Source organism: Medicago sativa, chromosome 5 (assembly GCF_051527215.1).
Source record: "Medicago sativa cultivar Bolivia chromosome 5, Bolivia_mono, whole genome shotgun sequence".
NCBI classification, from domain to species: Eukaryota; Viridiplantae; Streptophyta; class Magnoliopsida; order Fabales; family Fabaceae; genus Medicago; species Medicago sativa.
The window spans coordinates 71,919,407-71,988,101 of NC_140753.1; the positions used below are offsets into that span (position 1 = coordinate 71,919,407).

At 33.0% G+C, this 68,695-nt stretch overlaps 10 protein-coding genes, 1 long non-coding RNA gene and 2 other non-coding genes across 19 annotated transcripts in view; 9 read left to right on the top strand and 4 right to left on the bottom strand.

Annotated features, from left to right (window-relative positions):
* The first annotated feature begins 2,635 nt into the window (after nucleotides 1-2,635).
* On the top strand, nucleotides 2,636-4,971 carry LOC146924671 (uncharacterized). The gene is made up of 2 exons (XR_015010232.1): nucleotides 2,636-2,848; nucleotides 3,099-4,971. It is a non-coding gene; the product is annotated as an uncharacterized LOC146924671 (long non-coding RNA).
* Nucleotides 3,192-8,618, bottom strand: LOC146924672 (las1-like family protein). The gene is made up of 8 exons (XM_085709624.1): nucleotides 8,342-8,618; nucleotides 8,154-8,245; nucleotides 7,201-7,272; nucleotides 6,986-7,101; nucleotides 6,517-6,572; nucleotides 5,536-5,710; nucleotides 4,553-4,843; nucleotides 3,192-4,239 (listed from the first exon to the last, which is right to left on the bottom strand). Exons 1-8 carry the CDS (start codon nucleotides 8,594-8,596, stop codon nucleotides 3,410-3,412), a joined length of 1,887 nt encoding a protein of 628 aa, XP_085565750.1. The 5' UTR covers nucleotides 8,597-8,618; the 3' UTR covers nucleotides 3,192-3,409.
* A 1,905-nt stretch (nucleotides 8,619-10,523) lies between these two features.
* Nucleotides 10,524-15,310, top strand: LOC146924673 (dihydropyrimidinase-like). 3 transcript variants are annotated; one of them, XM_085709643.1, is made up of 14 exons: nucleotides 10,524-10,657; nucleotides 10,783-10,944; nucleotides 11,799-11,850; nucleotides 11,970-12,239; nucleotides 12,646-12,857; nucleotides 12,977-13,097; nucleotides 13,214-13,301; nucleotides 13,395-13,473; nucleotides 13,708-13,795; nucleotides 13,895-13,935; nucleotides 14,054-14,106; nucleotides 14,248-14,404; nucleotides 14,755-14,956; nucleotides 15,243-15,310. In XM_085709643.1, the coding sequence occupies exons 1-13, from the start codon at nucleotides 10,571-10,573 to the stop codon at nucleotides 14,944-14,946; spliced, it is 1,602 nt and encodes a 533-aa protein (XP_085565769.1). In that variant the 5' UTR covers nucleotides 10,524-10,570; the 3' UTR covers nucleotides 14,947-14,956; nucleotides 15,243-15,310. The 3 variants fall into 3 exon arrangements, with proteins under 3 accessions (XP_085565769.1, XP_085565768.1, XP_085565767.1); XM_085709642.1 differs by lacking the exon at nucleotides 15,243-15,310 and adding an exon at nucleotides 15,070-15,203; XM_085709641.1 differs by lacking the exon at nucleotides 15,243-15,310 and having other exon boundaries at nucleotides 14,755-15,203.
* Nucleotides 15,311-17,195: 1,885 nt separating this feature from the next.
* On the top strand, nucleotides 17,196-22,488 carry LOC146924674 (protein FAR1-RELATED SEQUENCE 5-like). Of its 2 annotated transcripts, XM_085709638.1 has the most exons (5): nucleotides 17,196-17,348; nucleotides 18,132-20,230; nucleotides 20,317-21,328; nucleotides 21,454-21,550; nucleotides 21,672-22,488. In XM_085709638.1, exons 2-3 carry the CDS (start codon nucleotides 18,168-18,170, stop codon nucleotides 20,336-20,338), a joined length of 2,085 nt encoding a protein of 694 aa, XP_085565764.1. In that variant the 5' UTR covers nucleotides 17,196-17,348; nucleotides 18,132-18,167; the 3' UTR covers nucleotides 20,339-21,328; nucleotides 21,454-21,550; nucleotides 21,672-22,488. The 2 variants fall into 2 exon arrangements, with proteins under 2 accessions (XP_085565764.1, XP_085565763.1); XM_085709637.1 differs by having other exon boundaries at nucleotides 21,454-22,488.
* Nucleotides 22,489-24,887: 2,399 nt separating this feature from the next.
* LOC146924675 (protein AGENET DOMAIN (AGD)-CONTAINING P1-like) lies at nucleotides 24,888-25,607 on the top strand. The gene has a single exon (XM_085709626.1). It carries the CDS (start codon nucleotides 25,043-25,045, stop codon nucleotides 25,481-25,483), a length of 441 nt encoding a protein of 146 aa, XP_085565752.1. The 5' UTR covers nucleotides 24,888-25,042; the 3' UTR covers nucleotides 25,484-25,607.
* A 1,397-nt stretch (nucleotides 25,608-27,004) lies between these two features.
* Nucleotides 27,005-27,165, top strand: LOC146924676 (U1 spliceosomal RNA). The gene has a single exon (XR_015012926.1). It is a non-coding gene; the product is annotated as a U1 spliceosomal RNA (small nuclear RNA).
* Nucleotides 27,166-33,246: 6,081 nt separating this feature from the next.
* On the top strand, nucleotides 33,247-33,835 carry LOC146924677 (protein AGENET DOMAIN (AGD)-CONTAINING P1-like). The gene has a single exon (XM_085710955.1). The coding sequence runs from the start codon at nucleotides 33,292-33,294 to the stop codon at nucleotides 33,730-33,732; it is 441 nt and encodes a 146-aa protein (XP_085567081.1). The 5' UTR covers nucleotides 33,247-33,291; the 3' UTR covers nucleotides 33,733-33,835.
* A 1,277-nt stretch (nucleotides 33,836-35,112) lies between these two features.
* Nucleotides 35,113-40,996, top strand: PYD2 (pyrimidine 2). Its single transcript, XM_085709640.1, has 12 exons — nucleotides 35,113-35,244; nucleotides 35,379-35,592; nucleotides 36,594-36,863; nucleotides 36,982-37,193; nucleotides 37,574-37,694; nucleotides 38,392-38,479; nucleotides 38,580-38,658; nucleotides 39,149-39,236; nucleotides 39,332-39,372; nucleotides 39,479-39,531; nucleotides 39,667-39,823; nucleotides 40,664-40,996. The coding sequence occupies exons 1-12, from the start codon at nucleotides 35,143-35,145 to the stop codon at nucleotides 40,853-40,855; spliced, it is 1,617 nt and encodes a 538-aa protein (XP_085565766.1). The 5' UTR covers nucleotides 35,113-35,142; the 3' UTR covers nucleotides 40,856-40,996.
* Nucleotides 40,997-41,311: 315 nt separating this feature from the next.
* Nucleotides 41,312-43,376, bottom strand: LOC146924679 (uncharacterized). The gene is made up of 3 exons (XM_085709644.1): nucleotides 43,212-43,376; nucleotides 41,989-42,300; nucleotides 41,312-41,537 (listed from the first exon to the last, which is right to left on the bottom strand). The coding sequence occupies exons 1-3, from the start codon at nucleotides 43,230-43,232 to the stop codon at nucleotides 41,490-41,492; spliced, it is 381 nt and encodes a 126-aa protein (XP_085565770.1). The 5' UTR covers nucleotides 43,233-43,376; the 3' UTR covers nucleotides 41,312-41,489.
* A 9,686-nt stretch (nucleotides 43,377-53,062) lies between these two features.
* On the top strand, nucleotides 53,063-56,957 carry LOC146924680 (RNA-binding (RRM/RBD/RNP motifs) family protein). 4 transcript variants are annotated; one of them, XM_085709633.1, is made up of 2 exons: nucleotides 53,063-53,528; nucleotides 55,219-55,502. In XM_085709633.1, exon 1 carries the CDS (start codon nucleotides 53,138-53,140, stop codon nucleotides 53,513-53,515), a length of 378 nt encoding a protein of 125 aa, XP_085565759.1. In that variant the 5' UTR covers nucleotides 53,063-53,137; the 3' UTR covers nucleotides 53,516-53,528; nucleotides 55,219-55,502. The 4 variants fall into 4 exon arrangements, with proteins under 4 accessions (XP_085565759.1, XP_085565758.1, XP_085565757.1 ...); XM_085709632.1 differs by lacking the exon at nucleotides 55,219-55,502 and adding an exon at nucleotides 56,731-56,957 and having other exon boundaries at nucleotides 53,064-53,528; XM_085709631.1 differs by having other exon boundaries at nucleotides 53,064-53,528; nucleotides 55,213-55,502.
* Nucleotides 56,958-58,319: 1,362 nt separating this feature from the next.
* Nucleotides 58,320-58,623, top strand: LOC146924681 (signal recognition particle RNA). Its single transcript, XR_015013061.1, has one exon.
* A 525-nt stretch (nucleotides 58,624-59,148) lies between these two features.
* CPK17 (calcium-dependent protein kinase 17) lies at nucleotides 59,149-62,460 on the bottom strand. The gene is made up of 8 exons (XM_085709627.1): nucleotides 61,287-62,460; nucleotides 60,967-61,110; nucleotides 60,697-60,849; nucleotides 60,458-60,573; nucleotides 60,176-60,343; nucleotides 59,934-60,061; nucleotides 59,723-59,822; nucleotides 59,149-59,602 (listed from the first exon to the last, which is right to left on the bottom strand). Exons 1-8 carry the CDS (start codon nucleotides 61,951-61,953, stop codon nucleotides 59,507-59,509), a joined length of 1,572 nt encoding a protein of 523 aa, XP_085565753.1. The 5' UTR covers nucleotides 61,954-62,460; the 3' UTR covers nucleotides 59,149-59,506.
* Nucleotides 62,461-63,700: 1,240 nt separating this feature from the next.
* Nucleotides 63,701-68,695, bottom strand: part of LOC146924683 (rhodanese-like/PpiC domain-containing protein 12, chloroplastic) — a 6,094-nt gene continuing 1,099 nt past the window's right edge. Inside the window, exons 4-8 of the mRNA XM_085709628.1 lie at nucleotides 66,640-66,740; nucleotides 66,326-66,436; nucleotides 65,842-65,950; nucleotides 65,606-65,656; nucleotides 63,701-64,142 (exon numbers count right to left, since the gene is read on the bottom strand). Coding sequence (XP_085565754.1) covers nucleotides 64,062-64,142; nucleotides 65,606-65,656; nucleotides 65,842-65,950; nucleotides 66,326-66,436; nucleotides 66,640-66,740 — 453 coding nt within the window. The 3' untranslated portion in view covers nucleotides 63,701-64,061. The remainder of the gene's footprint in view (nucleotides 64,143-65,605; nucleotides 65,657-65,841; nucleotides 65,951-66,325; nucleotides 66,437-66,639; nucleotides 66,741-68,695) is intronic.

The window sequence follows — 68,695 nt, forward strand, 5'->3', positions numbered from 1 at the left end:
TCTTCCATTATTGATATTTTTAAAGTTTTTTTTTCTTCCATAAACACAAGCCTTCATATGATTGGTTATTTAGTAGCTGATATATTGGTGTGATTAGACCTTCGTAAGAATTCATTATTTAGTAGCAAACATATTTGTGGGCTTTAGGCCTAAATAAGTTTTGGCCTATTTAGGAGTAGACTTACACGTGTTGCTAGGCCTTAGGATAAAATAGGCTTTTAAATAGGCTTTCAGGCTTCATCGGGCCTTTAAAAAGGTCAGGCTCAGGCCTCGAAAATGAGCCTATGACGGATAATAGGCCAAGCTCAGGCCTATAATTTTTGAAGTAGGTCAGGCTTAGGCCTTACAAAGCTCAGCCCGGCCTAGCCCATTTCCACCCCTAATCAAAGGTCCCATTCAGCATGAAGTATTTCATCGTGCAATAACTTTTCTTTGTTGACAATAAGCAATGACTTTTCTTTTGATCAGTGTTAGGATCCATTGGATGCACACATACTATAATTCTTACTTCTTTTATTTAAAGGCGATATAATAATTCTTACTATATCCCTAATTTATATGTAGCGTCTTTTTTTTCAAGTTCTTAACTAATGTTTCAGAAACACTAGTAATTCACCGGTATTTGATAAAAGCAACTGCTAAACCAAATGAGCGCTTTAATCGCATCTCACTATGTAGACGTCAATTATAAAGATATTTGATAAACTAATATAATAAAAATATCATTATGGTAAAATTTGATTAGTTGTACTTGTAACAAAAAGTTACACTTTCCGGGCATAGGAATCAATCTTTCTATTGCATTTGTACCAAAAAAAAAAAAAAATTCTCTATTACATTATTGTTCTTTATTGAAAGTGCGTTTTGTTGTGGAATATCACTAAAGAATTGTCAGAATTCAGAAGCAATGGCCACCATAATTAACACCATGCATTTTCCTTTCTCTCTTTCTCTGAAGAACTTTTTTTGTTTACAGGGAAAAAGGTGAAAAAGTGATGGTTAGTACTTAGTGGAGAATTGAGACTTGAGACCTCAAAGACAAAAATACAAGAGATAGGACCTAGTCTTCTAATCCTTCTACCTAGGAAACACAATATTTCATGTCAAGTGGTGCAGAATATTAAGATAAATTCATCCATCATGCTTGTGTGAACTTAAAAGTAATCGAAAAGGGCAAATTTCATAGGCTTTTTCAACCTTTCACTCTCTCTCCCACATAATAACTTGGATGGTTCTCTTAATTATGAGCAATTTCTAGTAACATGTTTTACTTTTACATTCTCTGTTTATATGTATAAAAAATTAGAATAGGAGAGGTACACCTAATGCAAGATAAGAGAGAACCATCAAACTTGAAATTACATAGGTACATAGGTACTCTCAAATATAAAATAGGATTGAAGCACCAAATATGATAATCAAAACTAAAAATAAGATTGAATTTTAATTTTGTCAAGAAGGTGATGAAGAACGTCCTAGTTTTGCTGAAAAGTGCGAGCATTTTTTTTTTTGTCAGATGACCCAAGCAGTCGAAAACCAAACCAAATGAAGAACCGCGCGCGACTTTTGTGAAGAGCCTCCCAAAGCCACAAAATGAATTAAATGGTCTGAAATATGAGAAGAATTGACCAAAATGAAGCCTAGTCAATTATAAAAAACATTCCAAATTTGTCAAAAAAATCACAATGAAGAAAAAAGTGATTTACGTCCTCTGAATTATTAAAAATTATTAATATTAAGTAGTTTCGAAAACAATTAAAATTTAAATATTTGTAAACTAATAAAAGAATCCCTTATAGAAAAAACTTGTCAATATTGAAACAAACAAAAATTTCTGTCAAAATAAATAAACATTAATATTCTTTTTTTTATGGATTAGACTAATATTCATCCTCTGAAAATATAATAGTTGATGGACTGGATTTTATTTATTTTTGTTAAAGAATTTGTAGTTGATTGTTAATGTATTAATAAAATATTTTATTCATTTATTTTATGTGTAATTGAATAAGATAAAGATTTTGTCGTAAAAAAAGACGATGATATTTAGGTAATGAAATTGAGTTTTGTTCTGATCTTGAACATAAGATTTGTTGGAGAAGATATATTATCTCACAGTGAGAATAGATTGTAATCTGATAGGTTCAATATCATTGTCTACTTAAAGGGAACGAGAACAAGTTTTAAATGAGGTTAAAAGAGTAAATATGATTAATTAATCATGTAAATAATTAATTTTACTTATATTTTATAACGGATGTAGTTCATCATTTTAGTGTAGAAAATTTTTGTTTTTCTTTTGAATATTTTTTTTGAAAAAGATTTTTCTTTTGAATATTATATTTCATTTAAAAGAAATTAACGAGATATGATTTGTAGAATTGTATTGCCGTGTGGGTAACCGAAAGCTGTAGTACAACTATTTCATTTTTTGACTCAAAGTAGTACAACTAATTATCCCTCATTGATTTTGGTTGAAACCGGAAGTAGTACAAATGTACAATGTTGTACTCTCACAAAACACAAGGATAGATGGATTCATTTCCATGACAAGTACTTGGGTGTAGTACATATAAAGCCTATAGAAGTACCATGTTTGAGGCTATATATCATTTAATTTAAGATGACATAATTCATTACATGATAGTTGATACAAACGATTACATTCAAGCTATAAGATATTGAGGTAGAGATGTTCTACAGGGTCGACATGAGACCACATGAAGCTATCATATGTGTCCAATTTATCCAACTCATGTGTTCTCAGGTCGCCCCTGTTGAATTTTCTCTACTAAATTGCACATTTTACTTTCAAGTGAAGTGAAACTGGTTGATAGAAACACAAAAGGTAAAATATGTTCAATTGTTTGGATATGATTTAGGTAATCAAACTATAGGATTGCGTTATGTTCATCTAATTAAAAAATTGGGTTGTGTATTATATTTCATGTAATGTAATTTTTCTTGTGTGGAGATTTTTATTTTTTTTTTGGAATGGAAGAGTCCATCAAATTTGTTTCATAGGTTTTTCAACGGAGATTAGCAAACAACAATGGAAATTTCGTACTAATAACATGTACTTAATATTATTTTCACAGGGTAAATGGAGAATGTGCCAATCCCTGATCCCTTTTCCCCACCCGGTCACCCATATTGTTCAACACCAATAAATTTTTCACACAAGAATATAATTAAGTCAAGTGCAGAAACTTATTACTTTTGTTAAATTTAATTTAATAAATTCTTCAAACATTAGTAATAACAGGACCAATGTATAACTCAACCAGGCCGGACACCTCTATATAGGTATCATAATCCCTAACTAAAAAAAAAAACTTATGAATAATCAAACTGAACATCTTTATCAAAATTTGAGCTGAGCTAAGTGAAGCTAAGCAGCAGGTATCAATTAAATTAAAATTCTCACAGAAGATTGAATAGATAGTAGCTCTTCCTCCGTTACTTTCTTCCAAATCCCACCTACCATAAGGTATCCTTTCCCCTCTTCCGTTGGAGATTTATCCTCTTCCATTGGAGATTCATCGTTTAATTCACCAAATTCTTCAGTCTCCCTCATTTTCTTAACAGTTGAGTTATCGAGTAGCTGAATATCTGAAGGGGCATCTCGCTTGGCACTATGTTTGATCAGTTTCCAATTCCCTTTCCTTTCTGATGCTTGATTGTGTTCTTCGTTATCGATAACATGAAGAACGGGAAGGCGACCAGATGAACCAACAACCCGAGGCAACATACCAATTGGACATGGGTTCCATGACTTTGCCAGAGCCCATACCTCTGTTTCTTCAGTCTCACAATTCATTTCACTTGACTTTTTATTTCTCATTATCTGTTGTTTAACAAAGTCAAGCTTTTTATATGCTTCACGCATTGATTCTTCGAATTGGGAAACATTCATCGACGACAATAAAGAGCTTTGATCATCTGCATTGTCAAAAACGTTCGACAAAGCAAGACCAGAGAGCAATTGAACTTTCTGCAACAAAGATTTGTCATATATCAGTTGTGCGAGATGAAGAGCTGAATCCATGACCTGCTTGTCGCAGAGATGTGATATTAGAAGACATTTACGAACAAGTTCATGCAAAACCCTCTTCGGCATATTTGCTGCATTAGAAGGTGTTTTGCCAAGAATTCGAACAAGCCATGCAAACAAAGAAGAAAGATAAGAACTTCGATGAATCTCTTTCTTTGAGTATGCAATCCCAATACTTGGGTTATCTGCAAAAGAGATCAATATAAGAACAAAAAAGAAACTAAGCATACAAATTTCGTTTTGTCAAAACAAACACCCCAGCTGAATTAAAGGATGGAAATTTTTATGATTTCATGTTGGCTTAAGGAAACTCGACCAAAAAAACATTCCCATCAGCAGTGCAGTACAAAACCCGTGGAAGTGTCTAGGGCTTAACAAATAAATAGTGCATTAAAAGACACAAGCACTCAAAATAAATTTCCAAGCACCCACAACAATTAAGCGATTTGAAACTTCCGATGTAAAGGAGAAATGTGGTCGGAAAGAATAGCTGCCTACCTTCTTCACACTTCATATCTTCCCGAGCTTCAATCCTATGAAGAACTTCCTTAAGGAGGTTCAGAAATAATTCTGGTTCTTTATTATAAAATCTGAGTATGACAGGCTTCCAATCAGCCAAAACATTATCTATGGTGGGACCAACAGAAGCATCACCCGTTTTCTTTTTGAACTCTGAGGAACTTGATGTTTTCAACAAATAATCCAACAGCACAGACACAACTTCTGAAGAGAAGGAGGAATATAACCGAAGAAGAGATTTCAAGATCCTTTTAATCGGTTTCTTGGGAGCTGAAAGCATCACAAGCTATTAGTACATCAATACCCAAAACATTAATTATTACTGATGATACACTGTAACAAAGTACTTGTGATTAACTTGTTTTTCAGAGTAAAATAAAATTATCCAATATCTTGTAGACCAGCTCTAAAATATTAAATAACCCAATACTTGAGATTTTTTATAAGCAAAAGAAATTAATTAAATTGCGGAAAAAGTATAATCCTGGAGGACCGAGAATTCAAAGAGAAAACATCACGACTCAAACAAGTGAACCAGCCTCTAAGCATGATAGAACTCTAAGCGAGATAGACAAGAAACTCATGAAAAAATAGCCTGTGATTTATAGCCCTGCAAAAAGGCATATAAAACAAAAGTGTTCTATAAAAGAGATGAAGAAGAAAACAGGCCTACCCTCTCTTTGGACTAGTAAAAGCACTTTATTTTGTCGATAATACACCCCAAAATTTAGCCTGTGATAATAGCCAAAGAACTTCCACATGCCAAAATTTTAAATTGGGCTTTCAACATTAAAGTATTAAACGGATCATATGCATGCCAAACCAGACCAAACCAGATGGGATCTAAGATACGATGAATCTCTTTAAAGAATAAAGTGATCTAAAGGGCTATAAGAACAGACAAGTGTGTAAGACATTGGTTAAAGTTACAACATGAAGAAAAAGGAACACAGCTCACTCACGTTTTCCCTTGAGAAGTAAGGTACTAGACTCGGGACTCCCGCCAACTTTCAAACAGATTGCTAATTCACGAATCATAGTCTTGATTTCTTTTTTGATGTTTGCATTGTCTTCACCATGAAAAGGAATTGCTTTGCTCTGAGGTTCCCAATAATTAGATTTTAACCAATCAAGTGCCTGAAAGTATCAGTAAGACTATAGATGAGTTTAGAGCAGTGAGTTGAAAATACTTGGTATGGAAGGAACGAGTGTTTATATTAAGATCTTGGGAAGAAACAAATTATAATTAAATAGGTAACCACATGAATGTGGCTGATTCCCATGCGTTATCGAAAAACATATGTGCATAATCAGTCAAACTAGTCCAATTCCAATAAAATAAACACTAGTTAATGTTTATATTCTAATATCATGGATCTATTAAGAACTGCCTATCTATACTGATAAAAAAAGTTAACTTTTTCCAAAAAAAATATAGTTAACCCAATAAGCTTTGTGCAGTACGGATGACAACTTTGATACACAAGCTAGGTTCCAAATGCCTCTTTCTAACACAGCATACTCAAGTTGGCACATTGAAAATGCCTCTGATGGAAGAGAAGCAGATGTTACCAAGGTCCTATGATATCAAATGAGGTTTTCATGGAGAAGAGGATATTCTATAAAGGATATACCACAGCCACCAAGGGAGTTAAGACATCATTCTTTAAAAGGTCAAAGGGAGAAGAAAAGCTCTCAGCAGATGATCTTCTCTAAAAGTGGCTTATCAGGTGATAATTACAAACTACCAGACAAACATATATACACTCAAAATGTTGTGTTAAACACAGACCTCAGGAGAGAAAATTTGTTCCAATTCTTTCCTAAATGCTAACAACGTAACCAAATTATGGACCACACACACACACTTGCTTACAATTTAATCCCAAAGAAGTAAAAAGATTGTCAAGACATATGATTAAATAAGTCAAAATGAGCCATACCTTAATTGAGGAAATACGAGCAAGCTTGAGAGATGGAAGCCCACGATGTGATACCTCTGAAATAGCAGCAATAAGTAAAACAAAAAGCAGGTACTTAACATGTTAAAGCAAAGATCTTTCAGAATTACAAAGATCATGACCCAATTAGCATAGCATCATGCAAACAAAACAATGATAAACAAGAGTTATAGAATAAGACGAAGCTAGGATTACCTTCTAGCTACAAAAGCAACAAAACTAAATTTATGGTTCTTTGCATACAAAATAGTCATAACATGATTAAAGATGCTAATGGAGAAACTAAATATGAGACCTTGTGGAAAAAATTATATGCCGAAGGAAGTTATAACTTATACTAAAAGTTATTTTTTAAAGAGCTCCTTATTATTAAAAACTCTTATCTTAATTATTTCTTTAACATTAAAATTTGTTTGACAAATTTATCCAAAAAGGCTCTAAGATTTTTTACCGTGACGAATATCAACCAGCATGCGTGGAAGGCCTTTTTCGTCAGCAGCCGCCGCTATTGTCGTATATTCTTTCTTCCGCGACTTCTCAGCATTCTTCGCAACAGCATTCACAATCCTTTCGGGAAGAAAGACAGCACAATCAAATGTTAGAAGAGTCATCAACAAGGTTACTAGAAAACTAGTAGAAGAAAGGTAATGAAAAAGGAGGTCAAACCTCAAACTCGCTACGGAATACAGATTGATGAGAATTTGCTCTGAAACAGAACCATCATTTGATAGATCCTGTCTAAATAAAATAAAATTAAAAAAAAAATTAATTTACAGACATAAGCAATGATGAGTTTGTTTGGAAGAACTTACGGAAACAACTTATGACACGTCCATAAGTTGTTTTCGGCTTATTTTCAAAAGCCTTCGAGGTTAACTTGTGAAAATAGTGTATAGCTTATATGAAAACAGTTTCATTTTATTTTATCTTTTGTTATAGCTATTTTTAAATAAGTCCTTATATGATAACTGCTTAAGCTACAGGTGCTGATCTAAGTTCTTTATCCAAACACAACTTTATTCATGGTTGTTGTTGTTGTACCTAAAAAAACAGGTAAATTTTGAAGAAGTGATGCAACTGGCCTAAACACTAGCGAGACTATTTGTGAGAACTTAAAGAAACAACTTATGACATGCCATAAGCTGTCTCCAGTTTACAATAACAAGCTCTCCAGGATAGCATCTGCAAAAATAGATTATAACTTACATGAAAATAGATTAACTTTATTTTAGCTTTGGTTATAAAAATAATTTATCCCTAAACACATATACCATAAGCGCTTATAAACTGTTTTCATCATATAACAAGAAGCTCCAGGATAGCTTCTAAAGAATAGATTACACCTTACATAAAAAACAGTTTGACTTTAATTTATCGTGTTATGTACATAAATAGCTTATACATAAGCACTAATAAACTTAAGTCGTTTATCCAAACATGAAATTATTCTTCAAACCTAAAAAATGTGTAAGTTGTTGAAAAAGTGGTGGAAATGTGATGTGTCTAACACCGACACATGTGATTACATACACATTCAAGTATGTCATTTTCTTAAATTACTATTGGTGTGGAGTGTGAACGTGTGTCAGTGTCGTGACCGGTGTCGGTGTTACGAATACCTAAAAAATGGGTCCATGCGCTGAATTTCAAGGTAGAGAGCAGTGACATCAATGAGCTCGGGCAAGCAACCTCGAGTTCGCCACGTCGAAATCTGAAAAGCAGAAACATTACACAATTAGGGTTAAATGAACGTTATGTTATGATGAAATTGCAATGTGTATACGATAAAAAAGAAGAAGTTAGCTACGCGTTTAAGAGCATCGGAAAATGAGTTGGGAGAATCGGAGAAGAGAGAGTCTCTAACGAAAAGCCACTCGTTCCAGTTCAACCATGGAACTAGTTTACGGGAATTTGATGATGATGATGATTTTGAATCGTCTTGGAATTCTAGAACTTCGTTGAATCCTAACGGTGGTTCGTCCTCCATCTGAAGGGGAAAGGGGACGATGGAAGTGAAGGTAGTTGCCGGCGCCGGCGGTGGTGGAAGTGGGGATTGAGCCATGAAAAACCCTCGACAGTGGTGTGACTAGAAAGAAGAAAAAAAAAATCAGGGTTTTATATTAAAAAAAATGTACAAAATCTTTATATTTGCAAAAAAAAAAACAGTATATTTTTTTTTTTTGAGGAAAACAGTATATTTTTTGTTCCCAACTCTATTTAGTTGTTTTATATTTGCATATTTTAAACCATCAATTTGAACAATATATTTTTTGTCTTGTAAAAAAAAAATATATATATTTTTTGTAAAAAAAAAAAATTGAACAATATATTTTCCTCCGAGTAAATCATCAAATTGGTCCCTGTTTTTGTACCAAATTCTCAAATCATTCCCTAACTCTATTAATAACTCAAAATAGTTCATATCTTTGTCAAATGTTTCTCAGATTGGTCCCGACTCTATTAGTTGTTTTGTATTTTAAGTCATTAACGTACCAAATAAGATCAAAATACATTATGTCATTAACCACTAAATATTATCCAAAAGATATTGAGTCATTAACACTCAAAATACAAAACAACTAATAGAGTTAGGGACCAATCTGAGAAATATTTGACAGAGATAGAGACCATTTTGAGTTATTAATAGAGTCAGTAACCAATTTGAGAATTTGGTACAAAGACAAAGACCAATTTGATGGTTTACTCATTTTACTCTTGTGTCAAATAAATAGAGAACAAATTTGATAGTTTACTCGTATATTATCAAAAGTTTATGGAACAAGTTACATTAACTTAAATAAGTTAAGAGACCAAATCAATCGATGTTAAGTTAGGCGATCTAACTAAGAGTTGAATATAAGTTCAAAGATCAGAGTGAATTCCAAAAAAATATACGATGATGTCGGTTTGAGACCTTGGAGTGTGATCCTTTAAATGTCACATGTTCGATTCTTCCGATACCAAGTGGGTGGTGGTATTGGATCCATCAAATTTGTTGATACTTGAGCTAGATACCGAGTTTTCAAAACCAAAAAATATAACATAGATTTTTATATGAAAAATAAATAGGCAAGATTACCACGTTGGTCTCTATGAGTGTGTTTGGACGAGGATGAGGTGATGCAACTTTTTGAAGGAATTCAAATTCTTATATGTAAATACTAAATACATTGTTTGAATGATTAATTTGAAGAAGTTTCAAAATGACAACAATTATTTACGAATTTTTTTGTCCAAATTGAAATTAAGGAATTTCAAATTGCACCGGAAAGCTATGAATTTCAAATTTCCTTTTTGTTATAATTCTTTAAAATTTTGCAAGTTGCTCCCATGTTTTACAAAATTTTAGATCAAGTTCTATAAATTTCTAAAAAATTACAAATTGACCCCCCAAAATTTGATTAGAAAATGTTAACAGTGAAATTTTAATTAATCTATCCAAACAAAAACAATTAGAAAAAAGAAGACAATTCAATTGAATCATTTCAATTCTCTAAAATTTCCAAAAATAATTTAAACTTAATTTCAAAAATGATATGGTCATACTCTTCCTTTCAGTTTTCAAATTTATAGTCATTCGACCATGTTTGCATATATGAATATTATATTTGAAGTTTGAAAATTCATATGTAAACATATCAAAATAAATGGAAAAAAAGTAGAAATGACCAAATCATTATCTAAATTTAAATTCAGGGACACATGTAATTTTACCTTAGTACTCCCCATGTGCTTAATTATAAAATCATTACAAAAAAAGATTTGTCTATCAATATGAGATCATTTACAAATTTTTAGATGCATTTACACAATTTTTTGACAAATTTATTACTCAAATTTTCTATTTAATACCCACGATTTTTGTAAAATAATCATTTGTTAAGAAATGGAGGAAGTATTAGCAAAACATAGTGATAAAGTAATCAAAGGACATGTCTTTTTTTAGAATATAACAGTTCTCAACCACACTGATAGCGTGGAATCAAAATATCTAAATATAGAAACAAACTCCCGAAGTTGTGTATGTACTGTAGTGATGATGATGAGCTTCAGTTTTCAACTCCTTCTTCCTCTTTTCTTCTTTCTTATCACAACTTCACTTTCACAACATGCTGACAACCAGGTCAGTAACATCACATGCATCTCTCTCTCTCTCTCTCTCTCTCTCTCTCTCTCTCTCGTGTTGACTTTTATTTTTATCACCACTTTTTTCATTTCTTAACTGATTATTTGAACTGTGGAATTTAGTTTTGTGAAGCTGGAATTGAATCCGGAGAGTCTAGATGTGCAACATCATCATCCAACAAGTTGTTGATCAAAGGTGGTACTGTTGTCAATGCTCATCACCAACATGTTGCTGATGTATATGTTGAAGATGGCATCATTGTTGCCGTCCAACCAAATATCTTGGTACTTTGCTTTAATGTTCTATTTTTATCTTATTTCTATGAGTGAATTCTCATTCTATGTACTAAACTAGTGAGAAAAAATATGACATCCAATTTAGGTATTGTTTGATTGAATTATTTGAATTTATCTATTTATGGAAACAACTTATAATATGTTCATAAGCTGTTTTTACCCAATAACTCTAGGATATTTTATAAATACAACTTATGGCTTATAGAAGTAGTTTATATATAAGCATTTATATAATAAGCACTTATGCTATAAGCACATAGTTAAGTTGTTTATTCAAACATGATATTAATACTTCAGAAAAAAATCCACAAGTAATCCCTGAGAATTACTAAATTATGACATATTTATCCAATCTTCTGAGATTGTTTTGGGTTTTAAAATTGTTTTTGGGGCTAATTAGAGTGTTCTCCTCTCTAGGTCTCAGATTCGAAATCCCCAGGTGCCAACAATTCATGTGTTGGTCCAGTTCTGAGATTAGTCAGTCCTTGGATCGGATTTTGAGTTTCCAAAAAAAACAGGGACTAATGTGTTCCAAATTGGTAATTTTGATGAACTATTCTATGGACTTTTATTTGAGAGAGCCTAAATTAGATGCCACATTTTCTTTTGGAAACTAAAAGAACTAAAACCAGTTTTTAGTAATTTTTTATTTTAATCCATTATCTTCTTGCCTATTTTTTCCCTTTTTATCTGAGTTATGCTTCAAATATTTTTTATGCTGATTTCCTTTTTGTTTGTTCAATGGTTTTCTTTGTCACAGTGAACCACATTAAATTTTGTTACTTTCTTTTTTCTAATGTTTGCATTGTTTGGTTTGTTTCTTCTGTAATTTCTATTGTCAGGTTGGAGATGATGTGTATGTGATAGATGCCACCAGCAAGTTTGTCATGCCAGGTTAGGCCTTAAAGATTTTTAATCTAACTCCTATATACACTAATTCAATATTACTATCATTATTATCATCTTTTATGTGACAAACATTTGAATGTTTGTTTTGTTTGAACCGATAATAGGAGGCATTGATCCTCACGCACACCTAGGGATGGATGCGTTGGGTACTACATCAGTAGACGACTTCTTCAGTGGTCAGTCTGCAGCATTAGCTGGTGGAACAACGATGCACATTGACTTCGTTATGCCAGTTAATGGGAATTTAACAGCTGGTTTTGAAGCCTATGAAAAGAAGGCAAAGAACTCTTGCATGGATTATGGCTTCCATGTGGCAGTTACCAAATGGGATGAATCTGTTTCGACAGATATGGAGATCATGGTTAAGGAGAAAGGTCAAAATTTCTTTCTTTCTTGTGCTTTATGATTATGAGGTAATAAGTAATAAACCCTTTGCATGATTTTTGATGAATTGATTTTAGATAGTTCAATATTGGGTGTACAACTCATAGTTTACTGATAAGTGGCAGGTTGCACGAGGGGTAACTTGTAAACTGCACTGTAGTATTTAAACACATGTACTTTTTAAACCCTAAGCTTGATTAATAGAAAGGTACTTCATTTGTAGACTTAGGCAAAATTGACTGAACTCAAATATTGTGTGTTCTATGTTTGCGACATCATTTTTTCGTATATGTTTACTTCCAAACTAGGGTTGTTGTCCTGACAATATGTAACAACCCTTTAGATGAGTTTTGATGAATTAATTTCAGGTAGTTCGTCTATGTTTCTTATTCTCAGGTATCAACTCTTTCAAGTTTTTCATGGCATACAAAGAATTTATTATGGTCAACGATGAGCTTCTCCTGCAAGGATTTAAGAAGTGCAAGTCTCTTGGTGCCTTGGCGATGGTCCATGCAGAAAATGGAGATGCAGTGTATGCAGGGCAACAGAAAATGATAGAACTTGGAATAACAGGTCCTGAAGGGCATCCTCTTTCAAGGCCTCCAATGGTAAAATCTTTGCTTTTGTTTTGATGAACAACATTTAGTTGGCATGGGATCTTAGATTGGTTATTACTTATTTTGTTTTCTTATATTCTTTGATTACTGTGACTTGGATACCTATGTAGTTGGAAGGAGAGGCAACTTCTCGTGCTATTCGCTTAGCAGATTTTGTGAACACTCCATTATATGTGGTTCATGTAATGAGCATTGATGCAATGGAAGAAATTGCGAAGGCTCGGAAATCAGGTTCTTCACTTTAATCCTTTTAAGTGTTGTTCTCATTTTTTTAAAATGTGTTGCATAGTCATAATGCATTCATTAAGAGAAAGTAGACAATTTCACATGTTATTTTCAAACTTCAGGACAAAGGGTAATCGGAGAACCTGTTGTCTCTGGGTTAGCCCTTGACGACTCTTGGCTTTGGCATCCTGATTTTGAGACTGCAGCAAAGCAAGTTCACTACTTCTTTCCTATTCTATTGGTAGTTGTTATTTCTTGTCTTAAATTTTAATAATGTAATTTGTGTCGGTTCTCATGTTTCAGGTATCTCATGAGCCCTCCTATTAGGAGTAAAGGACATGATAAGGCCCTTCAATCTGCCCTTGCAACAGGAGTTTTGCAGGTTTCACATCTAATTTCAAAAATCCTGAAAGTGATCGCATAATGTTGTTTTGCATCTAAAACTTTCATCGACAATTGAATTTGCTTCATATATTGCAGCAAAGGACTGAATATTTAGTGCTACGGTTGTTAAACCTTCCAAGTCTGTTGTTGCCATGGATTGTTTAATATGTTGTGAGCTCAACTTTACTAGGATTATTTATTTGACAAAATGATTCTTTTTACAACTTCACAGCTGGTAGGAACTGATCACTGTGCCTGGAATTCCACCCAGAAAGCTCGTGGAGTTGATGACTTCCGCCAAATTATAAATGGTGTCAATGGTAATCACTCAATGGTTTTGGATATGTGTGGTCTAATTGCATTGTGTTTAATTTCGAAGTGTTAAATTACTAATATGAATTGCAACTCAAAATCTGTAGGTATTGAAGAAAGGATGCACGTGGTCTGGGACATAATGGTGGTATGACAATAAACTTCTACCTAAGCCCTCACTTTCTTGTTAGATTGTTGAAAGGGGAGATGATAACATTTTAACTAGATTTTATTGTTCTCTCTCTCTCTCTCTCTCTCTCTCTCAGGAATCTGGTCAAATGTCGGTCACGGACTATGTCAGAGTGACAAGCACTGAATGGTATGTTCTTTGATATTCAAAGAAAATATTGACATCCATTTCTTATGAAAATAAGGAGAATTCAGACAATTTTGTTATTCTTATTGTTTGGTAAAATTGCCAAAAATATTAATGATGTTTTAACTTGTACAATCATTTTAGTGCTAGAATCTTCAATATATATCCAAGGAAGGGAGCTATACTTCCGGGGTCCGACGCAGATATTATCATCCTGAATCCTAACTCAAGTTTTGAGATAACTGCAAAATCTCACCACTCCAGATTGGACACAAATGTTTACGAGGGATGGAAAGGAAAGGTGCTAGTTTAACTTTATTCTAGTTTTGTTCATGTGGCGATTGAATTTCATTTTCTATAAAACACTAGACACGACATTGATACGTAGACACCGATGATAATTTAAGAAAATGATAGTAATTGGCAAATTGCGTATAATCACATGTGTCGGTTCGACACATTGAAATGTCGGTCAGTGGTACATAGCTATCTCTCTTACTTGGTTTGTTCATTCAATGTTCTTTTACGTTGTTGGTGTCCTATGTCGAGGTTCAACAAATGCTTCTTTGTACGTTGCTCAATAATTGAAGCCTTGTCATGTAATATTATCAAAATCCAATGTCTTTATATACTTTTTCTAATTATTTTCAGGGGAAAATTGAAGTGACTATAGCAGGAGGAAGAGTTGTTTGGGAAAATAATGAACTGAAAGTTGTTCCTGGTACTGGGAGATACATACAGATGCCTCCTTTTAGTTATCTGTTTGATGGATTGGACAAAAAGGATGCTGTTTATCTAAGTTCCCTTAAAGCCCCAGTAAAAAGAGCCAAATCTACCACTTAAAAAATTTCTGGTATTGTTTTTTACTATATTGTTAATATAGTTTTTCCATTCAAACAAAGAAAAAACATGTACTAGAAAACTTTGATTGTATATAGAATAATTTTGTTGTGTTACTTTGCTTAGATTTGTGTCCAAAGCAATGGGAGAAAAAGGAAAAATAACATGAATAAGATACTGTATAAGTATTATATAGAACACTTATATTGGTTAGACTATGTAGCACACCAATGAATAAGATGTGTAATATGTTATGGTTACTGATGCTGAACTTGGAGAGTTATCTCCATACTTTGTAGGCTGGTTTGAAGACCGCAACCTCTCTACCGATGACAGCATCAAATAAAATAGATATTGTTTGAATTGATATATTTGAACTTATCTAGTGGTATAAGCACTTGTGACAATGACCAAATAAAATAGCTTCAGACCTCAACAAATAAAATAGTTAACAGCACACAATCTTCTAAGCATGAACTCATTCAAACCATTGCTGAATAATATGTACTTAGTATTTCTGGAAAGTTAAATTTCATTGAACTCACTATGTATGCATCAACAATGTTGCACCTGTACTAAAATCAAAGCACATATAGTTAATATGCTTATCTTCATTGAAAATTAAATTTACGTATCTATAGTCCAAGGCTTGCATAGTCATGAGATCATTTGTACATTTGCTTAAATAAAGTAAATAATTCTTACTAAATAGCATATCACTTTCTAAAATATATATCTACGTAGACTATAGAACAAATCAATTACAACTTTCTTCGTGCAATAAGAACGAAAATGAAACTTCCTAGCTTAGGATTAAATAAATCAATTCATATCATATTGCATGTATTTTTTTTTGAAGGAATCATATTGTATATATTGTTGTTCGTTTTCACCTATAATCAATATTTTGCTTAGGAAAAAAAATTGTGTTGCAAAAATTATTTTTTAGACTTTAAAAAAAAAAAGAATAAACGGTCAATCTAACCAATTTGGTCATAAACCATTAAAATCAATCAAAAAGTGCCTAAACTATACTCTCATTAGTCAATTTGGTCCCTATAATTAATCTAACCAATTTGGTCATAAACCATTAAAATCAATCAAAAAGTGCCTAAACTATACTCTCATTAGTCAATTTGGTCCCTATAATTTAAAGACTAATCTGTGTTGGTTTTAACAATGTAAAGATTTGTTGGTTTTAACAATTTAAAGATTTTTTTTGACAAAAATGGATCCTCTTCATATCTCTCTCATTTACTCAATTTTCACATCTCAATCCTTAATCAACTTTTGTCCCTCTATTTCGAATACCAATATTATTTTCTCTTTATATTTCAGTGGTCTAGATCCCTTCACTATTTCCTGAGTTTTTTTTTTCCACTCGAGAGGATTTTAATCCCTAAACTCAATGTTTATTTTTTTAAGAATTGACTAGACAACTTCCTATACAATACTATTATATTTGTTTTCTTAATAAGAGTGACATTTTCCAAAACATAATGCAAATACATGTGTATCTAAAAAAGTAAGTTAATCCAAAAGAAGAAAATGTGACAATTTCGGGGATATAATATAGAAATACATTTAGAGTACTAATGTTAATTTGATCAAAGAAAGAGAAAAAATTATTATTAAATTTACAACGGTATAGCCCACAATTCTTACTTGATGGCGAAAATACTGAAATTGATAGGTCGAACATCACAAGCTAGTTCGAACTCCGACTCCTCCACTTATGTGAGTTTTAATGACTATTATCATTTCATATATTTAAAAAGAATACTTAAATGCACTTTTGACCCCTTAATTTTTACAAACTTGCAATTTTGACCCTTAAACTTGTAAAATGGCCCTTTTGGTCTACTATTTATAGCATTTTTTTTGCAAAAGTGACGCTCCCATTAATTTTGACCAAGTCAACACCGATGTTGGTGGCCAAAGTTGATGGTGTGTGCAAACTAAAGGTCAAAATCGGCGATTTGTATAAGTTAAGAAGTCGAAAGTGTAATTTAGCCTGATAAAGAATACACGTGACATCCGAATCATTAAATTTGATGTTCATGTAAGTATTGACCCAGTCAAAATCAAATGAGACTTACTTTTACAAAATGAACTAAAGTTGAGACCCCAAAAATGTAATTATTAAAATTGGGGGCCAAATTCGCAACTTTGTAAAAGTAGAGAGGACAAAAGTGTGTTTTTAAACTTAAAAAGAAAGAATATAAAACATGGTGAGTGACAGACAACTTTCTGTGATGTCAACAAGACAACAATCTTGTACTTACCGATGAACTGAAACTAAATTGACAAACAAAAACACAATTTCTCTCTCTTCCATTTCCATATTTCACTTTCTCTTTTGAGTCTGAAACAGTAATCTCCACTTCGCCCTGCTGCTGAAAAAGGTATCACACGCACAAATTTCATTTTTTTTTTTTGTGTTTTAAGGTTTATTTGCCATTTTTGTTGCCTTATGTTTTCCTAGTTCTGATTAGGGTTTATAGTTTTTGCCCCATTTTCCAATTTTCTAATTTTATACTTGCAATGCTCAAGAATTTGATAGTCACCATTTTTGTTTCAAGGGTTTGTTTAAACTGTGTTTTCAAGCCTTAATGCATGTGGTAGAGCACTAAGTTAGACTCTGAGGTAGAGCACTTTGTTGGGAGAGTTAAGGCCTATGAGGCACTGATTCGGATACGGACACAACACTGACACTGGTAACAATTTGTGAAAATAACAAAATTTAATGCAATCATACGTGTCATGTGTCATGTGTCGTGTTGGTGTCAGACACTGACACGTGTCGGGCATTAGACACACCTTTGATCAAAAGTATCGGTGCTACGAAGGTTAAGACTGCCTTGGTTTACCTTGCCAAGTTATGTAGGTGTAGCTTTATTGTTAATTATAGTTGCAGTAGCATTGATGGTGTGGTATTGAAATGTTGCAGGACTGCTACTACTTTATTTTGTTTGCTTTGTTTTATTTTGGTGTGTAGAAGTCTCTAGTGTTAGCTTTGTATCATGGGTCTCATGTATTTGTCTTGACTGAACCTTTTCCTTGTGTTTTATTTACTTGTTGTAGTGTTGTTGCTTTTAATTTTATAACCATATTTGATGAAATAAGCTTGTAAATCTCTATGTTTGCAACATAACTTATTATAGATCTTATTGACTTGTTTTTTGCAGTTTTGGTTTGGCACTTTCACCTTTAATTGAAACTTCATGGATAGTTCGGAGAATTTAGTAGACTGTGATAGTATTCATGATGAAGGTATGGAAGTTGATAACTCTGATGATGATGAAGCATGTTGGAAGCCTGCAACGGGGATGCGTTTTTCTTGCATAGATGATGTCAAGACACTTTATAGAGAGTATGCTTTGAAAAAGGGTTTTCGGTGGAAGACCAGAACATCGAAAAAAAGAGATGATGGAGAGACCTGCTATGCAATTCTTGTTTGCACAAGAGAGGGGTCTCAAGGGTCAGAAATTCCGTGTACGTTAAAGACACCCCCACCTAAGACAAAAAATTGTCCTGCCAAGATTTGTATTAAGTTGGAAAAGGATGGTTTGTGGTACATTTCAAAATTTGAATCTAGACATTCTCACAAGACCAGCCCTACAAAGAAAATGGACTTGCATGTAAAGAGAACAATCGAAATCAATGATGATGCAGGAGTGAGGACCATTAAGACTTTCCGATCTATTGTCAACAATGCGGAAGGGCATGAAAATATACCATTTTGCGAAAAAGACATGATAAATTATGTTAACAATGAACAGCATTTAATTGGAAAAGAAGGTGATGGCAAGGCTTTAATGAGCTATTTTTCTAAAATGAGGGAACAAAATTCGAATTTCTTCTACGACATAGATTTGGATGACGATTTTCATGTAAGGAATGTGTTTTGGGCTGATGCAAGAAGTAGAGCTACTTATGAGTATTTTGGAGATGTTGTGACTTTCGACACAACATATTTGACCAATAAGTATGACATGCCTTTTGCTACATTTGTAGGTGTGAACCATCATGGTCAATCAACATTACTTGGATGTGGGCTGCTCTCAGGAGAAGACACAGAGTCATTTGTGTGGCTTTTCAAATCATGGCTTCATTGTATGCTTGGAAAGGCCCCTGTGGGTATTGTGACAGACCAATGTAAGGCTGTACAAAATGCCATTGAGTTAGTCTTCCCTACAACACGCCATAGGTGGTGTTTATGGCATATAATGAAAAAAATTCCTGAAAAGCTCAACGAATACAGTGAATATAAAAGGATCAAGTCTGCGATGGAAGGAGCAGTTTATGATACACACACAACAACTGGTTTTGAAGATAAATGGTGTTCCTTCATCGACAAGTTTATGCTTCAACATAATGATTGGTTGAGTGGGTTGTATGAAGAGCGTCATAGATGGGCACCAACCTTTGTAAGAAAATATTTTTGGGCAGGTATGTCAACTACGCAGCGAAGTGAGAGCATGCATGCTTTCTTTGATGGGTATATCAATTCAACAACAAGTCTAAATCAATTTGTAAAGCAATATGATAATGCTCTTAGTAGTCGAGCAGAAAAAGAATTTGAAGCGGATTTTAATTCACTGGATACTACAATTCAGTGTGTGTCAAACTCGTCCATTGAAAAGCAATTCCAAGGTGAGTACACTCATGCCAAATTCAAAGAAGTTCAAGCTGAATTCATATCCAAAATGAATTGTGCTCCCTCGTTGAATGTTGTCGAGGGTTGCTTTGCTACTTATCATGTGTTGGAGGAGGTTGTAGTTGGAGGCAGACATAAAGAAAATGTCTTCAAAGTTGTGTTTAATCAGGAAAACCATGATTTCAGCTGTGAATGTTCGTTGTTTGAGTTTAGAGGTATCCTGTGTTGTCATGTGTTATCTGTGTGTTCACGAGAGAGGGTTAAAAATGTGCCAGAGAAGTATGTTTTAACAAGATGGAAGAAAAATATTAAAAGGAAGCATTCATATATTAAGAGTAGTTATTGCGCGAGAGAATTGAAGCCACAGATGGACAGGTTTGACAAATTGTGCAAGCATTTCTATGAGATTGCTGAAGTAGCCGCAGAATCTGAAGATGCAACTAAGGCACTCCATGAAACATTACATCAATTTAAGTGTAGTAAGGATGGTATAACTGACATTGTTAACAGAAGTTTCATTGATGACTCAAATCCAAACAATGGTGCTGGAATTCACAGTCCATTGCGGGTTAAATGTGAAGATCAAGGAAATGAACCAAGCGAAGTAATGACAGACAGGCTACTACAGTATGTCTTTTTTCCTTCAGAAATTATGTATTCTCCATATATGTATGTATATTGAATCTTAGTTTTTTATTTGTCCAAATGTGTAGGAGTGCAATATTGGAATGGTGAGAAATCAGATCGAAAGCAACATCTATGTAGAATCATCTATTGAGGTTGTCAGTGGTGGTGGTTTGTTGGATTGAAGTACTGACGTTCGTGTCCATTATAAAATTATGTTAACTAATGTTTAAATTCATGGTCAAGTGTGTGATTGTTTGTTGCATTTATGTGTTGTGTTACAGATCTGAGGAAACATATGTACTAGTTCAGGATTATGTATGTACTAGTTGACAATAATTTATGTACTTTATTAGGATAACATATGTACTAGTTGAGGATAACTTATGTAGTAGTTTAGGATAACATCTGTATTAATTGAGAATAGTTTATGTACTGGTTGAGGAAATTTATGTTTATATAACATTTCTAATGAAAATAAGGCAAAAAAGTCTTGCATGGATTATGGCTTCCATATCAGTTACTAAATGGGACGAAGTTGTTTCAAAGGAAATGAAAATCGTGGTCACGGAGAAAGGCCGGTGTTTATTTCCTTTTGGTGCTATATGATTACATGGTAACAAGTGTTGGTTATGACTCATAGTTTATTGATAAGTGGGCAAGTGGTAATCTTGTAAACTGGACCGTAGTATTTAAACACAAGTTGTACTATGCAAACTCTAATAGAAAGGTATTGAAGCCACTTTGCAGTCGAAGACGTAGAAACAGTTGACCAAACTCTGTGATCGAATATTGTGTCTCCTTTGTTTGTGGTTTTTGTATTTGTTTACTTTTGAAATAGGGTTGTTGTTCTGACAATAAGTACAAATCCTTTAAGTGAGTTTTGAGGAATTGATTTCTGGTAGTTCGTCTATGTTTTTTAATTATGTGTATCTACTCTTTTAAGTTTTTCATGGTACAAGGATTTAAGAATGCATGTCTCTTGGTGCCTTAGCCATGGTCCATGCAGGAAATGGAGATGATGTTTATGCAGGGCAACAGAAAATGATAGAACTTGGACTAACTGGTCTTAAAGGACATCTTCTTTCAAGGCGTGCAGTGGTAAGTTCTCTTTTGTTTTGATTTTGATGAACAACATTTGGTCGTTATGTGATTGTAGAATGATTATTACTTATTTTTTATATTATTTTGATTACTAAAGTCTAAACATATTTATATCTATGTAGTTGGAAGGAGAGGCAACTTCTCGCGCTATTCACTTATACGTGGTTCATGTAATGAGCATTGATGTAATGGAAGAAATCGTGAAGGTTCTAAAATCAGGTTCTTCGTCTTAATCCTTTGTGTTGTTAAATTATTTTAATCATGTGTTCCACAGTAGTAATGCATTTATCTAGAGAAAGTAGAAAATTTTAACTTATAAAAATAAGAAATCCTTTTGTAGGAAAACAAATGCTTTTGCAAAACAACATTTTTTATGGGGAAAAAGAAGATTCCACTCTTGTGTCATAAGTGCAGAAACTTGGTACAAAACAATTCACTGGTTGGTTCACGTGTTTCTAGTGTGACATTTTAAGTTTTGTTGATAACATAGTTTTAGTGATATTCCTTTTTTGTTTTTAAACTTTTGAATAGAAGATTGGTTTATATGTTACATTGTGATGTTCATGTGTTTTGTTCCCTAACCAAGTGATTGGGCTCAAATGATTAATGAGCTCAAGTTAAGGAGAAACCGAGTTCAAATCCTAGCTGGAACAATCCTTGGTTAACCTTTATTTACTTCTCGGTCGAACTCTAAACTATCAGTGCCTCGTACCCCAGGAACTAGAGGGTTAAGACAAAAAATTGTGTTTTGTTCTCTGATAACTTTTCGGCGAGGTTACCAGTTTGTTTCCTAACTTTGGGATAAAGGGTAATTGGAGAGCCTATTGTCTCAGCCTCTCAGGGTTATCCCTTGAAGACTCTTGGCTTTGACATCCTGATTTTGAGACTGCTGCAAAGTGCAAAGCAAGTTCACCACGTCTTTCCTTTTCTTTTTTAGTTGTTATTTCTTGTCTTAATTTTCATGACAGTATGTCGTGTCGATTCTCATGTTTCAATTATGTCACGAGTCCACCTATTTAGGAGTCAAGGACATGATAAGGCACTTCAGGCTACCCTTGCAACATGGTTTTGCAGGTTTCACATCTAATTGAAAATTTCTTAGTGTAAATATCACAGATATTATACATTTATCGAAATGAACATGATGTTTTTCTAAAGTTTCATCTATTATTGAATTTGCTTCATATATTTCATCAATGGAACATTGCCGTGGATTGTACAATATGATATGTATACTTATCCATGGTGGTATGATAATAAATTTCTACCTTGCCCTCCATTTTTTGTTTGTTGATTGAAAGATGAGAGGATAGCCTTTTAATTATATTTTATGGTCATATATACCTCAGGAATCTGCCCAAATAACAGTCACTGACTATGTCCGATCGGCAAGCACTGAATAATATGTTCTCTGAAAATATTGGTATTCATTTTGTTCCGACCTCAATTCCACCGAATTGTTTTTCTGAGGTATTGTCCATTTCGGGTCATATGTTAATTAGTCTCCACGATTTTGTCCTTTAAAGGCACCTTAGTGGGTTGAGAAGAGGAGTGTTTATAAACAACTTTGTCTCGATCAGCAAAGACGCCTTTTAAAGACAAATGTATTAGGACTCACATATGATTCAAAGCAGAAAATACCTCACAGGCGGGCGGTGATGCAGTGGACTTAAAGTTTGAACAATTTATTACTTTTATGGCAATAAGTTCTGACTATTTTATTATTCGTATCATTAATTTGATGATTCTTTATGGTAAAATTGCCAAAAATGTTAATGATGTTTTTACTTGTTCACTCCTTTTAGTGCTAAAAACTTCAATATATATCCAAGGGAGTTAATTTTCCAGGGTCTGATGCAGATATTATCATCCGAAACTCATATGATCAAACTAATTAACTAATATTATACCTCACGGTCAAACTCCAAATTACCGGAGCCTTTCTCATAAAAACAGGGTTAACACAAAAAAGGAAACGACGGTCCGCTGACATAAAAAAAAGGCTATACGTAAGAAAATATCAGCTTTTATTCAAAACTGGATTATTAATGATATAGGGTCCGTTTGTTACGGATTAAAATAAAAGTGATTTTGACAAAATAATTTAGAGATTATATTTTAGAGATTTTATGAAAAATCAGAATCTATTTTGCGTTTGTTTACCGTAATAAAAATCAATTTTTTTAAAGAAATAATCTTAGTTTGTTTGGATACAAATATATAAAAGGGATTTTTTATTACAAAATTAGTTCAATCTTTTAAACAATATTTTCTCTCCTCTAAAAAAAATCTATTTTTTGAGAAGCTGCTCTTAACAGCTTCTCATTTGAAGTTGTTTTTACATTTTTTTTAGATTCTGATTTTTTTTTAAAAATCTGTAACAAACAGATGCAAAACTCTTAAAGTGATTATTTTTTTAAAATAAGTGTTTTTTTTCTTCTTAAAAAAGCTATAGCAAACGGGCTCATAAAGTAAATGATTTTTTTTAGTAAAAAAAAAAGTAAATGGTTTCTTTTTATAAATTAAAAATAAATCGAACTATTAAATGGTATATTGCCTGAAAACAAAACAAAGACTTTTTCTAGTTTCACCCCATATAATCATAGTTACACCCAAATTTATTAAAATTTTTACAATAATACCAAAATTGCCCTCTTCATCTAGATTTCTAAAAACCCTTATTATCATTCTGAACCATCACCCCTTTTTCACCCACAAACCACCATGGATATGCAATCAATACCTACTAAAATCGTCAATTGAATCAACTTCTCTTCCATTGATACGTACTCGATTAATACAAGTAAGTGAATTTCATAAATTTCTTCGAGTTTTTATTTATCGTTTGCTCTATGATTTATTCGATGTTGTTAATTTTACCATGGATGTTTATAGTTGTAGTTAATTTCACTTTTGTCTATCGACATCGATTTGTTTGATTTAAGTTTACGTAGAAGGGTAACATAATTTAAGTTTACATATAGGTCTCACGTGAATTTAGTTTACTTACATATTCTAAAAATGAATAACATACACCTAAACTCAGTTTACTTGGTGTATGTAAACTCAGTTTACATAAACTATGTAAACTCAATTTACATGAACTAAAAACTCAGTCTTAACTTACTTATGTAAATTCAGTTTACATAGTGTATGTAAACTCAGTTTACGTAGTGTATGTAAACTCAGTTTACTTAACTCATGTAAACTGAATTTACATAAACTACGTAAACTGAATTTAAATACACTACGTAAACTGAGTTTACATACACTATGTAAACTGAATTTACGTATACATAATTAATGTGCAGTGAACATGAATAAAGGGTATATTAGTAATTTTGGGGTGTATCTTGGATTATTTGGGGTGTGGGTAGTATCTGTCCAAAACAAATTATCACATACTTCCCCTAACAAATCGTTTTCATATTTTTTTCTTTTTAAATATCAAATCTTTTTCATATAACAACCAAAGATCTTGTCAAAAAATATAACAACCAAAGAAAAAATCTCAGCCGTCCAATTACACTAATATATACAAGTTACCTTCCAGAAAAATCTAAACCGTCTAAAATATCCCAATCTCAAACAAACACCCCATCACCTACACTATATAATAACTTACGGTTTGTGTACTTCATACTAAAAAAACGTTCCATAGCTCTCTATCTCTCTCTAATTCTTCCGATAGATTCTTGATCTTGTGCAACCATGCGTCCACCGGTGAAGAGAGTTGATTACAAGGTAGGAGATAAAGTAGAAGTATGCAGCAAAGAAGAAGGGTTTGTAGGTTCATACTTTGAAGCTACAATTGTTTCATGTCTTGAGAGTGGAAAATATGTGATCCGTTACAAGAATCTTCTTAAAGATGATGAGTCAGAACTTCTTATGGAAACACTTTTTCCAAAAGATCTTCGTCCATTACCGCCACGTGTCCGTAATCCTTCGAAGTTTGAACTCAATCAGAAAGTTGATGTGTTTGATAATGATGGTTGGTGGGTAGGGAAGATCGCGAGCGAGAAGATCTTCTTGGAAAAGAGTTACTACTATAGTGTGTATTTTGACTATTGTCATCAAACTATTTACTACCCTTGTGATCAGATTAGGGTTCATCAAGAATTGGTTTGGGGAGACTGGATCTTCGAGGGATAACGATATATATGGTTATAGATCAGTTATATTGTATTTACAAATTGTAGACATTGTCCTGTTGAATGTATTTTGAATTGGTTACTGGCAATAATAAATTCCAGTCTTTTAGTTTCTTTGGTTTCAATTTATTTTGTGTGCATATGATTCTTGTTCTTTGATTTATTTTGATGTGGGTGGGTTATATAATAATACTTGATCGATCAATATCAGCGGCTGGGTTTGGTTTCTTGATAACTTGCAAGAAAGATAAACTTTGATTATGTAATTGATGTTCTATATTTAAGTTCTTAAACATCAGTTTTGAGGATCAATTTTTGTGACATTCAGATAGAGTTAAAATCTAGTTTAGAATTTTAACAAAAATCATATCTTCTTGAATGTGTTCATCGTTCTTGATGTTTGATGAATTGAATGAATATGTTGATGAATCAATTTTGTTCATTGTGTTTATTTCTTCATTTTATTCAAGTTTTTTATGCATTTTTGCAAGTTAGTGTTGCTGAAATATTAAAACAATTCATAGCTTCTTCATCTACCTCTTTCTAAATTGAGGCTTTTGATCCAAAAAGTGTGCAGAACACTTTGTTTTGGTGTTTTTTGCAAACAACAAAAGCAAATTTAATTCAAAAGGTATAGTAGCATAGGAAAAAAAGAGAGGAATCTATTGAGATAAAAAAAGACTCTAAAGTTCAAAAAGTCAAAAAATACTTGCATTGTAAAAAGAGGTGTATTAATACTTGATCGATCAATACCTTGCAAGAAAAATAAACTGTGATTTGGCAGCTCATTTTCCTTGCTTTGACTTTGGAGTATAACAAAGTGGAGTTTGAATTGAAATAGTGATTTTCTCATGAGAAATAGGACAATGAAACAAAAAAGTTGTGTTCTGTCCGAACAGTTTTACATAGTCTGCACATGAAAGCGTTTTGTATTTCATGGGAAAAACTAGGATTCTAGCGTGACATCATGAAATTTCCAAGTGATACATCTTCAGAGGATATTCTTTTTCATGATCATGTTGGTTTCTTTTGTGACATCATGAAAGTGTTGTGGAAAAATTCAAATGGCTTCTTTTTGTACTCGTCAAAGCCATGTAAAGTTGTGGGAATTGGAAAAGGATTGAAGGATTGTATTTTTTATGAGTTATCGATGACATGGAGAAGGAATTGAATTGATGATATGAGAACTCAAGTGAGAACTTTTCATCCTTATGATGGTGATGTCTTCTTACAGCGTGCTCATAAAACTTTTGTTAGAAACTTGAAGACTAACAAGATTGACGGTGTTGGTTACGGGATTCATGTGTTTCAATCATTGTCGATGATTTCACTTGACCTTTCCTTTTGGCTACCTACAATCCCATCCAATATCCATAACATAGCATAGCATAGGTTATGCAGAATTGTTTGCACTTTGCAGAATTTTTGTGTAGTATAGCACTAGCAAGTCCCACATCGGGGAGATTAGGCAAAACCGCGATGGGAAGTTGTTATAAATTGAAAGTGTATGATATTGGGAAACATACTTACCTGGATGGGGTCGATGGATGTTCAAGAAGGTCCATGGCCTAGGTTGGGGACCTCCATTGCACTTTGGAGGGGTGCTTGCCTAAGGTGTTCTCAAGTAGAGCAGCCTACATCATAATTTGTTGCAGTGGGGGCCTGCGTTCGCGCAGCCCCCCTTCAATTGTAGTCCAAATTTTTGATGTCATTGGCTATAAAGTACCATGTTCTTAAGTTTTGGTTAGTTTACTTTGTTCTTCATAAGTAAACTCGTAGCCGGTCACACTTTGAATCCAACGCTTCTACGTCAAAAACAAGCGTAGAAATATTGTTAGTGTGTCTATAGGTATGACTTAATCTTCACTGGCAACAATTCCTAATCATTGGCTGAATTCAAGGAGAATATGATGAGATAATTCAAAATATGTGTCTGATGTCTTACTTATTGGCTATTGCGGTTAAACAAATGTCTGAAAGAATTTTTACTTCACAAAACAAAATTCGTTTATCTGTTCTGAAGAATTTTAAAATGGAAACCAATCTTTGTTCTTGTTTTTCACCATGAATGATATTTCACCATCACCAAAGACACAATCCTTCAAAGAGACACAATCCTCCTGTTTGATGGATTGGACAAAAAGGATGCAATTCATCTAAATTCCCTCCGCTTCAAAAGTTTCTGGTATTGTTTTTTTACTAGTGTCAGTCTAGTTTTGTGTTACTTTTTCCATGATGTAATGTAATTGCTTAGATTTTTGTTGAAACTTTTGAAAGCAATAGGAGAAAAAGGGAAAATAACATGAATAAGATGCTGTATAATATTGATATTTTACACCATCAAGAAATAACTGTTGTCTCCTTAAATATAATATTGATACACACTATTTTTACCCCAAATACAATATTGATATTTTCTTGATATTTCTCTAGGTCAACACCTATCAACTCCACCATCATCTCGACCCTCTTAGGTTCGCTAAGTTTCTCGTGTTCTAACAAACGATCCTAGACGGGCAAATACAATAGACATGACACATCGTCTAGTATGACGATCATCTCCATAATTGGGAGATGGAAGCTTGACGCCTTCGAGTGTCATCTCTCAAAAAAGGCCGACAGGAGGCCTTGGTCAATTAGGGTATAGCTTGTGCTGACAAAATCCTTTAACCCATTAGTAGCGATGACATTTGTGAACCAACTCTCCTTAGGACTTTTCAGCTTCAAGATATTTTTCCCGTTGTTGATGGATTTTAAAATGTCATGGAACTGAAAAAAGAATAAATAAATTAGAACAATTAAGAAGTCATCCCCAAAACATATGCTTTATTTTTGTGCTAAATGCCCCCTCATCCAAAGACCACCTTATTCCTAGTGATCCATAATGACCAAATCAAAGTGGAAGATTTAATCTAAAATGAACATATATTGAACCAGAGACTCAAAGAATATACAAGTATAACTTTATTTATTTTTAAAAATAAAAGGACAATAATTTAAAGTTACAATAATATTTTGAGTCAAATGTAACATAATGATAGTATACTGTAATTAATAGCTTTTAAATGGACATGTTTCCGCTTTTATCGTTAAAACTAATTGAAGTTGTTAAATTTTATATGATTATTTTAAAATTAAGTTATTTTATTGATAAAGAATGATAAAATAGTAACAAAAAATTAGGCGAAGGAAAAATTGTCACAAACAAATTTAGTATTTTTTTTATATAAAAGTATAAATGTTTCAAAAAAAAATTGATTATCATTTAAATAAAAAAGATTAAATTATGAATAAAATTATTTATATGAAGTGTAAAATTGAAAAGGAAAAAGCGAACGTTTGTATTTGTTTTCTTTTTAGACAAAAGCCAAAAATTTAAACAAAATAAGACAAGATGTACCTGCGCGTGTGATCATTGCTTGTTCCTAATGTACTCAAGTCTAACCGGACAGGGGATATCATTCCACTAGATGACATTCTTGTCAAAAAAAGAGATATATTTTAGGGGTAAATACAGACTTTGGTCCCTTAAATTATTTTTGCGTTTCATTTTGGTCCCTTAACTTTAAACTGTCTCAATTTGGTCCCATAAGTATCTCCCCGTTTACCAAAGTGGTCCCTTCCGTTAGTTTTTTTTTCAAAAAACGTTAACTTTGGCAAGGCAAGCTTCCAAGTGGCACATTGGAAGATATTAGCGTCGGCCTAGCCGAGGCTACACATTGGAAGACCTGCAATTCTGCACTTTCTCAACCACAACCACCACCTTCCATATCCAAATTCAACCACAACCACCACCTTTGATAAATTAAAATAGACAAGTGTTTATCCCATAAACCCCTTTCTTTAATTTCAAATAATCCATAACAACCCAATTTTCAATCCAACTCTACAGCAGCAACCAAACATAATCAAGGTCCAATTATACACACAAATAATCAAAAATATCCCAAGGTGGGCTCTAATTATGAGGAACTTACCATAAGTGATTTCTGCAATAACATAACAGCGTATGCAAACTTAATTTCAAACAGCTTCAGCTCAAAAATCAAACACCCAATTCAGCCCTAACAATTTCATAAAAGCTTAAACTCATTGCATACTTTACTCATACTTGCATTCACAAAGTACGAAAGGAGTAACAAGAGGAAGAGGGTTCGGCCAGTTAAGAAGGAGGAAGAAAAGTTAAGCTGACATACATTCCCAAAGTCCCAATGATCATGAATTTGTGCTTGTATGTTGCAATTGGCAAGATTTGGCAATTAATGGATGAATGGTGAAGAAGGCAAGGGACACGTGAGGTAAAGAAGAGAGGAGAGGGACAAGTGTTTGTATAATTGGAGATCGAGTATTATACAACCAACACGTGGAGAAAGAAAGAAAGGGTGTGGATTGTGGAGTTAAGGCATTGAGAAATAATGGACTAGAACTTTGGAAATGAGAAGGAGTTTTGTTTTGACAAATATGATTTTGGGTATGTTTGTTTTGGAAGTAATGGATTTGAGCTTTTATGATGATGGGGTATAAGGATGGGGTTTATGATGATTGATGAAGATGATGCTGGTGATATAGTGATTAAAGAGTGGGCTTAATTTTATTTGTTTTGATTTTCTGGGTTTTTCAATGTGTAGCCTCGGCTAGGCCGATGCTAATATCTTCCAATTTGAAAACAAAGATGAAGCAGTTAACGTTTTTTGAAAAAATTAACGGAAGGGACCACTTTGGTAAACGGGGAGATACTTATGGGACCAAATTGAGACAGTTTAAAGTTAAGGGACCAAAATGAAACGCAAAAATAAGTTAAGGGACCAAAGTTTGTATTTACCCTATATTTTAGTTAGAATTTTGCTCTCCGCCCTGCACTTTTCGCTCGCGCCCTGCAACCAATCCGAAAATACCCCTGCGCTAGTTAACTAACGCAAGTGTAAAATTATGTGTTACTTAACTAACGCAGCGTGACTTAAGTCACGCATGTGTAAAAACCGCTTTTTTACACTTGCGTGAGTTAACTCACGCACCCTACGTGAATTAACTCACGCTAGATTTGTTTTGCTTGACTGTAGTGCTATTTTTTTTCTTGTATTTTGTGGGCATGTATTCTGCATGGACTATTTGGTGTGTTATTGATGTGGGATCCACAGTGAATATGGAACCCAAGTTCGGACGGACAACATTCTAAGTCAAAGTATTGTCTTGAGCTGCACACAATCATGATTTTGTTGGTATGATTCACAACCACGAGTCTTCAATCATGATTCCCATGAACAATGAAGCCATTAATGAACAAACCACCTTAAACTTTTGGAAGATCCCACACAGCACACTAAAACGCTGTGATCCACAATTATATATCCACTTTTGCAATTTGAAAACTAGCGTGAGTTAACTCACGCGGCATGAGTTAACTCACGCAGCGTTACTTAAGTAACGCAAGGGCGTTTTCGTGATGGCTGCAGGGCGCGAGTGAAAAGTGCTGGGTGAAGAGCAAAATTCTTTTAGTTAAACTATCTGCGCAAGAGTTTTCATCCCTATAAGGAGGCCTTTAAAAAAAAATCTCTATAAACATTGGAAACCAAAATATTTACGATCCTAGTAACAACCAGACAATTCATCCTTCTATTCTTTAGATGTGCCTTTATATATAGTATAGATTATAGAATAGATAATAAAATGACTTTTTTTTTTGCTAATCCTCCGGTTCTTATAATAACAGAGCCCTAATAATCCGAATAAGTAAAGAGTGACCAAGAATTATAAAAAATGATAAGATATAAAAAATGTATTCTTTTTTGTTAAGTAACTTAGTGACTAGAATTCACCTTTTAAAATGATAAGTGGCGTGTCTCAGGTTTGAATTTCAGCTCATGTATATTATAATGCATTGTCCCTGCCAACTTAACTATGCTCATGGGGACGATATAAAATTGTATTTATTAAAAAAATTAACAATATAAAAGAACATAAAAAAGTTTTTCTAATTACACCACATTAATTTCAGGTTACACCCCAAAGTGACAAAAATACCCCTACTTCCTTTTCAAAATTTCACTCATTATTATCATTTTAATTGATTTAGGTAGACGAAAAATCTCAAAGTACGTGATCTTAATTTACCCACACACCTTCGTAAATTAAATTCACATGCAATTAAAACCAAACAAAAAAAGATAAACGTGAACTTAATTCACATATAAATAAAACAAAACGAAATTGATCTCAAAACGTACACTGGACATGGATATGAATAATGAATAGGCCAAATACCTCCTTGGGTCCTTTAAGTTTCATGTTTGTAACAGATAGGTCCTTTAAGTTTTTTAGGTAACAGATAGGTCCTTTAAGTTTCTAAAGTTTCAGATAGGTCCTTAACGGAGTTGATATGAAGGACATATCTGAAACAAACTCGAAACTTAAAGGACCTATTTGAAACCTTAGAAACTTAAAGGACCTATCTGTTACCTAAAAAACTTAAAGGACCTATCTGTTACAAACATGAAACTTAAAGGACCCAGGGAGGTAGTTGGCCATAATGAATATGAAAGTTCAATATCACCAAATCAATTGATGTAGGCAAGGCAAATACAAACAACACACATCAATGGGGGGATGCCACAACATAAGAAAAAAAGGCAAAGCAAATTCTTGAAGGAAGACCTATGGGAAATACAATTTAATTGAAATTCAATTGCATGTGAATTTAATTAACGTACACCCACATCTACGTGAATTGAGTTCACTTAGGTGTTAATTTGTTTGTAAAAAACCACATACATGAACTGTTATGATTTGCAGCTGTAAAAAAACATAAAATCTGCTAAAAAATTCGCTTAGTTTTGCGATGAAGTTTAATGGAATGTTTTGTATCTCAATTTATAATCTTTTAACAAGTTTCTTCGTCTTCAATGAATGAATGTCAAACAGATGAATTGCCAGATCGAAAGATGAATATATAAGGTTTGTAAAACTAATATGAGACTAAGGGCTATTTCAGTATTATGTTAAATTATTAAAGAAAAAAATTATTAAAGAAATTTGGGTGTAACCGGATGTTTTAGGGGTGTAACTAGAAAGAGTCAACATAAAATAATTGCTTTTTTGGTGGCCTAAATTAATTTATTTATTATACCTCACGGTCCAAATCAAAATTATCAATGCATTTCTCATTAAAACACGAGGGTTAACGTAAAAAAGAAAACGACGGTCTGTTAACATAAAAAAAAAAAAACACTATACGTAAAGAAAAAACTCTGCTTTTTTTAATTTTTTTTTTTTGTGGTGTGCATTGTCCAAACCAACTGAGATGACGAGGACTTATTCAAAACTTAATTATTAACGATGTAAAGTAAATGATTTTTTTTATAAATAAAAAATAAATAAACCCCTAATAATGATTAAAAAAATAAATCGAACTATTACATAGTATAATCTGTGAAAACAAAACTATCACATACTTTCCCTAGAAAAAACTACTATCAAATACTTGGTCATTAACGAAAATTCAGTAAGAATCATAACAAATCTTTTTCATATTTTTTTTCGAGGGACAAATCTTTTTCATATAACAACCAAAGATTTTGTCAAAAAATATAACAACCAAAGAGAAAATCTCAACCGTTCAATCACAATAACAATGTATAAGTTACCTTCTAAAAAAATCTAAACCGTCTAAAATATCTGAATCTCAAACAAACACCCCATCAACTACACTATATAATAACACACGGTAGTGTGTTTGCTTCACTTCATATTCAAAAAACGGTTCATATCTCTTTCTCTCTAACTCTTCCAATAGATTCTTGATCTTGTGCAACCATGCGTCCACCGGTGAAGAGAGTTGATTATAAGGTAGGAGATAAAGTAGAAGTATGCAGCAAAGAAGAAGGGTTTGTAGGTTCATACTTTGAAGCTACAATTGTTTCATGTCTTGAGAGTGGAAAATATGTGATCCGTTACAAGAATCTTCTTAAAGACGACGAGTCCGAACTTCTTATGGAAACACTTTTTCCAAAAGATCTTCGTCCATCACCGCCTCGTGTTCGTAATCCTTCGAGGTTTGAACTCAATCAAAAAGTTGATGTGTTTGATAACGATGGTTGGTGGGAAGGAAAAATCGCGAGCGAGAAGATCTTGATGGAAAAGAGTTACTACTATAGTGTGTATTTTGACTATTGCCATCAAACTATTTACTACCCTTGTGATCAGATTAGGGTTCATCAAGAATTGGTTTGGGGAGACTGGATCTCGGAGGCATAACTCATGTATAGATCAGTTATATTGTATTTACAAATTGTAGAAATTGTCCCTGTTGAATGTATTTTGAATTGTTTATTGGCAATAATAAATTCCAGTCTTTTTAGTTTCTTTTGGTTATTTTAATTTGTATATTTTTCAATTTATTTTGTGTGTGCATATGATTCTTGTTCTTTGATTTATTTTGCTGTGTGTGCGTATATATGATTCTTGTTCGGTTTCTTGATAACTTGCAAGGAAAATAAACTGTGATTACAAATATAATCTAGTTTAGAATTTTAACAAAAATCATATCTCCGTAGCTTCTTCATATACTTCTTTCTAAATTGAGGCTTTTGATCCATAAAGTGTGCGGAACATTTGAGTTTTGGTGTTTTTCGCAAACCACAAAAGAAAATATAGAAATTCAAAAAGTCCAGTAGCATAGAAATATGCATTCTGTAGCACCGACACCTCTGATCGAAGGCGTGTTTGGTGTCCAACATGTGTCGGTGCCGGACATTGACACGACACCGACACATGTGAATAAATTCAAATGATTTATTTTTTCAAATTATTAGCTTTGTGTACAAGTGTTTGTGTGAGTGCTCCATAGATTTTTTTGAGTAAGTGTGAGTGCTTCATGGATATACATATTTCAAAAAATATGAAAAATAAGAAAATGAGTTTTCTCTTTCACAATGCAATGAAATTAATTACCAGTTCACATTTTCTTTTTATGTTCATATTCTTACTAAATCAAAAATGTAAATGTAACAATGCAATGAAATTAATTACCAGTTCACATTTTCTTTTTATGTTCATATTCTTACTAAATCAAAAATGTAAATGTAACAATTTAAGAATTCCGTAACTATTGCCTTTAAATATTTGTCACAAATTTTTTAAACTTAGCTAAAATTTTATATGAATTTGCCACATCAGCACTTTCTTTGAGTGAAAAAGAAAGTAAAGTAATAAACTATCATTTTTTTTATCAATTTAATCCATAAACTATAGAAATGTATTGAGTAATCGCTAAACTAATTTTAATCCATTAGTCATTGAATTATAATTCTCTCTTTTTATTTTTAAAGGAAATGAGAGACTAATTTTAACAGATTAATAATAATTTATTGACTATTTAGTAGTATATTTTTATAATTTATGCATTATAATATGAGTTTTTATTTTAGTGAAAATTGTACTGGGAGAAAATTGTGAAAACAAAATGGATTTTGTTTTTTGAAATAAAAAACAAATGGATTTTGTTTTTTTGAAATAAAATAAAAAAATTGACTATTGTGTGGTGATGTAAATGTGATAATATTCCAAGTAGCAGCTTAGTTTACGGTAATTGGTTTGAAAATGGAAATAAATAACGAAAAAAACGAGATCGAAGCATAACATTGAAGCGTGGTTTAAAGAACGATCATGTCTTTGATTATTTTCACCAATCATCAACTCCTTCACTTCGTCTTCTTTCTTATCATCACTATCACTCCCTCTTCGCTTGCTCAATCACAGCCCAATCAGGTAACTAACTTCCTTGTGTCCGGTATCACACATACATTCAATTAATTAAAACTTTTTTTTTTTGAGTTGACTGTTTATATTTTCAAAGTTTTACAAAAGCTATGGTCTAACTATATTTGAACTGTGGAATTTAGTTTTGTGAAGCTGGAATTGGATACGGAGAGTCCACATGTGGAACATCATCATCCAACAAGTTGTTGATCAAAGGTGGTACTGTTGTCAATGCTCATCATCAACAAATTGCTGATGTTTATGTTGAAGATGGCATCATTGTTGCTGTTAATCCAACTATCACGGTTGGAGATGATGTATATGTCATTGATGCCACTGGCAAGTTTGTTATGCCAGGTTAGACCTTTTTTGACATGTAGCGCAGACAATTCATATTAAAGTTATGTTGTTAGTGGCCGACTCGTTTGACACGGACACATGTGGTCATTTTCTCAAATTATTATCAGTGTTTACGAGTCAGTGTAGGTTTGTGTCCGGTGTCTGTGTAAGTGTTTCATAAGTTTTTCCATACTTTTGGAGATTATACTATCAGAGTGTTTCGCAAGATATTAGGGTGAAAATGTGTTCTTATATTGCGAAGAGAAAAAAAAAAAATCATCCCACATAGGAAAGTTATAAGGTCCGAAATGAGCTTATAAAGAATGGCACCCCTCACCTTACAGGTTGGGTCCGAAAGATGATTTAAGCCCAATATGAAACCTGAGGCTGATATTATACAAGCGACCCAGTCTTAGCTATAATTAAGAATTAAGAAAAAGAATTAAGCATCATATTGCATTTGTGTCTTATTAGAAGCTCTTTTTGCAATTTTCATATATATTGATATACATAGCTGGTGCATTTAATGTGTGTTTTTTGTGTATGAATGTTCCTAAAATACACTATTGTGTGTGTGTGTGTGTGTGTTTAACTCTCACTTGTTGTCTTCTAATCCATTTAGAAGTATTAATTTAAGGACAAAGATAGTAAATGTTTATGTGAAAGAAGCACTAAGGCCAACTTAAGCAAGCCAATCTGAGACATATTGAATGTTTTGAAGAGTTTTGCCATTTGTGTGAAAAGTGAGTGATTTGCTTAATTGAAGTTATATAGTGAACTTGGGTTAAACAAACTAAGGCGGCTCGCATCATTGGTGATGCTCTAACAACTATTCAGTAGTTAACTGCTCAATATCTAGATGTAACTACTTCTGAAATGAAATCACCTTAGTATTGTCACATGTTGTATGTATGAAGTTTAATTTTTTTACTTTCCATCATGATGTCAATTTGATATCATCTATCATCATCTTCAGATTCTGACAAACTCTATGCATCCATCTTTTTGTTTACTAACAGGAGGCATTGATCCTCATACCCATCTAGAGATGGAGTTTATGAGCACTGTGGCGGTGGATGACTTCTTCAGTGGCCAGGCCGCAGCATTGGCTGGTGGGACAACTATGCACATTGACTTCGTTATACCAACTAATGGGAGTTTAACGGCCGGTTTTGAAGCCTATGAAAAGAAGGCAAAGAAGTCTTGCATGGACTATGGTTTCCATATGGCTATTACCAAATGGGATGAAACTGTTTCAAGAGAAATGGAGCTCATGGTCAAGGAGAAAGGTTATAATTTATGTTCTTTTCTGCATTTTTATATTTTTGTTTATTATGAGGTAATAACCCTGTGGAAGGGTTCTAAGGAATTTACTTCAGGCACTATATCTTCATTTTCTAATTGCAGGTATCAATTCTTTTAAGTTTTTCATGGCTTACAAAGGATCTCTTATGATCAGTGATGAGTTGCTTCTAGAAGGATTTAAAAAGTGCAAGTCTCTTGGTGCCTTAGCTATGGTCCACGCAGAAAATGGAGACGCTGTGTATGAAGGGCAAAAGAAAATGATAGAGCTTGGAATAACTGGACCTGAAGGGCATGCTCTATCAAGGCCTGCAGTGGTTAGTCTCAATTTCATTCTTTTTATAAGGAATTTATAAAAGTAAAAGAATTCAAAAGAATAATAGAATTTCATTTCAACTTTTCCACTGTTTTACCACGCCATAGAATACATTATTTTACATCCTCGTTTTTCAACCCTGCCTTTACATCTCTGACAGTCACACTCTTAGTAGCCTTCGGTGCACATACCTGAACCAGAGTTGACTGTTCTTAGCTACTAATGTCTAAATTTGCATACTGGGATAAATCACATTTAGTTGCTATGTGATTAAATTGATTACTTGTTTTGTTTTGTTGTATTCTGTGATTAAAATCTAAATATCTGTTAGTACGATTTATAGAACACCACTTTATTTGACTTGGGTAGCTACATGTGTAGTTGGAAGGCGAGGCAACTGCTCGTGCTATTCGGTTAGCAGATTTTGTAAATACTCCTTTGTATGTGGTTCATGTCATGAGCATTGATGCAATGGAAGAAGTTGCGAAGGCCAGGAAATCAGGTTCTTTACTTTAACCCTTGTAGTGCTATTCTAGATTATGTAGAGAAAGCATAAAATTACAACATATAGCGATAAGGCTAGGTGTCCGTTTGTAGAAAAATTCATACATTTGCACAACAATATTCTTGTCTCTTTAGTGAGAATAAATGTAAAAAGAAGACCTGCGGTACTTAAATTATAATAGCCATGAATAGGTTAACCTGACAACACTTTATAATTCCACTCTTTTGCTATGTCATTATGTTGAATCTACTCTATTATAGAAAAACGTGGGTCTACTCAAATAGTTGAATGCCTTGAACTTAACTATGAATCTGAGACTTAGAGCGTGTTTGCTTAAACTTATGAAAAAATTATTCTATAATGCTGATTTTGTAAATTTTGTTTGCTTTATTACTAAGATAAATGTTGAACATTTACTGTGCACAGTATTAAATTGTGTTTACATATTATGATAGATGTTTCAAATGTTACTTTTGTAGTATTTTAGTCTATGAAGAAATCACGAGTTTACAGATATCTGAGTTCGACAACCTTGGATTAATGTGTTTCAAGAGTGACGTTATATGTTTAAATGATAACTTAATTTTAGTGAGCTCTCCTACTTGTTTATATGTTTCCATCTTGACATTTTAAGTGCTTTTGTTCCCAAATGACCTAGTTTTGGTAGGTGACTTGTTTGTTTTCTTTACTTCAGGACAAAGAGTAATTGGAGAGCCTGTACTGTCTGGGTTAGCCCTTGATGACTCGTGGCTTTGGCATCCTGACTTTGATACTGCAGCAAAGCAAGTGCCTTCACCTATTACATATTTTTCCTTAGTTGTTATTCTTTCGTTGTCTTCAGTTTTAAGAATATATAAGCCATATTTCATTCTCATGTTTCAGGTATGTCATGAGTCCCCCTATTAGGAAACAAGGACATGATAAGGCCCTACAAGCTGCCCTCTCAACAGGAGTTTTACAGGTTCATATTGAGTTAGAGTTAGGTTCAGCAATCATTTAGAGATAGTTTGAACCTGAGAAAGTAGTTAGGATGGTCTCAGCCATAACATGAATCATACTTCCTCTGTCTCATGTTAAGTCCCGTTTAAGCTTATGCACATTTCTTAAGTCACAAGTGTACTCATTTCCATGATAAAATGAGTTTATTTACTATTGTACCCTTGTTAATATAGAAGTTGGTAGAGTAGTTAGATGAGTTGAGAAGTGAGATACAATAAATAAGGGTATATTAGTAAAAAACGATAACTAATGCATTACTGGTATTCTAAAATGACAAATAATAAGAGACAAATAAATATTTCAAATGTGACACTTAGCATGAGATGGATGGAGTAGCACTTTTGAGTTTTGATTATTACTGATTTCTGTATTTTATCTAGACCCTAGCTCAAATTTATTTTCTTTGCTAAGATCGTTCGTTTGACCAAAGGATACATTTTACGAATTTGCAGCTGGTAGGAACTGATCATTGCGTCTTTAATTCCACCCAAAAAGCTTTTGGAATTGACGATTTCCGGAAAATTCCTAACGGTGTCAATGGTGATCACAGTAACCTTAGATATCTGCGGCCTAAATACATTCTGGACGATTTTAAAATGTTTTCTTACTAACGCATTGCAACCTGAAAACTGTAGGTATTGAAGAAAGGATGCGCGTGGTATGGGATATCATGGTGGTAAGATAATATATTTCCACCGTAGCCTTCCCTATCTTGCTAGGTTCGGGTAAAACGGAGGACATGATAACCTTCTAACTGGAATTTATTGGTGTATATCTCACAGGAATCTGGCCAAATATCTGTCACCGACTATGTCCGCTTGACAAGTACTGAATGGTAAGTTTTTCAATCAATCGAAGTAAAATTCGGCATCCTGTTATAGATAGGATTTTGTTTTCATTATTTTGATTTGAAAAAAATGTTTGGCAAATATCCCAAAATTATGTTTTTTTATTTCTACTATCATTTCAGTGCTAGAATCTTCAATATATATCCAAAGAAAGGAGCGATTCTTCCTGGCTCTGATGCAGATATTATAATTCTCAATCCAAATTCAAGTTTTGACATAACTGCAAAGTCACACCACTCTAGAGTGGACACAAATGTCTATGAGGGAAGGAAAGGAAAGGTACTGGTTTAAATATTATCTGATCCGTCTAGGTCTAGGGATTGAAGTTAATTAACTTCCCGATGACTACTTAAAGTGTCTCATTTTTTCTTTCGGGGTTTGATTTTGCGCTTGTACTAGGCCTCCACATTCGTAGTTAGCTTGGTACAAATGGTATATTGTAAAGCAAGAACTTGGATAAAGTCATAATCAATTAAAAGAATTTCATTCATGCAGCTGTGTCTAGTTTTGAATTGGGTGGGGAACATTTGTTTTGCAAATGCTACAACACTATCTTTAATGGCTTAATATTTGACATCTAGAAGTCATTCTAGCCTTAGGCATATTATTAATTTATTATGTTATAATCGATATCTCATTTTGTGGCCTATCAGTGAGAAATAATTCTACCTTTTTTTTTTACCAGCAGAAATAAGTCTATCTATCTAACTATTTGAAGAAAAGTCTTCTATCTCTGTTGATACATGGATGGATTTCACACTTCTAGTTTCCACACATCTATGCAATCTTACACAGGATCTTTACTAGTTATTCTTAAAAATTCACACTGCCTTAGGAATTGCACATAGGCCCTTCACTGCAACAACTTGGGCTAAATGTGGCTTCTTTTCCTAAACAACCTCTTTCTCTCTCACATACATGCATGCGTCCTCACACACATACAGATTTGAGTCTCTCGCCACTCATTACTTAATTTGTTCAGTCTTTGTTCTTTTACCTTGTCAGTTTCCTATGGGTTCATTCAAAATGTGCTAGTATGTATATATTGTTCATTATTTGAAGTTTTGTCATGTGATATCAAGATTGAAAGTTTTTTTTCTTCCGAAATTGTTATTTCAGGGGAAAATTGAAGTGACTATAGCAGGAGGAAGAGTTGTTTGGGAAAATAATGAATTGAAGGTTGTTCCTGGTTCTGGGAGATACATTCAAATGGCACCTTTTAGTTATTTGTTTGATGGAATCGACAAGAAGGATGCCGCTTACCTAAATTCCCTTCAAGCCCCAGTTAAGCGGGCAAAGTCCACTGCTTAATTTCTGTCATCATTGGTTAGGGAGGAAGGGAGATAAAGTATGTAATTCCAGTTGTCTGATCAAATAAAGAATATGTATATTTCATGTACAATGTACTGGCAGTAGTAAAGCATCATGTATATATAATTTAATTTATCATAATATATATATATATATATATATATATATGGGTTATGATAGAAGACACTTTTATGAAGGTGTCTTTTATCAAGTTACTCTATGAGCATTTGCGAAAAGACACCAACTTACTTTTAGGAAGGTGTCCTTTAGCAAAGTTATAACTAAAAAGTGAAAATCACACCTTAAGGTGTGACTTGATAAAAGACACCACCAAAGGGTGGCTTGTAACAAAACCTATATATATATATATATATATATATATATATATATATATATTGTTCGTGCAACATTTTCCATTGATGTACTGTATATTTCTTAGACAGTATCAAAAGCAACTGAAGAAAAGTGACCATAGCTTTTATAAGATATTGTACAATGTGTAATGGTCAAGTTTCCATTGAACTTGTCTCATCTACACAAAAATTTACAAGGCATAGATCCTAGTATATAGCATTATAGCATGCCATTGTTTTGAATATGAAGGAGTTGATATGTTTGTATGGTTCTTATCATATCAAGGCCTAATACAGCAATTAATGTAGGTCAGAATCCTTCTTTTCCCCTGCATGATAATGTTCAACAAATGTATTAGAAGTTGCATTCACTGATTCCCCAGTATTGTCATTTCACTTCATGTCCCTTTTCGAGCGAGCCGTGCATGTTCAGGTTCATAGAAACACCAAAGGAGGTGTAACTCATGTATGGATCGGCAACCATAATTAAATAAAACAAAAAAAAAATACACCTGTAGATAAGAAACATAATGACAGAAGCCGAAATAGACTTCTATGACCTCTGTCTAATCTATGTTATATTTTGCTTTTGACAATAGTACTCCTCCTAGAAATGATCCATGTGCATTGATCAAGGGGGCATGGACCAAATCTAGAAGGAGTACTTTGCTAAAAAAAATGTATTCAAAATTGGAAGTTGAAGCTCCCAGCATAGAATCTCAAGTACAATAAAAAAAATATTCATTCAACTTAAATAACAACTAAAGAAAATGGTCTCACCATGACTACAGGATCTTCTTGAACTTGAGCATTAGCATGAACTTGAGCATTAGCTTGAACTTGAGCAGGAGGAGCACGGCCATGAGCGGGTTGAGCATGATAACCTTGAGGTGGATGTCCTTGCCTGTGATTAATAGCTTTGGCAAGTTCTTCTTCAGTCCCAACGCTGCTACGCTTGACTTCAGTCAGGTCAGTTTTCTGCTGCTTTTTGTTCGCACGAGCTTGAGTAAACACCATCGAATAGTTGGTAGCTCCCATAGTCTTTTGGTCCCACGCTCCGAACTGAGGCACAGATGATTTAGCATGTTTTTTCTGCATAAATAGGATCATACATTGTAATTAGTACTTTTGTTGTTACTCGTTCTTTGACATGTAGTTGGGAAAAGAAAAAAGCAAAGTTTGTTTCGAAATGGAAGCTTCGTCATGAACTTGTATTGGGTTAATGCCCCCTTGATCAAAGCACATTAACCATTTCAAGTTCAATGTTCGAAACTTCCAATTCAAATACAAGATCGTAAAACGCTAATCTCGATTTTCTTGACCTTGTATTGGTTAATGCCCCCCTTTTAATGCACATCAACCAATACAAGCTCAAGGCTCTTATATACTTCTCGACAATATCTATAATATATTGACTACAATATATCAAATGACAATCAATTCTCAACAAGGTCATAAGATGAGCTTGGACACATAACCATTGATTGCTGCATCAAGAGAAACTTTGGTTAGAAGTCAAGAATATAAAAAGGAAAACATTATTTAGAATGTGATTCACCCAATAATCATATGATGTTTCCAGTAACTTGAGAAACACTCAATTGTACAACTTTGAACAATTAATAGGAATCTCTCAAATATCTACCTAAAATAATAAAGCTCGGTAACAATTAATTTAAAACTCTAGCTTATAAGCATGTAGCATTATAAATTTCCATTTCTTGGCCATGTTAAAAGACAATTACAATTTTTTAATCTTTCAGAAGGTTGTAATGTTCTTCCAAAAATTTCTTCAGGAGCAACATTTTATCCCCCCTAAATCATTTTGAACGTACACATCCAGAAAATACACAATTTATATGTCGTCTGAAAGCAGACATTGGAACAAATTATGCTGTCAAAACCATACTTTCGAAACCATATGTGATTTTTTAATACACGCGGGGTCGATAAAGTTGCTCCTTGTCTTTCTATACATTTTATTACATAGGTTTAGGCTTTACCATTCCCTGCTTTTGATCCATGGAGGAATGAAGAGATGAGGGACCTAAGAACAAGAAGCTATACAAATTAAGATGTTACTAATGCTACGTTTTCAAGATATATGACCAATTGAATGGTATCTTGATGTTAGAGTCATGGGGTGTTTAATCATAGAAACTATGATAAAACTATAGACATTTTGTTATGCTTCGTATTTAAATCATACCCTAATCTACAAGGAACGGCTCAACGGGGTTAACGGATTTTTATATGTGTGATTTTGATAAGAGTAAAAGTAAGACACACAAAAAATGTGGTTCTGCATGTTTAGTGTATATATGGTTATTCTATATTGAACAACACACGATTTTGTACCAAAGAAATGTAACTTCTCAATAACAAAATGTAAAACAACTTCCAACAAAAAAAATGTAAAAATAACTTATGCCAGACTAATTTTTTGGCATGTGCCACTTTTAGATATATGTCAGCATTATTTTATATTTATTTACTTTTAAGTCGAATAACTACATAAACTTTTCCTCCCCCTTAAGAAAAACTACAAATTATATATTTATTTGTCTACGATGAAAAACAATAATATTGCATTAAAATAGCCTTGTGCGTTTTTTCTTTTGCAATGAATATTGCTACCAACACAATATCAGGAAAACATCACACTCTCCAAGACACTCATTCATACATATTATATCCCATTGATTGATTTTTAGTCCAAAATTATAGCCCCAAAATATAAAATATATTTGGGGACCATCCTAAAAAAACAATACTTAAATGTTTAATTTTTGTTCCTAATTAAAATTTGAATTCTGCTCTTTACCCAAATGGTTTTGCTCACCCCCAAAGTAAAAGTCCAAAAAGCCCCTACACAACTTAACATGCGCTAGTGTATTTTGAACGTGACTTAAGGAACGATATAACTAGCGCATGTTAACTCACGTTACGCATGTTAAGTTGCGTAGGGGCATTTTGGACTTTTACTTTGGGAGTGAGCAAAACTATTTAGGTAAAGAGCAAAATTCTTAAAATTTATCATGTGATGTTACTAAAAGGAGTTCAAATCCTTACCTTGCAACAACAACATTGTAGCATTGTACATCAAAATACAAAGGCAAACGAGTGAAAGACAAAGTTATAGTGGGAGCTAAAGAGAAAGAAGAAAAAAGATTACAGCGGCAGCTTCATCGACGAGCACGATTCAACTTCATCAAGAATAATGATAGATTGACCAAAAGAGTATAATCTTGAACAATCTAATGAAAATTGAATGATGACAATCTCATCAATGACAATAATAATATACTTGATGTGTCAAATGTTTTTTTTTAAGAAGTTAAATTAGCCCACCTAAATTGACACCGGGGAAATTGAACTTGAGACATCGAGGAGGAGCACACTCCCAGGTCTCAAGTCAATATCACCAGGCCAACCCAAGTGGGCTCTTGATGTGACAAATGTTGATGTAGGCATCAATGACCACTTCATCCTTCCTTTAGATATCTATGATCCTAGAAATAGGGTATTCTTGATGCTAAAAATCAGAGGTATTTTAATTGAAAAATGTCATATTAGGGAATTGAATCTCGCATTTTCTATAGAGAGACAATCTACGTATTTTTCATATTCTTAATTTATTTAATAAATCACAATTTATATGTTCGTTCATCTAAACTCATAGTCAAAATCTAAGTAAAAATCCAAAGTTATAACTACAAATTGTTTCCAATTCGTTTGTTGTTGTGGATCAAGTAATTCCACAAACATAATAGTAGTACTGAATCTCAATTATCAAAAGTATTATTTGATTGGTAAAATTTATAATTTGTGTTTATTTTTATATAATTTCACACGAAAGTTTGATATTCTTTCTTATACTTGAAGTCTAGTAATTTCTCAGATAATTAGACAATGAAAATCATCTCTTTCTCAGATAATTAGACAATGAAAATCATCTCTTTGTGAGTTAAAGTACAACAAAAAATAATCCTTAGATATAAAGGGAGGTTTATTTAACATAGATGTCGTGTAACCATAACAATTGTGTTTAGGATGTTATGAGAATATCATAATTAGACTATATGTTTAAGTGATCATTTAATCTATTATTACGTGTCACTTTTTTAATTATTGCATATTATTTTTGTTTGATGTTTGTATTTTAATTATGTGTTTCTTAATGTTACTATATATGATTATAAGTTTTAAGATGCAATTCACGTGTGGATTGATGATCAGATTAATGTTGTGTTATTTGTTATTGTTTTGTGAGAATGTTGTATTATTGGTTATTGTTTTGTGAGATTATGTGGATTGATGATCAAATTAATGTTGTGTTATTTGTTATTGATTTGTGAGAATGTTGTATTATTTGTTATTGTTTTGTGAGATTATGTGGATTGATGATCAAATTAATGTTATGTTATTTGTTATTGTTTTGTGAGAATGTTGTATTATTATTTGTTATTGTTTTGTGAGATTATGATACGTTAAAATTATATTGAATTATAAAAATCAACTTTCATAATGTAGAAAAAGATTTATAGTAGAAAAAGGTTTTGTGACGGTGGTAATGAAATGAATGAATGAATGAACGAACGAAAGGCTGTGGCTGACTAGGGTTAGGCGAACATTGGTATCTTTGCTTCCTTGGTTTTGCTTTTGTTTGATTTTAAATTGTTTATGGTATCTTGTTCAATCTCAATAAACAAGCATTTTTATGAAGTTGATGAAGAGGTAATTACACTAACGTCCTATGAGGTCTCTTGAACCGACACAAACACCCATTTTAGTTTTGCTGTTATAATGGAAAGGAATTTTTTAGGGTGAAAACAAAAAAAAAAGCAAGGGAGAAGAAAAAAAAATCAATCAATTAAAAGACATCTATTGTTTTGTTATTTTGTGAATAGAGAAACAAATTAAAGCCTACCATATCAATTAATCTAAGCCATTAATCAATATTGAAATTAAAGGTTAAGATTTGGAGTAAGTTAAAACACTTACTCTTGAAGTCAACATATCCCCCCTCATATATATATATATATATATATATATATATATATATATATATATATATATATATATATATATATAGAGAGAGAGAGAGTCAGGATCCATTGACACCAGGTGTCAACGAATTCGTTGACACCAAATATTAATCGTTGATTTCTTTTGATCCAAAGGCTTTTGTTTGTTCATTTAAAAATACCATGTGACCACTCTCATGTGATTACCGTCCCAATTCTCTATTGCTTTCTCTGCTATTTTTATGACATGAATATGTGCAATTGACATGTTTATGATTATGTCATATTTCGTTTTCAGTATCAGAAATTAACAACAACCATGATTCATGATTCACTATCTATTGTTTCTAATTTATTCATAAACTCAATTCCCACACCTTTAATTTATTCATAAACTCAACAGAAGAAATTAACAACCATGATTCACGATTCACTATCTATTGTTTCTAATTTATTCATAAACTCAATTCCCACACCTTTAATTTCGTTTTTGTTTCGATTTCATAAATTAAACTTTGCATACATTTTTTGTTAGGATTTGCTATCCATATAAGTAATTAACAAAGGGGAGTGAAGATTGGAGATTGAGAACGAATTCCCACACCTTTAATTTATTCACGACTGGATCTAATGGAAAGAAAACAAAGCTTTTCTAATGGAGTTTTAGTAAATTTGTTAAAAAAAATCCAGCGTGTATGGTAAAATAGCTAGACACGGAGCTCATTTGGAGAACTATTAATAGCCTTTGATTAAAAAAAATAGAGGGTTTAGATTTGGTGTCAACGAATCCGTTGACACCTGGTGTCAACGGATCCTGACTCATATATATATATATATATATATATATATATATATATATATATATATATATATATTCAACTAGGAGTAGTTTATGTCACTAAACTCAATTCACATACAGGTTGAGTGAAAATTGAATTCCCAACAGGGTGAGGAGTACACAACATTAAATAATTTGATTTTGATTTTGATTGATTGTTACATTCATGGGAAAGAAACAGAAAGGATGAGAATTTTTTTTTATCAAAATCAGAAAATTGGAAATGAAAATTGAAAGCAATCACATCACAAAAACGAAGCAGATTGTTCATTTGAGAAAGCTAACGGTGTGAGTTTCTCGATCATACGTGAAAAGTTGTTGCAAATAAATCAAGGAAATTCTAAATCTTGCCAATTATCAAAGGAAGAAAAAATCAACGGGAGATGGTGAACATAGAATGAGGAAGAGGAGAACTAACCTGCAGTGTAAAATAGATATGATTTGACAAGGAGCTAATTCCTCATCAGCGGCTTTCCTAACTTTAATGATATGTTCCCTAAGTTGTTTTGCAGTTTTCTTGTCGTCTTCTGGAGGAAAAAAACACTTGCTATCTTCCATTAAGATTGAAAAGGGGCGGCGACGATGAGTGCATGGTGGTGGTGGGTTTGTGACGGTGGTAATGAAATGAATTAATGAACGAACGAAAGGCTGCGGCTGTCTAAGGTTAGGCGAACATTGCTTTTTAGACCCCCCTATATATATTTTGGCAATTTCTTAATGATTTGCCCAACCACTCCTATGTTGAAAATATTATTATTAGTCAAAAGATAAAAGATACATAATGAATTAACAAAATAAGAGTGAGAGAAAATAAAATTAACTTACTTGAAACCGAGAGAACTCGACATCAAGAGTAACTTGGGCATTAGAGAAAGGAACTCTACAATTTTCAAGACATTCCTGTAACTTGTAAATATTGGATTTATTGACCTCACTGTCAAAGCATTTCGATGAGCATTTGGAAAGCGCTCTATGCAACCATTCAAACAAACAACCAATTGATAAGGCATTTTGGATGAGGAAAAAGAATCAAATATATATATATATGGTAGGCTTTAATTCGATTCTCTATTGTAGTCAACACTTAACACCACAAAATAACAAAACAATAAATATCTTTTGATTGATTGAATTTTTTTTTCTTCTCCTTTGTTTTTTTATTTTTATTTTCACGCTAAAAGGAATGGTAAAAAGGTTTAAAGCAAAACTTAAAAACCTTTTCATGGCAAAAATGTTTATCATCAGAAATATACCCTTTTTACGATGTTGGAATTTTTACGAATTTATCAACAACAAAAATGTTTATGAACAAATATACCCTTTTTAAGATGTTGGAATTTTTACGAATTTGTTTTTGAATTTTTAGCTCTTGTTATGTTATGTTGGATTCACATCTTCCTAGCATTTTCTAATCTACTCTGGTTTTAATGGTCATTTCAAAGTGGCATCGTGAACAGATTCAATATGCATGTGAATTATGTGCAACACATCACTACTACATTCCTAGCATCTTTGCTTCTTTGGTTTTGCTTTTGTTTGATTTTAAATTGTTTATGGTATCTTGTTCAATCTCAATAAACAAACATTTTTATAAATTTTAAATTGTTTATGGTATCTTGTTCAATCTCAATAAACAAGCATTTTTATAAAGTTGATGAAGAGGTAATTACACTGACGTCCTATATATATATGTGTGTGTGTGGAAAACAATCTTAAATCATCGATTGATGGGATGTAGAAATAGATTAATAAGATAAATATGAAAAAGTAATTCGAATAATAAAATTTATGGTAAGAGAAATTAATTAATAGTATTAGAAATATAGATTAATGATTTGTCAGTAAATTATAGCTAATAATTTAGTACAACTGTTTGGGTGGATGAATATGTAGAGATTAATTTATAGAGTATTGCAGATCAATTTATAGTGGTAAAAGTTAGGTATTTATTTAAGTATTGTAGAAATTAGTTTTTAGAATATTGAAAATTGATTTTTAAGTGAGAAAAATCTAATAAATCTTAGTAATTAATGAGTGATTTATAATTATGAGTGATAAAGTTTAATTAAACATCAATCATAGTTAATAATAAAGTAATTAAAGATAATGTTTGATAATGTTTTATGATGGGTATTGTTTTAATATGATATATGTGCACTATATTGTGTTTATTTATGTCATATCATATTGATGACAACATTAAACTGTTATGACATTTTGAAATGTGAGCTTTCTACTATAACTTACAACTGTGGATAAGCTACTTCAAAATTAAACCGAAAAAACGTTTGGAATCAGAGCAACGTATCAAGTATAAAAACTAAAATCAAGACAAAACTATTAACAAGATGCAAAAAAGACAAACTAATTAAGAAACATTAATGTAATTTACTCTCACTTACTAAATAAAGTAACAGGACAAAGAAAATTTATCTTGTTTGCAAGATTGGAGCGTTCCTTAATGCTATTATTCATTGCCTTGTCACAACAAAATACCATCTTAGCCCTAAACTTCGTTTGGTCGTATGAATTTTGACAATTTTTGAAGGATTTACCCAACTTCTCTTGTGTTAAAAACAATAAATATTGAATGGACGGACAAAATAAGAGTGAGAGATAACTCAACATTAAGAGTAAGAAATGCTACAAGTTTTAAGACATTCATGTAACTTCTAAAATCAATTTAAATTTATGTCACTCTCAAAGTATTTGGATGAGCATTGAATGGACAAAATAAGAGTGAGAGATAACTCAACATTAAGAGTAAGGAATGCTACAAGTTTTAAGACATTCCTGTAACTTCTCAAAATCAATTTAAATTTATGTCACTCTCAAAGTATTTGGATGAGCATTTGCATAACCCTTTATGCATCCATTCAAGCAAACAATTTCTTTTATTAAAACAAATCAAAAAGCTCACTTCAATACAACATGACAGTAAGGAAAGCAAATTAAAACTGTAAAATGAACATTAAGAAGATTTTTATATTACATGTATAAAATTCATTAAAAATTTATTATAATACTAAAATGTCCTTGACAGGTGACACCCAAAGAATCATATATTTAAATTCTCAAAATTAGAAAATTGAAATCAATCACTAACACCAAGTCGAATTGTTCATTTGAGTTAAGACCAATTTCTTTTTACATTGATATGTATATGTTGCCCGAGTCTTTTGACAATTTTTTCGTTGAGAGGAAAAATGAAATTTAATAGAGCTAAGACGATTAGTTCATCTTCTGCAACTTTTCTCACTTTGACTATATGTTCCTTAAGTCTTTTAGCAGTTTTTTCATCTTTTGACGAAAAGAAACAATTGTCGTCCATAAAGATTTTACAGTTAGTATAGAAGTATCATGGTGGTGAGTTTTATAGTTTAAATGTTACGACGTAAATGAATGAAGAGGCGGCTGAAAATATTGTAGGCTTATGCAAGAGATTAATGGACTTGAGCCCTATTTTATATTTTTCACTTGAACAAACTTGGTTTCTGAATCTGACATACAAATCATTTGTATGCTTGACGATTTTTTTTTTCATGTGGCATTAAATCACGATGGTTACCCTTGTACATCTGAGCATATTTGCCAATCGAGAATATAAGATTCTTCATATTCAAATACCAATATACTGCTTCGATGTCTGTTCTTGATGTTACCACACCTATAGATCCGGTTATCGTTTGAGATTCAACAACAATTGCAGTTGCACCCAATGATAGAACATACGCTCCGCTTGCTGCAAAATCCGACATTGAAATAACCACCGGTTTTATAGATGCCAGTACTTTTACCTTTCGCCGCATTAGATCCGAAGCAAGAGAATCTCCCCCTGGACAATCAATTCTAACAACCACTGCTCTGATTTCAGTTGAGTTAGCAGCACTTCGGACCAACTGAATGAAATCATGAGTATAGATACCCTTCCCCCATGAAATCTTATTTAATCTATTTTTTATGGTGAATATATGATACAATGTCTGTTGAATTATGTTCACGGAAAAAATTAATCTAATTAATAAAAAAATATTATCTATATTCTTAAAAAAAGTGACATATTACATATAATTCTAACATTTTTTAAAATATTAACATAAAATTGATACAACAAACTGCTATACCTTTTAGATGAAATTAACTTATACAAGATCATATTCAAACTTTATTTCGTAATAATACCATGTAAAAAATTGTTACAAAAAGCTACTATGTTTAAATTTAAAAAGTTAGAGAATCTACTAACAATATACAAAAATTGTACTGCAGCAAATTCCCGTAATTGTCCTTTCTTAAATTTATAATCACCTTAATTTTACGTGTCTAGTGGTAATTTTACAAAATATAAAACCAATTTATTTACTCTTTCTTCTCCTTATTATCTATTTATTCTCATATATTGTAATTTCTTAATTTCACTAATTTACGTAAAAAAATCAATAAAAACACTACATTAATGTAGATATTTTATTTTTTAGATAAAAACACACAAAATATGCAACAGGTGCGGCCAAACATTGAGCGGTATTTTGCTTATAAAATAAAATTTTATTTATTTGAAACGCTACAATGATGTTTATATTTTGAAAATAATAATAAGTTTAAAATGTTTTATCATATCGATTTTTTCATACATGTATATAAAATTTGTTTTTGTTGATATAAACATTTAAAATCTGCAACGGGAGTGGTACAAACATTGAACGGTGTTTTGCAACTTATAATTTTTAATTCAATTTTTCCCATGGTATCTTAATTGAAAGAAGAAAAAAAAAACTCTACCTTACAAAACACTATAAACTCAACCCGCTGACATATTTGTTATTAGTTATAAGTTTGTGTGATATTGTTATCAACTAATTAGTTATTTGTTATTTTTACCAAATAGATCTTTAATCACATTTTCTATAAGTTTATGATCTTAATTATCTTTTCATTTGCAAGATTAGAACTCAAGATCTTACTAAAAAAGATCAAGTTTAATATTGTTAGAATAACAAATTTGAATATTAAGTAAGAAGATAAACACACAAGAACACAATGACCAATCAATTTTTCTTATGTTTTCGACATAAGAGTAAATGTTGTACTCTTCTACTATGTCATGTATTAAGGTTACTTTGACTGCAATTGAGTTTACAAGTTTATTCTTAAACATTATATCTTCTCATCTATCTGGACATATGGATCATACTCAATAAACACTGCAATCAAACCAACATAATATTTAAGGCTTTTCTTGAAGAACTCATCAAATTCCAACAATTACTAGAGTACCCATTGTAGGCATTTCATATAATTGATGCAAATAGAGAGGGGAGGATCATGTTTCTACTCTTTTGACGTCTCGAGAGTGAAGAGTTTTTAGCATGCGAAAGCAACCATTTTTAACACAACTTCATTACTCATACTCTTGTTTAATTATATATATCATCAGAGAATACAAATATTTAACTTGAGATCGGACCACAACCAAACAGGAATGGGATTACTGTTGAAAAATTGATCACAATTAAGAAACATGCTTTGAAATTATCAAGAAAGTATCAATTCAACAAAGTATCAATTTATATTAAAATTATGAGAAGAGTTTAACAATTACAATTTACAAACTCTAATAACATAAAAAAGGTACGTAGAAATTTTGTTGATTACTTGCATGATCATGAGAGAAATCTAACAATTACAATTTATAAACATCAATGAACGACAATATCTCATTATACATACCATATTTTTAATCATCGAGTCACATACGGATATTGGAAGAGATTAGCTATAAATGTATAAGAAGGGAATCTATAAATGTAGACCGACTAATGTTATATCAATTCTCAAGACATGAATATATTAGGACCCAATGAAAGTAATTTTGATATTTTGAGATGCATGCAAGCAATTGGAGGTGTTAAATAGCAAGTCTCACTAGAATCTTTCTCAAAGCCCAACCCAAAAATATCTATATAAACAAAACCTCACCACATAGAAAAAGAAAAAGAAAAAGAAAATTCTTTCTCACTTTCCAGAAACCTCTTACTCTCTCTCCTTCACTTTCTCGCCGGCGATGACAACAATCAGTCTCCGGAAGGGAAACACCCGTCTTCCACCGGAAGTAAACCGCGTACTGTACGTCCGCAACCTTCCCTTCAACATCACCAGCGAAGAAATGTACGATATCTTCGGCAAATACGGCGCAATTCGTCAGATCCGAATCGGAACAAACAAAGACACTCGCGGCACAGCATTCGTCGTTTACGAAGATATCTACGATGCCAAAACCGCCGTTGATCATCTCTCTGGGTTCAATGTTGCTAATCGGTATCTGATTGTGCTTTATTATCAGCAAGCGAAGATGAGTAAGAAGTTTGATCAGAAGAAGAAGGAGGATGAGATTGCTAGGATGCAGGAGAAGTACGGTGTTTCTACCAAAGACAACAAGTAATTGATGATGATATGTAAGTGATTTTTATGAAATTAGGGTTCTTCGGTGTTTTAGGGTTTTTAAGAAATTAACGCTTCATTTTGTATTGAGATAAATCGTGATTATTGTTACTTTACTACTGAACAGTTGAATTTGTCACTATAGATGATTTGGTTTGAGATTAAGGGTTTTTTGGATTGAATTATTTAAGATTATAACTGATGCAAACAACTTATTTGCGCTATTCTTTAGGATAGCTTGTGAAAACATCTTATTGCTTATGTGCATGTTTGATTGATTTATTTGAGCTTATCTAATGAATAAGTACTTATAACACTGTTTGGGAGAATTTATGAAAACAAGTTAAACTATGTTCGGTTTGGAAATTAAGGGTTTTCGAGAAATTCAGTGTGTAAAATAATGGATGGATACTTGATTTGATATTGAATAGTGTTATAGTTATATATTAAGATAGTTCATGATGCATGTTACTTTTTCTGCTGTGCTGTTGAATTGGCCACTAAAACTTGATTTGGTTTGAGATTAAGGGTTCTGGATTGAATAATTTGAGTTTATGTACGAACATAGAACTTATGAAAACAATTTTGGGTTTGTTTTGATTTGTTTATTTGAGTTTTTCCACTGTCATAAGTTTGATGAGACTGTTTGGATAGAACTAATGAAACCAACTTATGACATGCTCATAAGATTGTTTCAGGTTATTTTCACAAGTTCTTCAAGTAGCTTATGAAAATAGTTGATAGCCTATACTAAAACGATTTAACCATATTTTATCTTTTGTAATAGAAATAGTTTATAGATAACCGCTTATCATGATGAGTGCTTGTGCTATAAAAGTGTGCAAATAAGTTATTTATCCAAATAGGGCCTTATATCCATTAACTCTCCAGGATAGCTTCTGAAAACTACTTATAGCTTTTATACAAAAAACTCTAGACTTTATTTTTCTTGTTAAAGAAATAACTTATACATAAACACTTCTATGACAAGCGCGCACATATGGTACTTATAGCTTCTGAAAACAACTTATAGCTTATATACAAAAAACTTTGACTTCATTTTTATTTTGTTAAAGTAATAACTTATACATAAGCACTTATATGACAAGCGCGCACATATGCTACTAGCTCTTAATTAAGTTGTTTATCCAAACAAGGTCTAAGTGATTATTTGATTTATAGAGACGTCTGTGTTTGTTGCTTGATTATAAAAAGATGATGTGTTTTGTTGGTTGTACTAAGACGCTTGTGGCTAATTCTTCTCCTCTTAGATTGAGTAGATCGATAAGGGTGTGCGTAAAATATAACAATTACAAAAGGAACTGGGAATTGTAGCTTTTGAAAATTCAGGCTTCTTTAGTTTTCAATGCTGATTAGCAATATCATATTGATCAGATCATTTGCAACCAAAAGGTTTAAAGTGTTGTAAATAGCATGTTATAGACATTAAGCAGAGCGGCCCCTGGTCAATATAGGACATGCAGTAGTGGAACAGTTAAGTTTAGTTGCCGTGGTTGTGCTGCGCCCGAACCTCTCAGTTTAAGGAAGTAGTGTAACAGTGTAGTTTGAGCCCTTATAATTTAAGCGTTATAGCTTCTTGGTTTATTTTTAGATTTTGTCATTTAAAACATTAGAACAGTGTTTGGGTTTTTCCTCTATCAATCTGTCTTACTAGTTACCTCTGCTGTCATATTACAGTCACAGCTCGAAATCCACTGTTGAATGCTGATACACCGCAGAACTAATTCAAGAATAGAAGTTTATGTGATGTTTTAGTTATGAATTGCATCAATTGGTTTAATTTTGCTAGCCAACTATTTGTATAAAGTAATGAATTGAACATGGATTTGGCAAAGTGAGCTATTTGTATCATGTAATGAATTGTAAATGGTTTCTGTCGAAATCAAAGAGAAACTAAGTTATTTGACAAAAAATCGAAGATATTCTTAGATATTTCATATATCCTAACAATTTTGAGTTGTGTGATACATGCATGAACCATCTTTGAATGAATTGAGTGACTCAATAGTGTATACTTTTCTTTTGCCAATTGTCATTAAAGAATTGCAGTGAAATAATATATTCCATTGCTAGATTGAAAGGGGTTGAATGAGTGTTATTTGATTTTTTTTTTTTCTCTCTTTTTGGCTGTTTCAATCTTCTGAAGCAGCAGGAACTTCTCATACTGTATGTACCTTATTCCACTACTATTTAGTTTTCATTCTTCTAAAATAGACCCTTCATCACAGTTCACACAGACAATCACCATATCATTGCCTTCATTTTGTTTGAACCGGACAAGGGGAGGATGAAAAGGGTGGGATGGTGGTTGGGGATATGATAAACTTTGATTTTGCATATTTGACCCTTATTTTTCAATTTTCATAGTTGACCAAAAAAATTCAAAATTAATTTTAGTAGTCCAAAAAAATAACAATGAAATTATTTATTACTTTATTACTATATCCAAACAAAAATATTTAAAAATGAAAGCAATTCAATTAAATCATTTGAATTGCTTAGAACTTTAATTTCTCTAAAATTTTCAATTACCTCCAAATGTGTCTGAGTCATTGGTAGAAAAAAAAATTGTTTCAGTGAATTGATTAAGTGAAACTGATTTTGACTAAAAGTGAATTGAAGGTTATTTATTTTCATTTTTGAAAGAAAAATGTTATGTTATGTTACATTCATGTAAAAGTGGATTAATTTTAGAATAAAAACTCCAATTTCTAGCTTCAAACAATTTTGGAAACTATTAATTAACTCTACACAAGAACAACCAAACACGTCAAAATCAATACCACACCTTGAAAATCAATTTTGGCTCCTCCAGTTGTGGAATCAAACATACAATTATTTATATGATAAGAGCTTAACTAAATTGTTTATCCAAACAAGGTCCAAGTGATATTCAATTTTTAGAGAACAAATGTGATTTTTCCTGCTTGAGATGTTTCATTAGGTTTTCTTGATGTTAATTCCTCCACCAAGGATAATCCAGTAGTCTCTTGGACATGTGTGCAGTGTGTTTGTTGCTTGATCAAAACAGATCTGTGTGTTTGTAGTGTAAAGCCCTTACAAGTATTTTAAGACTTTTGTAATTTAAAACACTAGAACAGTGTTTGGTTTCTCCTCTCTCAATCTGTCTCACTCCTGCTGTCATTTTGCAGTCACACAACTGAAAATCCACTGTTGAATATTGATACAATGCAGAGTTGAGTATTTTCAAGACTACAAGAAAGTTTACACGATGTATTAGTCAGGAATTGTCTCAGGTCAATTTGGCAAGTCAGCTATTTGTATTGAGTAATGAATTGGACATGGATTTGGCAAAGTGAGCTGTTTGTATCATGTAATGAATTGTAAATGGTTTCTGGTGGAATACATAAGAGATAATCTAAGTTTGACAAATCATCAAAGATATTATTAGTTGTTTGATATATTCCAACAATTTATTGTGATGCATGAATCATCTTTGATATGAACTAAGTGACTCAATAGTGCATTATTTTTTGCCAATTGTCATTTGGCATAATATTCAATTGTCAAATGAAAAGGGATTGAAGAAGTGTTACTTCAAGTACCCATTTGATTATGCTTTGGTTTGTTTCATTCATTGAAGCAGGAACTTCACATACATGCACCTTATTCGAAGACAATTTTGTTTTCGTTCTTCGAAAATAGACCCTTCACAACGGCACTTAGTGTGTTGAGATGCGGATTCGAATATGCAGTTTGCCACTAAACTCTTAAGAACCAAAAAACTTTTAAGAAAAATATATTCTTCTAATTTCAATTTTTTGTTTTTATATATGAATGTTTATGGTAGTAGTACTCCTTGCAATCAAAGTTATTGGGGCAGCCTTTATGATGAAAGATTGGACAAAGCAAGGAGCTTTGTGAATGTGGGGATAATAACAAGATTGTATATAGCTTCCTGTCTTGTGTTTTAATGCATTGTGAGAAGGACAAAGATCATGTTACAGAACAAGCATAATGTGGCTCTCGTGAATACTTCCACTGTCTTAAACATACACAAGCTTCCTATAAGATTTGATAAATAAGTTACATGACACAATTTTATACCTTTTTTTTATTAATCTGTGTAATCTTGCACGAAATCTTTACTAGTTGTTAGTACAAACTGATGATTGAGACTCCGAGATAAGATTCAAAGACTGGAAGTGTTCATAATTTTTGGGCAAAGTTTCATGATGTGTTTAAGATTCAAAGACTGATGCCAGCTTTGAAACCACTGCCACAATCAACGCATTTGTTGGTTAGTATTAGTATTATACGCTTAATTGGTTGAAATTTTGGTGATATATCACTTCATTGGATGGCATAGGAGTTGAAATTCTAGTAAACTTCAGTAGATTAGAAAAACTGCAGTATGGAATTACAAAGCTAAACAAATTGAGGTTTCTTGATTTGTCTCAGTGTACAATCGAAGAGGACTTACCATGATCAGTTTGCAGGACGATGTTCACAGCTATAGAAGAGTTATATGTTTTTACAATTTACTTTGGAAGAATCTATGAAGCACATGTACTTCTTGGATTAGGTGTCATTTGACATGATTAAGAGTCAGTCAAGTATACAAGGCACTATAAACAAGCTCAAAAGTTATTTTATAATAAATTATACTGAGGGTAAGCATGAATTAAATATTGCATATGATGTGTGACATGCATATTTCCAACATAAGACCACTAACTGTCTTGGGAGCAATAAAATGTCCCACATCGTTTAAAACATAACAAATGCAATGGTTTATAAGCTTCCAACACAGCCAATTGTTCGCCGAGTTGATTAACACCAACTTGTAACCCATGTGGGGGCATTAAGGTGATGGAACATGGCTGGTTGCTTAACAGGTCGGGCTGATGGGTACACTATGTTGGCCTGCCCACTCCAAGTTGAGAGTTGGGCCATGGGTCTTTGGCGAAGGCCAAGGGCTCCTGGTCACTAGAATGGAGGGATCCGCATGAGGCTGGTTTCACAGAGCAGTGAACACCTCCTTCTCTTGACAGTGGAGGGATCACAGGCTGCTGTATTCTCGGTCCATATGGCCTGGTGATCCTAGCCCATTGAACCATCACTTTTTGTCTCTAGCCCTTGAACCACCACTTTTTGTCTCTCTCAGCATATTTGAGGCAAAATAAATCTGATCTGGGCATATGGCATGTGATTTTGCTTTGGGACTTCGGTCGCAAAATCACATGCCATATTCTCGGTCCATATGGCCTGGTGATCCTAGCCCATTGAACCATCACTTTTTGTCTCTAGCCCTTGAACCACCACTTTTTGTCTCTCTCAGCATATTTGAGGCAAAATAAATCTGATCTGGGCATATGGCATGTGATTTTGCTTTGGGACTTCGGTCATAAAAAAATGCTGAGGTCTGTTATCTATATATGTTCCAAGTAATTTTTTACTGCATCTCTTAAAAAAATTTACAATTTACTATTCTAAAATTAGGTTGGCTATTCACCATTTGCTGGTATGGTAGCTGACTGTTAACTAAATATACATGCCTGTATTCTTGTCAGAATGATCAAGAGTGTATCTAAATTCAAATATAAATAAAAGTTTTTTTTTTTATCAAATTTATAGAGTTAACAATGCACATGTTTAAACCTAGTATTGACTAGGAGACGATACATATATAAACACCCTTTCAATTGTTTCCTAAGTAAAGATCAATTACAATATAAGATATGTTACAAGGAAACGAAAAAATGCAAAACCAACCGACCGACCACCTGGCATAATTTTACATTTTTTAAAAGGTTGGTTTAAGTTCTTTTCCCCCCTCCTATTTTGTTTGTTTTCACCTTTGCACATTCCTCACCCATATCCCTTTCCAACCAAACAACTCCCAAGCTTTACATTCTGTGGTTTTTCACTCATCAGCATCTGAAATTTTTAAAATCACCAAATACTGAAAGAGATAATTATCTCTGTTGAATCTTCCCATAGTCCCTTACTAATACAAGGTCGAATCACGCCTCTTCTTGGTATTTGCTTCTGGGTTTCCTTTGCTCATCATTGCAACAAATTCATCGTAGTTAATCCGACCATCCTGCACAGACATGCAAGTATTAATTATGACACTAACAAAATACTTCTTATAGTCTTGATTATAAGCAAAAGAAAAACTCATTTAATGCTCTAAAATATAACTAGTCAATGCTAGACTTACGTTATCTGCATCAACTTCTGAAATGATTTCTTTTATGTCCCTGCCGTCATGCATGTTATACTCATGGAGAGCTTGCTCTAGTTCTTCAATGGTGATGTACCTAATTATGGAAAAGCAGTGAGTTCAGAAGATTTGAACAATTAGTATCCAAAGGAGGGGCGAATATATATCCAACCATGTTGGTTTTACTGATTTATTTAATTTTCTTTACCCGCTGTTATCTTTATCGAAGAATTGGAAGGCAGTATAAACATGTTCTTCTCTGTTCAATCGGTTCATGTGCATAGTTGCTGTGATGAACTCGTCGTAGTCAATGATTCCATTACCATCAGCATCTGCCTGTAATTTGCAAAAGTAAAAAATTTGTTTTTAAGTAATCATGGTAGAGCAGCTGCTTTTTGGCAGAAGTTATTTTGCCATGCAGTACACAAAAATGAAGGAGAGATAACTTACAGCTTCCATTAATTGCTTAACTTCCGTTTCACTCAGTTTAGTTCCTTGTTTTGCAAGCCCTTGCTTGAGCTCTTCAATTGTAATGGTTCCACTGTTGTCGGTGTCCATACCCTTAAACATCTGCTTCAATCCCATAATTTCTTCCTCTGATAAGCAGCTAGCAATAACCTGTCCATATGTAAATTTTGTTAGTATACTGATAAGTTCAACGCAATCTTAGCGGGGAAATAGTAAAATGAATTAAACCTAAGATTTGATTATAAGCAAAATATCACCACCTACCTTTAGAGCAACTTTCTTGAATTGGTTCATTGCTCTAAACTGTTTGAGCCTATTGAGCACTGCATTGTCAAGAGGTGTATCAGGTGCTTCTCCGTCTTCCTTGATCCACGGATGATCTATTTTTCACAAAAGAAGTACTATGTTAGAATTTCGATTACACCAATTGAGGATGGTGAAGTCAAATTAATTTGTGAACCATCTAAACATAATAGTTGAATTCAAGCAGTGCATATACTTACTCAGAACTTCATATGCTGTAATCCTCTGCTTGGGATCTGAATTCAACATTTTCCTTACAAGATCCTTTGCTGAAGGTGAAATGGAGGGCCATGGATCACTAGAAAAGTCAACATGTCCTCTTAGGATAGCATTGAATATCCCATTTTCAGATTCTGTCAAAACCAAATCTTAGTTTCAGTTTCAAATTAAGCGGACATGGAATCAATTCAAGAGGAAATTTCTTTGTTCTATTAAGGAGTAGATTAAAAATCAATTGAGTAAATATAAACCTGCCCAAAATGGTGGAACACCACATAGAAGAATATATAGCATGACACCAACACTCCAAATGTCTACTTCTGGTCCATATTTCCTCTTCAACACGTCAGGTGCAATGTAATATGCACTACCAACAATATCTTTAAACTGGTCACCTGTCAAAAAATATCTTTTCCATGTTATAATATGCTTGAATTTGAATTTGTATATTATGTCATATCCTAAACTTACTACAAGAAAACATATTGATAATTTCTTGGTATATATTTCACCAAAATTTTCTGTCTGTTTAAATTTTGCTTTTAAATAAAAAAAGGTAAAAATGTATAACCTTGTTTGTAAAAGACGGATAAACCGAAATCAGTGGCTTTGAGAGGAGAATTCTCATCCTTGCTCAACAAAAGAAAATTCTCAGGCTTAAGATCTCTATGAATAACCCCCATGGAATGACAAGTATGAACAATTTGAACAATGGTTCTCAACAAGGAAGCTGCAGCGCGTTCGGTGTAATGACCCTTAGCAATGATTCGATCGAAAAGTTCACCACCAGCACACAACTCCATAACCAAATGAACAGATTGTTTATCTTCAAAAGCACCAATAAGTTCCACAATATTAGGCTGTCCTGTAAGGTGATGCATGATTTGAACCTCCCTCCTAACATCCTCAATATCTTCCTTATTCACAAGCTTTCTCTTGGCTATTGTTTTGCATGCATATTGTTTTCCAGTGGTTTTGTGTGTGCACAAATGTGTTACACCAAATTGTCCTCTCCCTAGTTCCTTCCCCATGCTATAAGTAGCCTTAACATCTTCCATTGGCCTGCCGAGAACAGGACCGATCGCGGAAGGTTTTGATGGTTTAGAAGGTTGAGGCGAAGGTTTTGACGATGGTGGCGGTGTTGTAGCTGAAGAATCTCCATTTGCATCGTTGTTTTGTTGATTGTTTTCTCCCTTATCTTCAGGGTCTTCAGTACCACCTGAGCAACAATTGCCCATGGTGGAAGGGAGAATCAATCAGAAGAAAGGGGATGGCAGGAATTTGGAAGGAAAGAAAATATAGGTGATGGAAAAAAGGTGGTGAATGTTACAACATTGTCATTGGAAGCACGTACACATAAAAAAAAAGTCTAAAAAAAACTTAGGAGAAAAATTAAAGGGTATTAAAAAGGATAGTTTGTTGATTAATGACAGATTGGAATGATGATTGAAACAAAAAAATTAAAGGAAGGTGATAGATTTTAGGAAGGAAAGAGATATTGGTGTGTGTCACACGTTGTAAGGGGTTAAGGTTTTTATTGAGACAAAGGTTTGGAGGAAATTTCGGAGATAGAAAGAATAAAAATGGATTTTGGTCTGTTACAAATGTCAAAGAATCTTGTTATAACTTATAACATCGTACATATGTAACAGTAGTTAGTTACTAACAAGTAACATAACAATTAACAACACATGACATATGACATGGTTTTCGTCTTTTCATAGCAAAAAGGTGAAAAATCTACATGTATATTGTACAATACTAGTCTTTAAATATATTTTGAAAGATACTCTTTAAAGTATAATAATAGTTTAAAAATAATGAGTCAATTATTTTCAAATGAGACAATTAAAAATTTCAAATGAGACACCTAACATAAGATTAAGTAAATATTAACAAAGCCACCAATAAAAATAATGAGTCAAACATAAGGTTATTTGCTGAATTAGCATACATTGAAGCATTCAAATAAAATAAATACAACTCTTCACGTTTGCACATTGTTGTTTAGCATACCCTACGAAGTTTCTGATGATAATAATAAATATAGTACAAAAGTTGGCAGCACGTTGAATGAAAACTGCTGAATGCATAAGCAATCAGCAAATTGTAAAATCAAGAAAGAAGTGGTCTACATAGACTGGTTCAGATTGGGGTTTTGTAAAGGGAAAGTTCAGACTGTCAATTTTGTCTTTGTAGACATCACCATTGATATAACATTGTCGATGACTACTATGTAGATTCCGCTTAGCCTCTGAAATAAGCCGATCGGGAGTTACGTTCTTATAAAAAGAAAACCAGGTCGTAACACCAAATAGATTTTCCACGATCAGGAATTACACCGAAATAAGCCGATCGGGAGTTACATTCTTATAAAAAGAAAATCAGCTCGTAATACCAAATAGATTTTCTATGATCAGGAATTACACACATCATCACCCATAATAGAATTGTCGAATGTTTGTTTTTAGAAGAGCTACCATCTCTTTGGTTGAACCAAAGTGACTAACAGATTTAAACATACCATTCAATGATAAATAAATTAAACAATAAAGGTTTTATTTGAGTTTTCATTCAATTCAATGACTAACATGACAATGGTCTACACTTTCATATGCCATATTGGCTTTTGCTCAAAAATAATTATTACATTGGAATTTAGACTAGGACTGTTTCAATTTTTTAATAACAAAATCACTTTAAAAGCTTTGTAAAGTTTTATATAAGCTTTTGGGAAGAAAAAAAATAGATTGGTGATTATAATTCTGAAAAAATGTAATTATGATTAGTTTTTAAAATAAAAAGGTGTTTTTATAATTATATTATAAAAAAAAACCTCTACTTTCCATGGAATTTCTAAAACCAAAAATCACCATTTTAACAATCTCAATCACTTTTAGGAAAACCACACAGACAGAGAGGGCCACATAAATTTTTGAAAGAGAGGGTAATGGAATTGAAAAGGCACCACGCAGACATAAACAATTGTAGGAGAAAGAAATCAAATAAGAAAAGTAACAGTTAGATGCAGAGGAAACCAAAAACACCTTGTAGGGACCTGATATGTAATCTTAATTTTTTGAAACAAGAACTTAAGAAGCCTTCAATTCTTGATCCAGAATAAACACATTTTCATACCAATATTTATTGGTCTAGATTTAGGTAAGGCATCTAAATTTACTATTTCCTTTTGGTATTATTCGTGAACCTCGCAAGCCGTAAAAGTTGAAATTTCCAAAGAGTGTGAACTGCTACAATATAAAACGCATCCCTCTCGCAAAACCTTGATCTCATGTAAGGAAAAATGCTCACATGCAAGGAGAGGAAAGTGGCAGAATCATGTAATTCAGTATGTAGGAACTGACGGATCGACCTTCACCGCATAGGCATGAATTCCTCCGGAAATATTGTATACTTTCCTGAACCCCTGAAACATTGACACCAACACAATCAAAAGTCAATACATAGAAAACAATATATGATAGGAACTGTGGTATTGTATTGCAAAGAAATATGACATAAAATCTCCATTTATTACATACAATAGCAATACTTCGAGAGTCTACACCTCCCAATGCCCAAAGGATCCAACGCTTTCTTAATTGACTAGACGTCCTCCTCACATCCATCCTATTATTTATACACATTGTGATATTTAATCCTCTCTAACTACTTGAATCTACTAAGGCTTTGTTTGCGAGTGTGGAGGGGAAGGGAGGGAAAGGCTTGGGAAAAAAGGAATGAGCAAGTGAAAGAAATAGAGGAAAATGGGAGGGGAGGGCTTTGGGGGGTTAACTTTTCTTCATAATACTAAACCCTCCTCATTTGGGGGAACTAAAAAATTGTATTGGAGGAGGGTTTATATGAATTCTTCAAATTTAATCTATGTTGTTATATTATTTTTAAAATTAAAAATATAGTAATCATATGCATTAATTTATCACTCTAATAAACTACTCTTTTAAAAAATTTGAAAGATTTTTCCATTTTCCCTCATATTTTCCACCCCTCAAAGTCTTCCCTTCCCCTCCCCTCCAAACTCCCAAACAAAGCCTAAGGGTCTGTTTGGAATTAATTATTTGAGCATATCTACTGCCATAAGCACTAGTGACTTGTGAGACTGTTTCGGGAGCTTAGGGAAACAACTTATGACATGTGCATATATGATAAGTTGTCTGATTTTAGTCTATTTATTATTATCGAAATAGTTTATACATAAACACTTATATGATATGTGCGTTTATGATATAAACAAGCTGTTAATCCAAACAAGGCCAACTGTCTAATTGTAACTAACTAAGGGGGTTAGGTGACAATACTGTGACATTTCAAAGTACATTAAATTAAATTAGAAAACAATGACTACAGGAACATGAGAATTAATTCCTAAATATGTCAGTTCCAATTCCAGAAACATATATAGGAACCGTCTTTGTTCAGGACGTCTTAAAAATCATCACAAAATTTATTTTGATCAGTGTTGAGTGTTGTCAATCGCGGAGCTCTACTATAACCACTAGTAGACAACACTTTGTACTAAATCGTGGAACAATAACGGTTTGTTAAAATTCCACTATGCTAGTACTATAGCGCCGCTATTTTACAACACAGACTTTAATTTTGGGTAGACTTTTTACAACACAGACTTTGATAAAGCGAAAACCGTTTTATTCAGTTATCTGTCTGCAATACAACATTCTCTATCTTTTTTAATTTTGAAAAGGACAATATTCTCTACCTTAAAAGCAATTTACAAATATTACATGCATGAAGCAACAATTGTCCGCATGGATTCAGAATTACACTAATATCAATATGTGAACAAGTTTCAAGGCAAATAACGCATAGACATTAGACATGCTTACACTTTTAAGGACAAAAATTGTTTACCTGTGACTGCAACCACCTGGCAACCTGTAACGACCGCACTCCATGATGACACTGCATTCAGAAGTCGGGTTATTCAATATGCATGCACCAGAGAGAGAAAAAAAAAATAAAAAAAAATAAACTAAGCAGCTAATTCAGCTTCAGCATTGAACATCAAAATAAAGATGAATGAATTGGAACATCAAAAACCAAAGGCTTCTAACTATTCAAACTTGGACCGCTAAAGTTGTGCTTACCAGAACATATGTATCCTTTTGAGGATCAAATTTCGAATTTATTTCAGGTCCCCAGGTTCCAAATTGTCGAAGGGGAAGAACCGTAAATCCTGGCAAAGATGCGGTGGTCCTGTGTATGATGAGAGAATCATTAAAAGATAGAAAAACCAGAATCAGCCACTGACGTAAACATAAGCAATATAAAAGAAAAATTCAAAAAACTAAAGAGAAAAAGAAAAATATTAGAATATAAAATCATATAAAAGTAGATATCCATGAGATATCAAAAGGGAATTAGCGTTCAAATGCTCTCAATACTTTCTAGTGAATTATAGATCAGCTTGATATTCTCTTTTGTACAAGCTGATTTCCTCATCAACTTATCATCACTAACTCAGCAAGCTAAGTACTAACGGTATTAAACTAAATGAACCTATACAAATCATACAAGCATGCATTTAAGTTATTTAAAACTAGTTAAAAGTTGATGAAAATAGGAGCATACACTTCTTCAGGCTCTCGAACATCAATCAACTGTGCCTCCTCCAAGAAGTTGGGATCTTGATATTTCACATGCAGCTCATCAGGTTGAATGTCTTGAAGTACTGGTTCTTCCCTGGCAATTAATTGAGCAAATTTACAAGGCATGAGAAACTCATTAAAACAAACAACTAATCGGGCCTTATCCCATGAGGTGATGTTGGCTAATTGGATCAAACAATCAAATAGGGTTAATAAATAGCCAAATATTCAATGAATTTCACATTGGAACTAAACACATCTTATCATCCAACTTAAAAAGCATATGCCTGGAAATACCTCTCAGATAAAACTTGCAGCAAGTGCCATCCAAATTGGGTCTTGCACCGTACAATTTTGTTTAAAGGTGCACTAAACGCAGCCTCCTCAAATTCAGGAACCTGTTGCATTTTCATAATTAGAGATATGTCCAATCACATAACTGTACTATTGTGGTTCATAAAATTTGGGTTTGTCTAATTCAACCCTATAAAATCAACTTGACTTGTAAGATGATGACTACTCAAATTTATTAATACTTTTTTTTTTGTTGAAAAAACTCGATCCGAAACACAAGACGTATCCGGTGGGAAAAAGGTTACAACCACGCTACCTATGCAGAGCACAGGTAACATAACACCTAAACAGAAAACCCCAACTCAAAAGAGAGAAGTAATTAACCACTCCTCAAACAAAAGAAATAGACGCTCTCTCCTAACACACAACCAAGCTAGGCTCACCAAACAATCCACAGGAAGCCACAGAACAATCCACTTCCTATTAGACGAAAGCAAATAAAACTCTCAGTCCCACTAAACTAAAACACAACAGCACACAAAGAAGCCCTTCACGGCTATTTAGATCTCTAGTCTGTGTAGGACTAAACCCAGCCTCTCACACCCAGCACAATTAAGGTGCTCGAAGCTGCAATGAAGGCAACACAAAAGCCAAATTTAAGATGCCTAGGGGCAGGAGTGCAGATCCTCTCCATTTAGGGAGGAAATTGCAATCTCAATTTCCATTCATATAAATAAGACACGTGGAAAAATAAAAATCAATGGCTCTGATTCATTTAATAATTTATTTTAATAAAAAAACATTGAAAACCACCTACTTCCTTCTCTCTCATTTGGAGTTCAGCCTTGAGAACTCACTATCGTCGCCGACCACACCTCGTATCTTCGTCATACCGCCGCCTTAGTGGTGTTGCCAAAAATGAGATTTTCGCCACTGTTACTACTTGTCTAATTCGTGTTGTTGTCTAATTCCTTTTATCCCCTCAAAAAATTGGTATGTTTATGCCTCATCTCATGTTCAACCCATACCAACTCAATTTGGTTGTGATTATTAATAATCTAACCCAAAACCAGTAGATTATGAAACTGTAGATGCAACAGAAAAGAACTATAACAGAAGAATTTAAAGAGATTAAGATTGAACTTGTAAACATAACATAACAGTCACAGAGAAACAGGGAAAGTGTTCGGGAATGATAAAGCAAGTGGTTGCAAGTTGTAATACAGTAGTCAACGGAAACCGCCGGTGAAGGGCACAATGCCGATGGTGAAAGGTTGAAGATGAGGAGTCGTGATAATGAATTACAATTATTTTTATTTCTGAATTAAATAATTGATATGAGTAAGTGTTAGAAATAAATGTGAGCCATTGAGATCTTATTTTTCCACGTGTCTTATTTATATGAATGGAAATTGAGATTGCAATTTCCTCCCTAAATGGAGAGCATCTGCACTCTAGGGGCAGACCACAATCAAGGCAAAATTTCCAACACCCTGCCTCAAAACCTGGCATAAATTGGGCTAGGGGCGTGGACAATGCAGGCAGTCCAACAACAGATCTAGGATAGACTCCGATATCATCTTAGAGTTTGGGTTGAGTCTAATTCAACCCTACAAAATCGGTTTGTCAGCTGCGCACTGTCCAAGCTTACAAGCACTACTACTTAGGCCATGTCTAGGTCATGTGGGACTAAACCCAACCTCTCAAGTCCAACACAATGAAAGTGTTGGAGGCTGCAATGAGGGCAAACCCAAATGCCGCAATTAAGGCGGCTAGAGGCGGACCACAATTAAGGTTTCCAACAATAATAAAATTAATTTTAAAAATTACACTTTTATAACTAGGTCTACATTTCTACCTTATCTGATTCCCTTCACAGAATCACATGGCACAATTATCATAATTCAATGAAAGAAAATGCAAGAAAAAGCATATTGTATCCTTTGAACCTCAAGTTTTCACCTACCCACAGAAACTTCATACAACTATATACCCTTCTCTAACAGACAAAGTCAGTTTCATTTACATAAGGCCGTGATGTATATCAACTGTAACCACA

What these genes read in the sequence shown, in the direction of transcription:
- LOC146924672 (XM_085709624.1), bottom strand. Translation starts at nt 8,596, where the DNA reads ATGGCTCAATCCCCACTTCCACCACCGCCGGCGCCGGCAACTACCTTC. An exon ending in CTCGTATTTCCTCAATTAAG is followed by an intron (nt 5,711 to 6,516) that starts GTATGGCTCATT and finishes TGATACTTTCAG; the next exon opens with GCACTTGATTGGTTAAAATC. An exon ending in CTTACTTCTCAAGGGAAAAC is followed by an intron (nt 4,844 to 5,535) that starts GTGAGTGAGCTG and finishes TGATGCTTTCAG; the next exon opens with CTCCCAAGAAACCGATTAAA.
- LOC146924673 (XM_085709643.1), top strand. Translation starts at nt 10,571, where the DNA reads ATGATGATGAGCTTCAGTTTTCAACTCCTTCTTCCTCTTTTCTTCTTT. An exon ending in AGAGTGACAAGCACTGAATG is followed by an intron (nt 14,107 to 14,247) that starts GTATGTTCTTTG and finishes CAATCATTTTAG; the next exon opens with TGCTAGAATCTTCAATATAT. An exon ending in ACGAGGGATGGAAAGGAAAG is followed by an intron (nt 14,405 to 14,754) that starts GTGCTAGTTTAA and finishes AATTATTTTCAG; the next exon opens with GGGAAAATTGAAGTGACTAT.
- LOC146924674 (XM_085709637.1), top strand. Translation starts at nt 18,168, where the DNA reads ATGGATAGTTCGGAGAATTTAGTAGACTGTGATAGTATTCATGATGAA. An exon ending in ATGACAGACAGGCTACTACA is followed by an intron (nt 20,231 to 20,316) that starts GTATGTCTTTTT and finishes CCAAATGTGTAG; the next exon opens with GAGTGCAATATTGGAATGGT.
- LOC146924675 (XM_085709626.1), top strand. Translation starts at nt 25,043, where the DNA reads ATGCGTCCACCGGTGAAGAGAGTTGATTACAAGGTAGGAGATAAAGTA.
- LOC146924677 (XM_085710955.1), top strand. Translation starts at nt 33,292, where the DNA reads ATGCGTCCACCGGTGAAGAGAGTTGATTATAAGGTAGGAGATAAAGTA.
- PYD2 (XM_085709640.1), top strand. Translation starts at nt 35,143, where the DNA reads ATGTCTTTGATTATTTTCACCAATCATCAACTCCTTCACTTCGTCTTC. An exon ending in AATTCCTAACGGTGTCAATG is followed by an intron (nt 39,237 to 39,331) that starts GTGATCACAGTA and finishes TGAAAACTGTAG; the next exon opens with GTATTGAAGAAAGGATGCGC. An exon ending in ATGAGGGAAGGAAAGGAAAG is followed by an intron (nt 39,824 to 40,663) that starts GTACTGGTTTAA and finishes TTGTTATTTCAG; the next exon opens with GGGAAAATTGAAGTGACTAT.
- LOC146924679 (XM_085709644.1), bottom strand. Translation starts at nt 43,232, where the DNA reads ATGGATCAAAAGCAGGGAATG. An exon ending in TGGATCAAAAGCAGGGAATG is followed by an intron (nt 42,301 to 43,211) that starts GTAAAGCCTAAA and finishes CTATTTATGCAG; the next exon opens with AAAAAACATGCTAAATCATC. An exon ending in AAGAAGATCCTGTAGTCATG is followed by an intron (nt 41,538 to 41,988) that starts GTGAGACCATTT and finishes ATTATCATGCAG; the next exon opens with GGGAAAAGAAGGATTCTGAC.
- LOC146924680 (XM_085709633.1), top strand. Translation starts at nt 53,138, where the DNA reads ATGACAACAATCAGTCTCCGGAAGGGAAACACCCGTCTTCCACCGGAA.
- CPK17 (XM_085709627.1), bottom strand. Translation starts at nt 61,953, where the DNA reads ATGGGCAATTGTTGCTCAGGTGGTACTGAAGACCCTGAAGATAAGGGA. An exon ending in TGTTCCACCATTTTGGGCAG is followed by an intron (nt 60,850 to 60,966) that starts GTTTATATTTAC and finishes TGGTTTTGACAG; the next exon opens with AATCTGAAAATGGGATATTC. An exon ending in CAGAAGTTGATGCAGATAAC is followed by an intron (nt 59,603 to 59,722) that starts GTAAGTCTAGCA and finishes ATGTCTGTGCAG; the next exon opens with GATGGTCGGATTAACTACGA.